This window comes from Pituophis catenifer, unplaced genomic scaffold (genome assembly GCF_029215685.1).
Source record: "Pituophis catenifer annectens isolate HBS135680 unplaced genomic scaffold, rPitCat1.0.hap2 SCAF_1, whole genome shotgun sequence".
Taxonomy (NCBI): Eukaryota; Metazoa; Chordata; class Lepidosauria; order Squamata; family Colubridae; genus Pituophis; species Pituophis catenifer.
The window spans coordinates 3,239,746-3,310,999 of NW_027256881.1; the positions used below are offsets into that span (position 1 = coordinate 3,239,746).

The 71,254-nt window shown below is 44.4% G+C and overlaps 2 protein-coding genes across 2 annotated transcripts; one reads left to right on the forward strand and one right to left on the reverse strand.

Annotated features, from left to right (window-relative positions):
• Nucleotides 1–2,057: 2,057 nt before the first annotated feature.
• On the reverse strand, nucleotides 2,058–42,238 carry RPS6KB1 (ribosomal protein S6 kinase B1). The gene is made up of 15 exons (XM_070931999.1): nucleotides 42,044–42,238; nucleotides 36,326–36,375; nucleotides 34,193–34,313; nucleotides 33,059–33,127; nucleotides 30,183–30,330; nucleotides 28,864–28,921; nucleotides 26,219–26,319; nucleotides 24,987–25,077; nucleotides 18,722–18,812; nucleotides 16,598–16,705; nucleotides 16,328–16,390; nucleotides 15,157–15,234; nucleotides 12,844–12,951; nucleotides 9,935–10,047; nucleotides 2,058–8,439 (listed from the first exon to the last, which is right to left on the reverse strand). Exons 1-15 carry the CDS (start codon nucleotides 42,113–42,115, stop codon nucleotides 8,202–8,204), a joined length of 1,509 nt encoding a protein of 502 aa, XP_070788100.1. The 5' UTR covers nucleotides 42,116–42,238; the 3' UTR covers nucleotides 2,058–8,201.
• Nucleotides 42,239–45,285: 3,047 nt separating this feature from the next.
• TUBD1 (tubulin delta 1) lies at nucleotides 45,286–64,728 on the forward strand. The gene is made up of 8 exons (XM_070945109.1): nucleotides 45,286–45,454; nucleotides 48,525–48,672; nucleotides 51,188–51,404; nucleotides 54,783–55,014; nucleotides 58,817–58,981; nucleotides 59,902–60,042; nucleotides 62,777–62,960; nucleotides 64,348–64,728. Exons 1-8 carry the CDS (start codon nucleotides 45,286–45,288, stop codon nucleotides 64,448–64,450), a joined length of 1,359 nt encoding a protein of 452 aa, XP_070801210.1. The 3' UTR covers nucleotides 64,451–64,728.
• Nucleotides 64,729–71,254: the final 6,526 nt, after the last annotated feature.

Here is a 71,254-nt window from a genome sequence, read left to right on the forward strand (position 1 = left end):
TTTGATCACGTGACCATGAGGATGTTGCAACGGTGTGGAAAACAAGTCAGAAGTCACTTTTTTCCAGTGCTGTTGTAACTTAACGGTCACTAAACGAACCGTTGTAAGTGGAGGACTACCCGTGTTATTTATTCAGAATAAAAGAATTTTGAGGTCTTCTGGTAACCCTTTGCTCAAGCAGGAAACCTTATTCATTTATTAAATTTTTATGCCGCTCATCTCCCCTGTAACTGCGGTCCCCAACCTTTCAGATTGGAAGACTGGTCCAGGACAGGGTGGGGAAGAAGGGATGGTTTCGTGTGAGTGGCAAACGCACACAGCTCCATTTGAGCCGTGGTGGCGCAGTGGTTAGAGTGCAGTACTGCAGGGTACTTCTGATCACCGGCTGCCAGCAGTTTGGCAGATCGAATCTCACCAGGCTCAAGGTTGACTCAGCTTTCCATCCTTCCGAGGTGGGTAAAATGAGGACCCAGATTGTTGGGGGCAAGAGGCTGACTCTGTAAACCGCTTAGAGAGGGCTGTAAAGCACTGTGGAGCGGTATATAAGTCTAAGTGCTATTGCAAACTCTGCCCACTGCTAGTTCGATCCTGACCGGCTCAAAGTTGACTCAGCCTTCCATCCTTCCGAGGTGGGTAAAATGAGGACCCAGATTTGAAAGTTTGCATTTCAGCAAAATTCTCCGATGAACTGTGGTATATCTGTTGTTTTCTGTCTGTCTTCTATCTTCTAACTATATGTCTGTCTGCCTGTCTACCTTCTACCTTCTATTAATTAATTAATTAATTAATTAATTAATTCAACTTATATACCGCCCTTCTCCCCAGGGGGACTCAGGGCGGTGGACAGTCAAACTTAAAACACATATAGTACAAAAGTTAAGAAAAAACTAAAATAAATTAGATCGGCATTTCTAATTTAAAATCCCAGATCTGCAAAATCGAAAAGTTCCCAATTTAAAACCCAGAATCAATAAAATCGAAAATTTAAAAACCCCATTAAAACCATTTAAGCTAGGCCAGCTTGTTGGAATAAATAAGACTTCAGGGCCTTTCGGAAAGCGCGGAGGTCCGGGATCAGTCGTATTCCAGGAGGTAGCTCATTCCACAGGTTGGGTGCCCCCACAGAGAAGGCTCTCCCCCTGGGGGCCGCCAGCCGACATTGCTTGGCCGACGGTACCGAGGAGGCCCTCTGTGCGTTACTGGCCGGTGGGAGGTTATCAGTATCAGCAGGCGGTCTCGCAGGTATCCCAGCCCTATTATCTATCAAATTAGATTGGATAACCATTTGTCTGAAATGGTATTATAGAATTTCATGCTTGAGCAGGGGTTAGACTAGAAGACCTCCAAGGTCCCTTCCATCTGTTATTGTGTTATCCATCCATCCACCCTCTACCTATATCTATCATCATGAGTTGTGGTGGTGCAGTGGTAAACACTACTTCTGCTGACTGCCGTCTGCCGTCAGTTCGATTCTCACCAAGGTCGACTCAGCCTTCCGTTCTTCCGAGGTGGGTAAAATGAGGACCCAGATTGTTGGGGGCAAGAGGCTGACTCTGTAAACCGCTTAGAAAGGGCTGTAAAGCATTGTGAAGCAGTATATAAGTAAGTGCTATTGCTATTTGCACAAATAGCAGGCGTGTGTGTGCGTGTGCTGGGGACCCCTGCCCTATAAGTTGATGCTGGGCAGCTGTATATGGACTGGATTCTGAATAGATGGATTGTACTGTTTGTGGTATACTTACTAACAACTCATCATTAACTTGGGTTCATTAGCTTTAATAATTCGTCAAAATCCGGGAAGCCGAAATTAAACCAATGTCATCATGGCTTTGACCACAAAACGAACATTCAAGCGCATGCTTCCTTATTCAGAGTCAATAACTGGTCTATTTCTTGAGTATTTGGTACTCTTATCTTTCCCTATTTAGTTGCACCTGGCAAAAAATTACCTTCAGAGCCCTAACGTTCCACCTGTTGGCGCCTAGCCGCTCAGATTGGCTTGGCAACCCAAGTTTCTCCCTTGGAGAGCAAGAAATAAAAGAAATCACACTATTCGATCGTTTGTCCAAAGTTGCATTTAATTGCTATTTACACCCATCTGTTTTGAAATCAAGTATATTTTATTACAGTAAATAGTACAGAATGAGGTAAGAACCCTCATACCATTCCTTGTAAGGCAGCTGTAGTCGGATTCGTAATGGATGGTTAACACAGCCAGCTAAAAGTGTTGCAGAAAGAACATACGGCTTTTTTTTTAAAAAAGGGTACAGGTGAAAAGCTGTCATTGTGCATCACTTTGTTGAGCTCTTCCCATCCCCTCCTCCCTTCCTTAAAAGTACCAGGGTGCAGACGTTTTAATGACTGAAGGTACACCGGGTAAGATGGCTAAAATGAACCCTGCATCGTTTCATCCTTCCGAAAGCTTAAAAGCTTTATCCTGGCTTACGCAATGTTGTCATCAACACATCCAGGACACAGCTTCTATTTCAACGGGGATTAACAAGCCTTGGCTCTGCCTTCCAGATGACTGGTGTTGCTAGACAAATTTGCACACCTTACAGCCAGAAAGGACCGAGAAAGTCACCAATCTGAACTACAGTTTTACACACAGCTGCTGCCCTTCCGACCTGCGTACACAGCAGTCCTAGGTTACCAGCAGAAGAGGATATTTGTAGCTCAGGGTTGGATCTTGGGGGTCTCTGAGCTTGGTGGTTTTCTTTGCAGATGTTTCATGACCCAGGTAGGTAACCTCATCAGCGCTAGAAGGGAGTGGGGTTTTGCACTGATGAGGTCACCTAGTTGGGTCATGAAACATTTGCAAGAAAACCACCAAGCTCAGAGAGCACCAAGGACCCCACAGTCCCTAGATCCATGATTGCGAACCTATGGCATGTGTGCCAGACGTGGCATGCAGAGCCCTCTCTGTGGGCATGTGCGCCGTCACCAGCTGCTTTTCTGGTTTCCAGCGCCCGCAAGCGCACCAGCCAGCTGGTCTGCGCGTTTGCCTGAGCGCCAGACCCGAAGACCATATGACTCGTGCATGCCGGCCACCTGGTCTATTGGTTTCCAGCGTTCACGAAGGCCATCTGGCCAGCACGCATGCGAGCGCCGGAAACCCAAAGACCAGGTGGCCAGCATGCACGAGTCCGATGGTCTTTGTGTTTCCGGTGCTCTGGCGTACGAGCCCACAGTTTGGTCACTTGGTGCCAAACAGATTTGCCATCACTGTCCTACATTATTCAAAACATACCTACATTCTCCCCTTTTTCTCCTACAGCACCAATGCAGGTAAACACACCTTGGGCCAACATGGTAGGGAAAGCAGTAGACCCCAACCCCCACTAGTCCACCTCTGGCCGCTTGAGAGGCCAGTCCTGTGACATCCTGTCCCTTGGATCATAGGAACAGCCTTCTGCAGGCTCTTCCTGGCTCAACCAGATAGGAGCAGGTGGCCTCAGGCTGGGGAAGGAGATCACCTGTTTCCTCCCTGAAGATTGTCATCTACAGAGCTTCTACAGAAGTTGGTCCTACGAGAGTAGCAGGCACGCGCAACTGCAGCTCCACGTGCGCCAGCGGCTATCACTCATGTGCGCGCGTGAAGCTCCATTTGCGCAAGTGCCTGCCTCTCGCGCAAATGGAGCTGCCTGCCACTTGTGCAGCCCATCCCGAACAGGCTGCCACCCAGTTACCGGGGGCCAAGGCCCAGGGGATTGGGGACCCCCTACTCTTAACACATGGATACTTTCTCCCGGGATCATAGGAACAAGATTAACACTGTAGACTTGAACATGTTCACCTTAACTTGGTTAGAACACAAGGGAAACTGTGACCCACAATGCCTGGAGGAAGCTTGACAGCTGAGGGCACCAAAACAAGCTTGGCACGCCAGAAGCGTCCATGCCCACAGATGGACAACCAAGCGATCCAATGCCTGCCCCTAACATGTCAGGCAAGCCGACCCTTTCAAATTATTTCTTATTATTTCCTCAAAGCAAACTCTAGTATACAATCAGCACTGATTCTTAGCCGAACGAAAACATGGTTCAAGTCATCAAGATTTAATACTTAATATATATATATATATATGTTGTTAGCTTCAGCAGTTATTAACCCCAGTTAATTTCTTCTTTATAGAAGGATACAAAAATCTATAAAAAAATCAAACGATAGCAAAAAACTCCAAGATTATAATTAAAAAAGCACAGATTGTATAAAATAAATCTGAATTACTATACCCCAATGGAAACCTTTTTTTTTAAGACATTGTTAAAGAAAGCACTTAATTTCTCCAATAAACATTTCCATAGATGGTTGCGGTTTTTTCATGAGAATCACGCTCTCTCTGAAGTTGACACAATAGCTATTATCTACAAGAAGGGCAGGAATCCAGGTCGGGAAATTGATTCTTTATACAAATAAATACAAGACCACCCAAATTGCATAGTGTGTGCGCTTAACTGTCCCAAATCGCAATTCCAAGTTTTTCACAGTTTTTTTTAAAAACGATCAAAAGGGGCACGTGAAATATCTAACCTTGGGGGTGTCCCAACTCTGGCAACTTTTAAAGACTGGTGGACTTCAATTCCCAGAATTCCCCAGCCAGCCATGGTTGGCTGGGGAATTCTGGGAATTGAAATCCACTGATCTTAAAAGTTACACAAGGATGGCTAGCCAATGACACAATTCCATCAAACACACTACTAGATTTCCTCTGCTAACCCCACGGCTAGGAGGGGTCTACTTAAGCTACAGCACACGACATACGCAAGGTGATTGTAGCCAGCCACAGAGAAGGAACTCGCCAAACACCGAAAGATGAGCATCCTGCATCACTCCAAATCCAGTTTTCACGGGATTGTGTGTGTGTATGTGTGTGCGTGCGCGCCTCCATAGGAAGAACTACCTTTTTCATGGTTCAGACAAGGAAAAAAGTTCTACCTGTCCCACTGGATGCCTTTCCAAGGCTCGGCTATTTCCAGGCATATATGGACCTTCCACCCCAAGAATTCTTCTCAATAGGTCATGCTGGCTGTGGAATTCTGGGAGTTGGAAGTTCACACACCTGGAAATGAGCAAGGTTGGGAAAGGCTGTTTTCTAGAGCCAGAGGGCCGGCTAACAGCTGGGTTTTCCAAAGAACACAGGAGAAAGCAAGCCAGCCCCCTTTTTCCTGGGCCTGTCAAGAAAATAGCGGTCTTCGTGTGACTGAGGACCACAAACCGGAGTCTCCCTCCTCTTCCCTCCCCTCCCCTTTCGGACTCTTCCCCAACTGTGCTACTATTCCTCTGCAAAAGGAAACAATGCCGTGATTTAGTTAGTTAATATGACACCGGACACTAAATCTGAAGCAGGTGCCCGTGGTAGAACAACAGTGGAAGATCCCCGATCTAGCTCACACTCAGATCCTACCCTCATCCAGAAATGTCTCACTATTCACATGACATTGATTGATGCTTGGGGGCATGGGAAAGGGTCTCATTTTGGAGTGGCCCATGCAAAATTTAGGAGATTGCTGGTCCACAGGAATTAAATCTCATGTTCTAGGAGTCCCCAAGCTTGGTCACTTTAAAGACTTGTGGGCTTCAATTCTCAGAATTCCCCAGCCAGCAGGCTTTAAGACGGGGGTCTCCAGACTTGGCCACTTTTAAGGCTTGTGGACTTCAAGTCCCAGAATTCACCAGTGAGTCATGCTGACTGAGGAACTCTGGGAGTTGAACTCCCCAAGTCTTAAAGTAGCCCAAGTTTGGAGACCCACTTTAAGGCTTGTGGACTTCAAGCCCCAGAATTCCTCAGCCAGTCATGATGGCTGGAGAATTCTGAGAAGGGAAGTCCCTAAGTCTTAAAGTGGCCACATCTGGAGAGATCCTTGTTTTAGAACCTGAACAGGCTCCAGAGCTACCTAAAGGAGAATCAAACCCCCCCCCCCCCACTTTTCAGTGGGTCTTTCGTTTTCCAGGATTGTGTCTTTTAATTTTGCATCTGGAGGGGGAAGCCAAGGTAGACAGCTCTACACTCAACAGAGGTGAGGCCATGCTCAACAATCCCCCCCCTCCCCTCAACACGGCCCCCCAACTTCTGGAACGGCTTGGATCCGAGGTGTGGAAGTCCAGTTGGGGAGAAAAACCCACAGAAGAGGTTCTGGCTAATTTCAAATAAAAATATAATTATGGCTCAGATCCTATGGCTCAAGGAGAGAAGCACAACAAAACATCACAAAAACCCTCTAAATAGCCACAATTGCAGACTGACCAGGTGTAACAAAGGGGAGGGGGGAGGGAAACCAAGCAAAAGGATGCCCACCTTGTCCCAACAATTCACACTCACCCACACTCTACCCTAGAGAAAAACTCTGTGGACCACAATTCACCCTTTCACCAGCTGTAGCCATGGAAATGCTTTCTTTAAGGCAGGAAGTATTTAAGTTAAGGTAAAGTTACCTTTATTTAATTCTTTGTACCTGTGACGGTATAGTCATTTGTGTACAGGTTTTCTTTCTTTCTTTTTTTCTTCAATAACACTCGCAGAAACATAAATAGCAAATCTTCTGAACATTTCCTAAAAATTAAATTGCAAAAAGTTCTCTGGAAGACATTCGTCGAAGGCCATCGTAATACTTGTGTGTTTTTCTTTTTCTTTTTCCTTTTTCCCTTTGATCCCCTCAATACAATCAACGGATGGGCTTGCCCCAGCAGAGAAGTTACACGGTCGTCCATCACGGATGAGCAATGGAACAATTACGGGGTAAACCATCTCTTCTGAGCATTGCCAATCGGCTGCAACACCAATAGATATGTGCAGGTCTTTATTTTTTTTTAAAAAAGATAGCCGTCTGCTAAAGCTTGTGCCCCTTTTGTGATAGGTTTAAGCCCTCCTTGGCACGTGCCAGGGTCTTGAGCAAACTATATAACCAGCATAAAAAAGAGACGAAGTTCCCGATAGCCAGATTTTTGTTCAGAATGATGAGAATATAAGACAAGACACCTGGAATTCAATACACCCACAGAACTCCAGGCCAGCAGGGCAAAACTTGAGCTTGGGGGAGGGCAGGGAAAAACGTCACAAAGACCTCGGATTAAAACACGGGACGTCCGCACACGAGCCAAGGTTTTAGCGCAGTCAACAGCCTGAGGGGATCCTTTTAAAAACGAAACAAGACAAGACAAAAACAACAAAAAACAAAAGGAAAAAAAAAACATTTAAACCAGATGAAGAGGGTAAAACCCTTACCCTATCAATCTTGGCAACGTAATTAACAGTGATTTATTATTATTATCTTTTTTTTTTTTTTTACAAAACCATTATTTCAAATATAATAAGAAATGTTAAGTCTTGCTAGCTTGTTCTCTCTCTTTGCTGCAGGAAATCAATAATTCCATAATGTTCCAACTTGTGGGAGACTTTTCATAATGAGCCCCTTCTAAAAGGGGAGGGGGGAAAAAAAACTAGTTGAAAAATATAGATTTATATATATGTATATATATATATAATTTTCTTTTTTTAAAAAAAGATTCGTTTAGATTGTTTTTGCACGTGGAATCCTAATGGTTGGAGTTAAGCCTCGGACCACCGATAATTTCTTAAAATTGCAGGAAGCCACCTGAAGGAACTTGGGTGGGATTAAAGCCTCAGGTAGGAAAGAGCCAGGCTGGCATTCTGCACATTTGCCCAGGGGGCATGGACTTCCCCTGCGGGCACAACCATGCAGGACAGCCAGAGTCTACTCTCCACCCCGTTAGCTTCAAGTGATTGACTTGTGGGGGGGGGGAAAAATCTTTGATAGAGCGGAAAAGATACCACGCTGCGTTATCGGTTAGCTGCTGTGCCTAAGTTGTGTAATACCATTTTTTTTTTTTTTTTTTGCTCACGTCCTGTCTTTATGCACCATTGATTCAAAGGAGGGAGTGAGGAGGTGGGGAGAAAGAGAAAGGAGGAGGGAAGGAAGGAAGGAAGGAAGCAGGGAGGGAGGGAGGGAGGGAAGGGAAATCCATTTTTTTCATTCTTCTTTTCCGTTATTCTGTGCAATGACTAACTTGATACCATCACTGAGAGGGAGGGGAGGTGGGGAGAAAAAAAAAGCCACGAGAGGTTTCGTCTTTTGGCAGGAGGGTGGGCGGTGAGGCATGGCTGCCCTTGCAGAGAGCTGTCCTTCTCTTCTGCCGTCGCTCAAGCCGGGTTTCGGGGAAAAGGACTGCGGTCGATGGTGTCATAGGTTCATGCGCAAGTGCTCTGGTCGTTTGGAAATGATGGGGAAGGCCTGCTTTTTGTACGGCCCCGTGTTGGGCTGCCGGATCGGAAGCGGAGCTGAGGCTTCTCCGCAGACTGTTACATCCATCTGTTCGATCCCACCTGTCTCCATCGGGTAGTCCACGGGCAGCTGAGGATTGGCCACGCCGGAGGAACCGCCTCGTCCCCAAAAGTCGCCCGGAGAGAACTTGACAGGGCTTTGGAAGAGAAGAAGCAGCCGTTAATTTTTTTTTATCAAAAAATAAATAGTTTTTATATCTATATCTACAGTGGGGCAAAAAAGTATTTAGCCAGCCACCAATTGTGCAAGTTCTCCCACTTAAAAAGATGAGAGAGGCCTGTAATTGTCATCATAGGTAGACCTCAACTATGAGAGACAAAATGAGAAAACAAATCCAGACAATCACATTGTCTGATTTGGACAGAATTTATTTGCAAATTATGGTGGAAAATAAGTATTTGGTCAATATCAAAGGTTCTTCTCAATACTTTGTTATATATCCTTTGTTGGCAATGACAGAGGTCAAACGTTTTCTGTAAGTCTTCACAAGGTTGGCACACACTGTTGCTGGTATGTTGGCCCATTCCTCCATGCAGATGATCTCTAGAGCAGTGATGTTTTGGGGCTGTCGCTGGGCAACATGGACTTTCAACTCCCTCCAAAGGTTTTCTATGGGGTTGAGATCTGGAGACTGGCTAGGCCACTCCAGGACAATGTGATTGTCTGGATTTATTTTCTCATTTTGTCTCTCATAGTTGAGATCTACCTATGATGACAATTACAGGCCTCTCTCATCTTTTTAAGTGGGAGAACTTGCACAATTGGTGACTGACTAAATACTTTTTTTTGCCCCACTGTATATCCATCCATCAATCCTTCCATCTATCCATCATCTCTCTCTCTCTCCCCCCTCTATCTAATCTATCCATCCATCTATAATCTACCTCTCCCTCCCTCCCTCCCTCTCATCATCTTGTGCAACTCCCAGAATTCCTCAGCCAGCCATGTTGGATGGGGAATTCTGGGAGTTGAGGTCCACAAGTCTTCAAGTTGCCAAGGTTGGAGACTCCTGTGCTAAGCCAAGTATTTTACAGGCAAAAAGTCAAACCATTTTGTACATAAGCCCAATAGTTGTGTCTACAGTGCAACTTAAGCCAAAATATGCTGACTATAGCAATAGCACTTAGACCTGTATATCGTTTCACAGTGCTTTACAGCCCTCTCTAAGCGGTTTACAGAATCCGCATATTGCCCCTAACAATCTGGATCCTCATTTAACTAACCTCGGAAGGATGGAAGGCTGAGTCAACCTTGAGCCTTGGTGAGATTCGAACTGCCAAATTGCAGGCAGCCGGCAGTCAGCAGAAGTAGCCTGCAGTACTGCACTCTAACCACCGTGCCACCGCGGCTCTTTGTGTATGTGTAACTTAACGGTGAGGCCAACGATTCAGAAGTTCTGCATTTACATGCACCCATTTTCCAACCTGGAGATCAGGGCAGGGCCATCAACTACAAAGGTGGCCTTTCTACCTACTGACTTATTGACATTTTATGGCACTGGCAGGATTATATGGAATCCCGTTTGCAAATCTTTGGGATGAAAAACCCGACATTCCCACGCAACCGACATTCTCAAGCTTCCATGAAGAGCAGATGCACGCAAACATCCAGCAATAGGAAGAGACAAATACCTGATGGGGGTCCGAGGACTGCCAATGAATCTGCGCGGTGACCGGATTTTTGGTTCAAAGGAAAACTTCTCTTTTACGCTTTCAAGTACGGAGGGAGCCACATACGTGAAACCCTGCAAGGGGAAGGAGGGGAAACGAGGGTGGCCGGTGACCATCCCCACCAAAAAAAAGAACTCGAATGAGGGCACCGCATTGTGATGAAATCAAAACAGGCCATGAAGAACCAACCCTTATCAACATTGCAAGGAGAAGCAACATGGAGAAGCAACATACAGAAGCAACCAAGATGGCCTAACCCAGGCTGTTGGGCCAGCTCTGGAGAGAAAGCTCATTCCCAGTCAGTTGCCTTCGGACTCTCCTTATACCCAAGCAACACTACAGAAAAATGTATTTAAAAGATAGATATATAGTGCCCACCATTTATTAATTTGCAAACTAGAACCTGTTATGACCCGCAAGTGGAGCTGGTGGCAGACTTGAACATTGAGGAGGTTGGGGAGGAACATGGGCCAGTCCTGGAGTCTGGGGAAGGCTGTGACGAGTGCTCTGCATTGGAGGCAGAAATGGGGTCAGGGCCGTCTGACAGTTTTCAGCTGCTTTCGGAGTCGGACATCAGTGGGGCAGAAGAACAGCTGGAGCCTGTTCCCAGTGTGTGCATGCGCAGAGTTGCCAGGAGAAGGAACAGCTAAAGAACAAGGGTCGACTCAGGAGTAAAGCCACAGGTGGACGGTGAATGGCCCCTCCCATAGGGAATAAAGAGGAGCGAAAAGGGAAGGGAGTTTGCAGGAGACAATTAGTTCAATTCATGAAGGTGAAGATCTGTTCCTGACTTCTTGCCAAGTATTTGCTGCTAGAGCGTGGCGTTTGGAAGATATCGGCCTGGCAGCTCTCCAAGCCTGATAAAGGTCTGTACTTGTGAAATCTCTTGGAACGCTGGAACTTTGCTGGAGAGGAATTCCCCTTAAACTAAATAAAAGGGGTTTTTATTGGGATGAGGAGTCAGCTTCGTGCTTTTGGGAAGCCTAGGTCAGAACAGAACCTGGGTTACTGTCTCTTTTCCAATACTTGCCATTTAGTCTATCCAGCTGCAAAGAGCGTGCCTCCTTCCCATTGAATTGCAACTCATTCCCATCTTCTGTGAAACAAGACCTTGTGTCCTTACTGCTCCTACAGATAGTCCTCAACTTAGACAATTCATTCAGTAACCACTTGAAATTACAGTGGTGCTGGGGGAAAAATGGACTTGCTATGCCTGAAGTTACACCCCTTGCAGGGCCTCGTGGTCAGGCAATTAAAACTCAGATGACTGACAGCTGTACTGCAACTTTCCCACCCACCCGTCTCTTCCCTAATTTATGCCGACGAGTGCCACTGTGCAGGGCAGCCAAAAGGGCAAGGATTGGAGGAAGGGGAGATAGATAGGTGAGGAGAGTTGCACCCCCAGGTTCATAAGCACTGCTGGGCCAGGTGGGGGACCTGAGGCTTCCAGGGTGGCTTTGCACAGCACTGCACTATCCTTCCAACTCACATGCGGCCTGTCCCAGTTCAGAGGCTCCCCTTGGTGCTTTTTTTCAAGGGGCAACTGGACTTCCTTTGTTTTTGAGGGGTCCTTGGTGCTCTCCAAGCTTGTTTTCTTGTAGACGTTTCATTACCCAAACTAGGTAACATCCTCAGTGCTGATAAAGAGTGCAGTTTACAAACTCACAGCAAATGGCAGTCCTTACTAGCACTGAGGATGTTATCTAGTTTGGGTAATAAAACGTCTGCAAGAAAACAAGCAAGCTCAGAGAGCACCAAGGACCCCCGAGTCAACCCTGAGCTACAAATGTTCTCCCTTTATTGGTTTCTTGTTTTTCTTTGAAGACATCTCGCTTCTCATCCAAGAAGCTTCTTCAGCTCTGACTGGAGGGTGGGGAATAGAAGGATTTATACTCCTTGCAGACAGCTGGACATTTGCATTCTTTTAGCAGGTCATTAAGGTCACCTGGAGGTTTACCTGTGTCCTCAGGGTCACCTGAGTGCTGGAAGTTGGGTGTGGAGCCTTCCTGGAACTGTTGAAAGGACTGTGTTGTAGACTGGAGAGAGATGATGTCGTATTCCCTCCTCCCCCCAACTGACAGAGGACTGTTCAATACAGATGGCCTCTTTGGCCCTTTAAACCAGTGGTCCTCTCTGTCCAAAATGTGGACGTTGCCGTCTTCAAAAGAGTGGCCTTTGTTTTTTAAATGCCGATGGACTGCTGAATCTTGTCCTGATGGGTCTGTCCTCCTATATCACAGACAAACCTCCCAGTGGCCTCATCTAAATTCTAAAAGGACGCAAATGACCAGCTGTCTGCAAGGAATATAAATCCTTCCATTCCTCCACCATCCAGTCACAGCTGAAGAAGTTTCTTCTTCAAAGAAAAATCAGAAAGTCCAGTTGCCCCTTGAAAAAAATAAAAGCACCTTTGGGACAACCGTGACCTGGATGGCTGAGAATCTCCATAGACTCTGTACAAGATCGAGGGAGAAAAATGAAAAAACAAAGGAAGTTTGTTATTTATATACGTTGCCAGCAGCAAGGAGGAGGGAAATAGAAGAGTGAGGAACTCGAGGTGAAAAGGTAGATGAATAATCTCGCTTTTGAGATTATTCATCTACCTTTTGAGAATTTGAACCAGAGAGCAAACAGACCTGGTTCCAAAGATTCTTTTTCCAAAGGCAATTGGACTTTCCTGGGGTTGTTTTTTTCCCTTGAAAACATTTTGCTTCTCATCCAGTTTGAAGAAGCAGCTTCTTGGATGAAAAGCGAAACGTTTTCAAGGGGGGAAAAAAAACTAGTTGCCTTTTGGGAAAAGAACCTTTTGGGACGACCGTGACCTGGATGACTGAGAATCTCCACAGATATTCATCCTCAAACTGACTTACCACGAAAACTTGGTTGGCACTTTCGCTGAGGGTCGAGTCATCCGGGCTATCGACAGGAGTCTGACGTGTAAATTTTGCATCAAATTGGCTCACGTCTTCTTCAGATTGCTTTGCAAAAAACAAAAGTTGAGGAAGGGTGTTTTTTTATACTTTTAACAGACAAGCACAACAGCCTTAGCGGAAGACAAAAGCTTCTGGACGGAGGAAGCGTTCCGTAGATGTACCACCTGGAAGTCCTGCTGGAGTTCTGCCGCCGCCACTGGAGGGTCCCTTTTTGGACAACTGGGCTGAGAAACGAAGGCAAGGGGAAGGGGGAAGGGAGTCACGGATCAAAGAAAAGGAGGATTGAGAAGAGATGCCTTCAAGGCCAAGGCATCAAGGAGACCTCCCCTCCCAAGCACCACCTAACGGCTGGACTCCAGAGCTCTATGAAGTCTGAGTTACTGCAATTATAAAGTGCGTATAGGTAATCCTCGACTTGTGACCCAAAATTACCGTATTTTTCAGACTATAAGATGCACCGGAGTATAAGACGCACCAAGATTTCGAAGAGGTAAACAAGAAAAAAATATTTTTTGCCCTCCCCGGCCCCCAGGAGCACTCCTGCAGGCCTCCCAAACCCTCTGCGTGTCACGTTTTTTGCGAAAAATGGGAAGCGCGGAGGGTTTGGGAGGCCTGCAGAGTGCTCCTGGGGGCGGGGGAGGGCAAAATTGCGACACGTGGGGGGTTTCTGGGAGGCAAGAAACGTGCTCATTTTTCACGAAAAATGGGCCCGTTTTTCACAAAAACGGGAAGCGCAGGGGGTTTGGGAGGCCTGCAGAGTGCTCCTGGGGGCTGGGGAGGGCAAAAACGCCAATTTTCCCAAAAAATTGGCCCATTTTTGCCATCCCAAACCCCCGTGTCGCTTTTTTGCCCTCCCCAGCCCCCAGGAGCACTCTGCAGGCCTCCCTAACTCTTTGCATGTCTCATTTTTGTGAAAAACGGGCCTATTTTTGGCAAAAACGGGACTCGCGGGGCGGGATTTTGGGAGGCCAAAAATGGCTGTATTCAATATATAAATCGCACCAACATTTCCACCCTCTTTTAAGGGGGAAAAAAGTGTGTCTGATACTCTGAAATGTACAGTAGTGACTTGACAGTTCAGTTCTTGCTAAGCAAGGCGGTTGTTAAGTGAGCAATGCCCAATTTTATGACCTTTCTGGCCACAGTTGTTAAGCAAATCACTGGGCCTATTGAAAAATCATGTGCTCATTAAGTGAATCTTCTCCCATTGACTCTGCTTATTGAAAGCTGGTCAGGAAGTTGTGAATGATGATCACATGACCCAGGGATGCTGCAATTGTTGTAAATACTTGCAGGTTGCCTAGCATCCAAATTTTGAACAAGGGATCATGGGGATGCTATGACTGTCATAAGTGAATGGTTGTAAGTCGAAGACTACCTGAACAGTTCTATTTTGGATACAATTCACCAGCCTTCCCAATTCTGGATGCTTTCAGCTGAATGTGTCTGCAACTTCAGAATTCCTACCCAATAGGGCTGAAGAATTCGTTGCAATTCCAATGTTTCTGGAAGATACCAAGATGAAGGAAGCTGTACAGGTAGTCCTTGACTTATGACAACAATTGAGCCCAACTGTTGCTAAGCAAGAGAGTTAAGTGGGTTTTGCCCCATTTTATGATGTTTCTTGCCACAGCTGTTAAGGGAATCTGGCTTCCCCATGAACTTTGCTTGTCAGAAGGTCACAAAAGGGGATCACATGACATCAGCACACTGTAAGTGTCATAAATATGAACCAGTTGCCAAGCGTCCAAATTTTGATCATGTGACCATGGGATGCTGCAACGATCGTAAGTGTGAACAACGATTGTAAGTAAATTTTTTCAGGGCCGTTTAACTTCGAACAGTCACTAAACCAATAGTTGTAAGGCGAGGACTACCTATAGCAGCCAGATGCATCTCTGAGCTCCAATTTATAGAAATGGATCCACGAATTATCCATTTTGCAACCCAACGGTTTATGGGAAGCCCAGATTTTGCTAGCAGCGCCAATCATCTGCCTTCCTCTGAAGTGCAAGAATCACTTTAAAACTGGGGGATGCATTTCAGCCCGAAATTTAAAACTGAGGAAGAAACAGAGGTGAACTCCCTTGTGGGGGAAGTGAGATGCAGCTCTGAGTATTGATATTTCAGACAACTTTGGAAAAAATGGGGCCAAAAGCCCCATCTGGGTTGGGAATTGCATGCCCCAATTCCAAAATTTGGCTTATCTGGCTGAGTTGTGCCTGAAGAGCACAAGCAAGGATTACATACCAATAAGGGTTTAAAAGGTGGCTCCACCTTCCGAGCAAGCAGTTCTTCCCAACTGATGTGTCTGAAGAAGGGATGACCCTAAAAACAACAACAGGGGTTATTAGTCAGTGTCCAATCAAAGAGAGCATAACATGCCAAATGAGAGGTTTTGACCAGAATATAAACTGAAGCACACAGGTCTACCAGTGCTCATTCAGAATAGGAACTGTGCCAGAGCGTTTGCAGCGTGACTAGTTAGGAGACAACCCAGGAGCAAAACACAGCACACAGAGACTTAGACATTTAACAGTGGTTTATATACAAGACATATACAGAAAAATACATGGTAGGCAAATACCTGACAAGCAATCAATCTTCTTCTTAACTCTACACGGAGAACTCTGCAATGAATACCGGACACGAGGAGAGAGAATACGCCCTCTCCTGGCTGACTTATATAAACACCTCTTAAAGTGGTAAAAACTTTTGTGGACCCTCTTTCTAGTCTACAACCAGCAATACCAATGCTGATTCATCTTCATTGCATCAGCCTTACAGTGCATCAGCTTTACAGTTGCATCAGCTTTACAGCTGGTCAGCTCTTAAATCTCAATACCTTAACAAATTGGAAGAGAGAGAGCATCAAATAAAAACTGGGCAAAGTGATAGTTGTTCCATAAAATGAACTAAGGCTGTGTTTCTCAACCTCGGCAACCCCTTTCAGATGTGTGAACTTCAATTCCCAGCATGGCTGGCTGGGGAATTCTGGGAGCTGAAGTCCACACATCTGAAAAGGGTTGCTGAGATTGAGAAACATTGATCTAAAATGTTGCTTCAAAAATGCTTATTTAGAAGTGGTACGACAGTGGTAGTGACATTCCATGAAGTTTTAGTTGACACGTCTGCGTTCACCAACGTATTTGACATTTGGGACCACACCAATTGGCATGCTTTCTACCCATTTCTCAGCCATCCTCCTGCAAGGAAAGGCAAGAGAGAACAGCTTTGCAGTTTCCCAATTTTTAAAAACAATTATATCAGCTTGAGTTGCAAAGCAGTACGGCTTGACATCTCTCAAACCCTTGCTTACATCCAAGACAATCTAGCTCACAAAGCAATCCTTTATGAAAATTATTTTACTGGTCGGAAGAGAAGGGAGGACATTTTCCAGCAAAATCACAAAACTGCATACCTGAACTTCTCCAGCGTCTCCAGGACCAGCTCCTAGACGAGAGGCAGCATTTCTCTTTAGCAGCTGAAGAGAGGAAATAGATGTTTAAAACCTAATGGAGTTGTGCTATTGCTATATTGCTTAGTAACAGAAAATTTGGACTTAATCGTGGTCGTAAGTCTAGGACTACCTGTAACTGGGCTCAGAAGCTACAGAAGAGAAGCAAATTCGAAAAATTGCTATGAATTTATACTCGAGCCAATGTCTGGAATTACCCTGTAAGAGTCTCACCTTTTTAAGCAGATCTCTGGCTTCTTGTGTGAGGTAGGGAGGCAAATTGAGTTTACACTTGAGAATTTTATCAATCGTTTTCTTTCGGTTCTCCCCAGTAAAAGGGGGCTGAAAAAGAGAGGAGGAAAGAGAAGATGTGAGAAAAATGCACGTCATATAATGTCTGCTATCAAAACAAAATTCTGCTTGTGCTTCCTTTTAAGCAGGTCTGCAAAAACTGATTTCCAAACCTGGCTATTATAAAGTGGGTTTGATGTACAACCAGGGCTGTCTAAGAAATCAAAATAGCAAGGATGAGGGTCTCAAAAGTGCTTTTTCAAAAGGCAACTGGACTTTCTTAATTTTTCGTTGAAGACATTTCACTTCTCATGCAAGAAGCTTTATCAGTTCTGGCAGGATGTTTGGGGGGGAGATGGAAGGTTTAGTTCTGCCCATCCTTCCATCTCCCCCACCATCCTTCCAGAACTGATGAAGCTTCTTGAATGAGAAGCAAAATGTCTTCAAGGAAAAACAAAGAAAAGAAAGTCCGGTTACTGTAGAGTGACCACACACAAAGGTTGAGGATGTATGTGGTGATTTTATTGTCTTACATGGTGACATTATATAGTTTGTTACTTTCAAGTTACAGTGTACTTGGCAGCATCTCATTGGCTACAGAATCTTCCAGGTAACTTAAATCAAAGGTTAATCATTACTGCTGGCTTAAGCACTTCTAATATTTGGCTATAATTAAAATCTAACACACATCCCACTTCCTCTCCTCCTGTTCCTCTTGTTTACAGAATTAGGGTCTTATCTTCTAATGTAGTTTCCTGGCGCTTACGTGCAAGTAACCTTCCTTATCTGAGATTTGCCATCCAAGATAGGAAAATCCCTGCACATATGCAGATTGCGGATTCCTACAGGTTACATTTTGAAAAAGCATCTTTTTCAAACCATGACTCTGATGACTGAAAATCTCCAGAGACATGGATGCGCGTGATCACATGAGAAGTGGCAGATTTGATCACACAGTCACAAGCATTATCTTGACTTTTTGATATGCACACATTGGACACATTGACTACGTCAGCAGTAAGCGCGTAAGGAATCAGTACCATTCTTGGATTGCAAACCCAATAGGAAAAGTGCCGAATTCAGGGATTCAATTTCCAAGCTTGCTGCAACCCCAAAGTTCACATGATTCGGGTGAGAAATTTAGCCCAGCCAGTGGAAGGAAACTTCCCTCCCAACAAACATGCTGTGAACATCGGTAAGTATTGTGAATCAACATAAATGGAACTGCTATGTCATTCCAAGAAGCAGAGTGAAATACAGATAGTCCTTGACTTATGATTGGTTATTTAATGAGCATTCAAAGTTATGATGGACTTAAAAAAATAGCTGTATTTGTATTTGTATTTATTAAATTTTTATACTGCCCTTCTCCCGAAGGACTCAGGGCGGTGTACAGCCATATTAAAACAACATATACCTACAAAATTTAAAAGCAGTTTAAAATATATTAAAAATTTGGCCCTTATATTAAAAACTACACACCCCCAATTAATTAAAATTCATTTTCTAGGCCAGCTAGAAACACACAAACACACCCCATGACATGATTGCATTTCAGGGCATGGCGAACCAGCTCACATTTATGACTGGTTGGAGCATCCCAAGGTCTGTGACCTTGATCTGTTTTGCCAGTTTTTGACCAAAAAGAAAAAAAAAACAAAAAAAAAAAAACAAAAAAAAAACCCTCCAACCATTTGGATGAAAGGGTTCACTAAAGACCATGTGATTTGCTTACTGATTGCAGTGACTTGTTTTACTGCCATCGTAAAAAATAGTCTTAAAATAGAATCTGGTCACGTGGTGCCTCGACTTATGACACAATGACTTATAATCTATATTCCAGGCTCCACTGCAGTTGCTAAGTCAAGGACTACCTGTACGGGCAGATTCACCATCGTTTGCTGAATAAAACAGACTATAAATGAGATTTCTTTCAAAACCAGGAAATCTAACCGCAGATGCTTAGCAATAGGCAGGTAAAAAAAACCCACATGGCAAATTCTTTAAAGGCAGGGAGCGTGTTCCAAAACAACAAACAAAACATGCAGCTTGTAAGTGTGCACCTACTGCTCCAGTCAGCATGTCATACATTAGTGCCCCCAAACTCCACCAGTCCACGGCACGGTTGTGCCCACTCCTCATCAGAATTTCAGGGGCCCTAAAAAGACATCAAACGCAAATAGCAAGGATCAGCACAGCAGAGCACAGCATCAGTTACAATTAAAGACCCTGTGGACAGCACCAACAGCACCGGTTGTGAGAGTCGTAAGTCAGTCGAGTAGTTTCGGTTACAGCCGCTCACCTGTGGGGAATAACCATTGCTTCTAGGTGACTAGCTTTGCCAACTTGCTATACGTACTGTAAGACTCATGGGTAGCATCAGCTTCTTATAAAACAGGGATGGGGAACGATGGCCCCTTTATGACTTGTGGACTTCAACTCCCAGAATTCCTGAACCAGACATAATTCCTGAGTCCACAAGTCATAAAGGGGCCATGGTTCCAACTCATGTCTGTTGTTAGTGTGAAAAGGTTAAAAGGTTAAAAACCAGATGCAAAGGTACAGCATAAGGCAGTACCCGGCTCAACAGTAGTGCCTGTGTCTCTGAAGGGGATCTAGGTGTCCTGGTAGACCATCACTTAAATTATGAGCCAGCAAGTGTGCTGCAGCTGTCCAAAAAACCAATGCAATCCTAGGCTGCATCAACAAAGGGATAGAATCAAGATCATGAGAAGTTATAGACTGTACTAGTGAGGCCACATTTGAAATACTGCACTCAGTTCTGGTCACCACAAAAAAAAAAAAAGAAAAAGATGCCAAAGCCCTAGAAAAAGTGCATATGGCTTAGGACCAGGGTATCTACGAGAACGCCTTCTGCCACCAGTAGCCTCTCACCGACCAGTACGCTCCCATAGAGAGGGGCTTCTCAGGGTGCCGTTGATCAAACAATGTTGACTGGCGGCCCCCAGGGGGAAAGCCTTCCCTGTGGGGGCACCTGCCATCTGGAACGAGCTCCCCCCGGAGATACAGAGGATCCCGGATTTGCGCACTTTCCGCTGTGCCCTCAAAATATTCTTATTCCAGCAGGCTGGTCTGGCCTAACCGCCCTTTTAATTGCTTTTAAATTTGTTTTATAAATTGGGGTGTTTTAAATTTGTTTTGGGCCAAAGTATTTAATGTATTTTTAAATGGTTTTTTAACGTTTGTACTATGTGTATTTTATCTTTTGGCTGTTCACCGCCCTGAGTCCTTCGGGAGTAGGGCAGTATATAAATTTAATTAATTAATTAATTAATTAATTAATAACATCATCATCATCATCATCATCAACTTCAAAACAGACCTGGCCCACCGCAGCCATTTTTCTGTTTCTCAGCTGCCACACAATATGGGAAAGGGTGGTGGTGGATAGGAATGCCAGACCAGACAATAACACACTATCATCCCGTGGGAACCAAGGTCATCTCCACAGGTGCCGAAGAGAAGTGACCAAGTAACCTGCTAATTGGACAATATGACCTGTGACACCCGGGGGAGGGAATCGTGTACTCTTTTAATTAAACCAAAACTGCAGAAAACAGAGATGGTTTTGCTTTTTATTTGTGCCAATATGATGTACCCAATAAAGAAGTTCTTTGAGAAGGATTCCAGTCTCAAGAGTTTGGAACTGGTTGGGTTCGTTAGTGAGAACCATGACATTAAACCAACCCCAACTCTTTAGCAACAGATAAGCGGTTTGGAGCAGGGTCCTTAGCAACTTTAAGACTTGTGGACTTCCAACTCCCAGAATTCCTCAGCCAGCGAAGCTTTGAAAAAAAGTTGAAGTCCACAAGTCTTACAAGTTGCCAAGGTTGGAGACCCCTGGTCTGGAGGGTAAATCCTATCATGAACATCTAAGGGAACTAGGTACGTCTAGCCTATCAAAGAGAAGGAGGGGGACGGGACATGGTAACTGTCTTCCACTACTTAAGGGGCTGTCACAGAGAAGAGGGGATTGACTTATTGTCCAAAGCATCTGAGGATAGGACAAGAAGCAATGGGTGGAAGTTTGCCGGAGGAAGATCCATCCTGGAACTAAGGAGGAATTTCCTGACAGTGAGAACGATTAATCAATGGAACAGTCGCCTCCCGAAGCACTGGGTGCCTCCATCACTGGTGGTTTTCAAGAAAATATTCCATCTGTCCAAGATGGAATATGGTCACTGCTTTGGACAAGCGATTGGACTAGAATACCTCCAAGGCCCCTTCCAGCCCGCTGATTCTATGAACTTTATTCAAGATATTCTGCAGCAGGGACTTCCTGCCTAGCTCCGCAAGCTTTGAAGACGCTCTTTTATGAGCGCCCATTCTCTGGTTCCGTAAAAGCCCCAGAACAGCCGAAAAACTGCTGTCTGGAGGCTTGGAACCCTCTCCCCGGGCAAAGGGGAGAGAGAAGAGTTGACAGGCGGGGGTAGAGCCCCCCCCAAGTGCGCTAGGAGAAATCCTGGGGCACAAAGGGTGTGGGCTCCCTATTGAAGCCTGTCAAGCCACTCCGGACCAGAGACGACTCCGCTGAAGCGGAGCTAGAAGCTGCGACCAGAATCTGCAGAAAATCAACAGGGGGGACTTTTAACATCTTTACTCTGATAGCAGACGGAGCAAATCAGGAGAAAACAAAAGGAAACTTGCAAGTAACACTTTAACTCCGTTTTAATATGCAGAAAATGGCGCCTGAGGGCGGGAGGAGGAAACTACTAGGGAAAGTGCTCGTTAAGGCTTGTTAACGTTTTACAGCTACTGGATTACACCCTAAGAGAAAGTTTTAAATGGAAGCGGCCAGGAAAAGAATTTGGTTTTGATTTTAACTAAAATCGGGTCTTTATACTGTGTGGAAAAAAGTTGAATTGTTGTCCTGATAGCTGGAGAAATACAAAGTAGCTGAAATATGGCTGACAACAGGGCTGGTGAATCAGCAAATTCCCAAGCCGTGACTGTCCAGGCTTTTCAAGAACTTCTAGACTTTTTTACCTCAGCCCTGCTGAATACAATCGAAAGGGCTTTTTCAAAAAATAGCTTGGGAAATTATAAGCAGTTGTTACAGGGACAGCAGCAAATTATTCAGAAGAATTTGTTTTTGGAAGATCAGGAAATGGACAGGATTAAGAGACTGGCTGGTACAGCTGAAACAAAGGTTTTGGTGGACGTTTCCATTCCAATGACAGAAAAGCAACAAAAGGTTTCTTAATTGCAAGCTGACAATCTTTATGGCAACAAATTTTGGCTATATAGACAAAGAAATGGATTGAATGATTATACAAGCCAGAAGAGACGAAATGAGGATTTCAAGTTAGAAAATGTGACTTCAAGAAGAGAGCGAGTATTTCAGAAACATCAACCTCAAATTACTATTTTAAAAGTTTCCAAAATAAAACTGGGGGGATTGTTGAAAGAATTTGTAAAAAAAAAAGGATTGGAAAAAATATAAAAAGAAGTGAAGAACAGAGGATTAAGAAAGATATTCTCCTGTGGATTTTGAAATTGGCATCGGGCAAATATGTGTTTTAATGGTTTTAAAAGATTTTTAAAATGTTTAACATAAGGTTATATTATTCTACAAGATATATGAGATAAATTGTATAAGCTTTTAGGATGTCTAACCCTTTGAAGCGAAGAGGATTAATGTTAAACTCAGAATTTTATTGTAAACTGATAATTAGTTTTGGATAGTTAAGGGTTGTTCTTTAAAAAGTTAGAGGTATTAAGACGGGTAATTGAAAAATTGAAAGATACCCTCCTGTAGATTCTGAAATTTATATTTGGTAAATAAGTGCTTTAAAGGTATTAAGAGATTTTTAAAATGCTTAACATTAGACTATATTATTTTAAAAGATATATGAGATAAAATGTGTAAGATTTTAAGATGAAAATTTTTTTTTCTGGTATAGAAATGGAATTTATTCATGATTTTTATTGTTTGTAAGATTGCTAAAGTATCGGATTATGCATTAAGAAAAAGGTTTTTTTTTTTCATTTTTTTTCTATATAAGGAAGAATGAATTTAATTTAATTGGTATTGAGAATTTATAAAAGGGAGGTTGTTGAATTGGAGCAAAGGGAGTTAAAGAACATGTGGGAGCTTTGAACTTTATAATTTGTTAGTTTATTTTAGCATATGTTTGTTAGATGCTATACCCTGTTTTTGCTCCGGGAAGTCAGGGGTGGGGTGGGGAGGGGGGGATAAGGGAGGGGGGGGAAGTGATGAATAGAGAAATGTTTTAGCAGAAGAAAGTGTATTCTAGAATATAGGAGTTGCTCAGATACTAAAGGAGGAAAATATTTCACAGCAAAGAAGTTAGAAAGGAGAGAGGAGGAGGGGGTAGGGAGAGGAGAGGGAGGGAAAGGAATGGAAGAAAGGAGAGGAGGAAGGGAAGGGAAGGGGACAGGAGTAGGAGTGAAGGTGAGAAGGGGAAAAGAAGAGAGAAGTGGGGGAAAGGGAAAGGAAGTAGGATGAGGTGAGAGAAGAGGTAGGAGAAAGCAGGAGGGAAGAGGAGGGAGGGACGGGAAAGAAAGGAGGAGGAGGAGAAGGTTTGTTGTGGAATGAGGGAAGAAGGAGAACAGCAACTCCGAATGTAATTAAAATGTTTTATTTTAATGCTTTCTTTAAGGGAAACATGTATATGGAGGATTTCTTATGTATAAGAAAATGTATAATTCATGTGGGGAAGGGGAAGGGTGGGGGGGAGAAAATTGTATTTCTTATAAAACTTTTTAATAATAATAATAAAAAAAGATATTCTGCAGCAAAGGTCATCTCAGTGACATCAACTCCTCAGTAAGAAGATTTTTCAAATGAGTAGAGTCACCAGATAGCATGTGCTTATAATGTGATACGACATATGTGTTTTCATGGGAAGGATCAGTTTCATAGCATGGCATAATCACATACCAAATTAAACAGCATCTTGCTTCGCAGATACAGGAAGCCTTGACCTATGACCGTAACAATTGTGATGGCCATAAATTGGGTCAATAATTTGAGTTGACTGTATTTTACATTTTTTATGGCAATACGCAAGCCCAGTGGTCATAAAACAAGCCCAGTTTTTAATATGGCAGAGTTTTGCTGAACACCGGAAGCAATTTCTGGTTTTCGGCAAAATCACCATAAAATACAATTACATGACTGCAGGATGCTGCAAACCACCATAAATGCAGCTGTGTTGCTGAGCATCCAAAAATGGTCATGTGACCGTGTGTGTCTGAGACGGGGGGGAAGGGGAGAGAGTGTAAACCATTGGAATTTCTGATCTGGGTCGTAAACATCTTTTACCAGGTAAGCTGTAACTCTGAACGCTCGTGAAGCTGCCAGTTGTAAATTGAGGCTCACGTGTACCAAAATGTGCTCTCTCTCTTTCAATTGACAGTGCATATAAAACATGACACTTGTTGTGACACTGATGAGACCTGAGTGGTACACGCGTAGTGACACCACTTTGTTCTCCAAAATTCAGGATGCCGATCAAGAGACAAGCTTCCAAATTTTAAAAGTCAGTCGTCCTATCAAAACCAGCATAGTCTCAAAAGCATCAAGCAGCGTGACTCCAGTAATTAAGAGTGCTAAATCCTATTTCAAGCCCACTATTCAGCATGAAAAAGCACTAAGTGACTCTAACCTGGTCTCTCCTCTCCCTCTCTCTGTGCTAGGCCTACCCCTCCTGAGTCACCCAGTGCTCCACTTTAAAAAAATTCTGTGTATTTGTTTAATGATTCACTGGGGAGAATAGAGATGGGGAGGGTCGTTAGGTTTGACACTTCACTTAACGACTGGTGACCTGCAACCAAAATGGGCAGGCTCCGTTACTGTCCTAAGTTGAGAACTATCTTTAAGTCATATGCGGTCTTGATCTCCTAAATATAAATCCAAATAACTAAATAAAAAAATAAAGGATCCTGTCGGAACTTATAAAAAAGTAAAGGTTTTTTTGAGAGAAAAAACAACAGATTAAATTGACAAGAGTCCTGTTTGTTAAAAAAAAAAAAAATAAGTCAGTTTCATCAACCTGGTGGCTTGGTCATTTTGGCTGGAGATTACAGTAATTTAGATCCAACACATCTGAAGGACACTAAATTGAGAGAGATCTTTTTCTTCTTCTCAAGAAATCCTGGGGGGAGTGAGTGAGTGAGTGAGTGAGTGAGTGAGTGAGTGAGTGAGTGTGTGTGTCCCCTCTCCTAATTTAAAATGAAAACATTCATTCATGGTTTGTTTTGACCACTAGGCAGGCTGATCTGACAGCGGGAGGGGGAATAAATACTTCTTGAGCACCATTTTTCTATTGTTATCAGCTGGACTCACATGTATTCTATTGTTCCACAGAACGTATGTGTGACTGTTCCATCATGAATCGATTCTTTACACAGTCCAAAATCAGTCAGTTTAACGTGACCTGGAAAAAAAAAGAAACAAAAAAGAAGAAAAATAAAGAAGTGAGAGAACCACAGAAAGCTAATATATATCGTATTTTTCGGGGTATAAGATGCATTTTTTTCCTCCCTAAGAGGGTGAAAATTTGGGTGCATCTTATACACTGAATGTAGCCCCGCCCACCCGTCAGCCTCCACCCTTTGGCCTCTGCCTCCTAGCAATTTGCCTCCTCACAGCAAACAGCATATAGCCTGTTTCAGTTTCAGCACAGCCTGATAAGCACAAGCAGCTGATGGTAGGTTGGATTGGCCTCCCGACCTCAGCTGTTTCAGGCTCCATGGATTGGCGTTGCCTATTGCCGCCTCCGCACACCCCATTTTCGGCCTCCACACGCCCCATTTTCCACTCATTCCAATCCCTGCCACCCGGAACAAGCGGAAAATAGGGCGCACAGAGGCTAAAAACAGGGTGTGCAGGGCCTGAAAACTGGATGTGGAGGCCGAAAATGGGGCGCGTGGAGGCAGCAATAGGCAATGGCAATCCCTGCAGCCTGAAACAGCTGATGGTCGGGAGGCTGAGCCAACTGACAATCAGCTGTTTGTGCTAATCAGGTGGTGCTGAAACTGAAACAGGCTGTTTGCTGCAAGGAGGCAAATTGCTGAGAGGCAGAGGCAGATTTTTTTTTTACTTGTTTTCCTCCCCAAAAGCTAGTTGCGTCTTATACTCCAAAAAAATACGGTAGATAAAATACATTTTTGACACACAAACAGTAACATATACAAAATGTCTACGACCGGGAAATTGCTTGGCTTTCTAAAACCTGACAGGAGTGTAACCTAGCAGGTATCTCGAGGACAAATATCCTGCAAAATAGGGGGCCATTGGGGGCGAGTGCTGCAGTGGCCATAATTTCAGGCAGGGATTCTATGTCCCTTCAACTGGCTGGCTGGGAAATTCTGGAAGTTGAAGTCTATAAGTCTCATAGTTGCCATGGTTGGAGACCCCGCCTTACACCATTTGGAAATGCAGAAAACTGCAATCCCAACTGATGTGTTGGATCTCAGGCGGGGAAATCTATTCTACTGAATCATACCCGGATTCCAATAATTCTGAGAAACGGTTGAAAAGAAAACTAAAAGAGGCTTGGTCACTGTCTTTCTAACCTTGGTGATTCAGCATGATGTTTTCTGGCTTTAAGTCACGGTAGATGATGCCTTTCTGATGCAGGTGTCCCAAAGCCATCGAAATTTCAGCCAAGTAGAAACTGCAATGCAAAAAACCCGATTAGGAAAGAAACCCAGGGGACTATGCATCATGTATGGCTTTAATATGTCAATCTCAAGCAGCAATCATATAAATTAGATTAAGAAATAAATTGGGGGGAAAAACAAAGCAGTGCAAAACTTCAGATGTGGCACGACGAGAGGACTCAGCTTCCAAGTTTAATAGTTGTTTGTCTGGCTTAGTTTTACCCTCACTCACTATTCCAAGCTCCTACAGGCTGGGTTTCCCCATCCATGCTTTGGGGGCAATAGCCCCAAAGGAAAAAGGGTAACCATAATTTTAGTCGTGAAACTACATGGGTAAATCACAGTCCATAATTCCACTTCAAGCTACAGGTGGTCCTCAATTTACAACCATAATTGGGACCGGAATTTCCGTTGCTAAATGAGGTGAGTTTTTTAAGCGAGTCATGCCCAATTCTATTTTTGCCACGGTTGTTAAGAGAATCGCTTAGAGTTAAGAGAATCACGCAGTCATTAAACGAATCCGACTTCCCCTGTTGACCCTGCTTGTGGAAAGTTGGCTGCAAAGGATCGTAAATGGGATGCGACCCTGGGATGCGGCAACTGTCGTAAAGTAAATAAATGCTGGTTGCCAAGTGCCGGATTTTTAATCACGTGACCGTGGGGATGCTGTGTTGGTTGTCACAGTCTGAGGAATGTAAGTCAAGGATTGCCTGTATTGTTTTTAATGCTTCCCTCGTGGCCATTGCAGCCCCTCAGCTTATTGTCTCAACAGAGCCTGAAATTCAGTTCCTCTGAAAGCGACTTTTCATTCTGGCTGAAGGAATAGAAAACAGAATGGCAGAAAGATTGGGGGGAAAAAAATCAAAGCTGCACAACCCTTCTGCTGCACCCAAGCTTCCTTATTCCCAAGCAAGGGCAATGACAGTTTTTCCAACCTCCCATGTGGCACAATTCTCTGTGCGCAGAATTGCTAAACAAGATGGACGTCCATCTTCCATTAAGATGGTCATTCTTATTCAGTTTATTAAGACACACAAAATGAAGTATAACTGGTGTTCTTTCACCTCCACCTTGGAATAAGGATCAATCTATAGGTAGCAGTATGGAGTGGTGCGGTGGCCTAGTGGTGGAGCTCTCGCCTCACAATCAGGAGGCTGTGAGTTCGATCCTACATAGAGGCAGGTATTTCTCTCTCTGGGCACAATGACAATGTATCTGCTGAACAAATCTTAGCATTGGTGACAGGAAGGGCATCCGGCCAGTAAAACACTGCTAGCTCCATTCAGTCGCTCAGACTCCACCCCGCAAGGGATTATGGGGTTGTTAAACAATGATGATGATATAGGTAGTACTCAACTTACAACTGTAATAAATTGTGGTCATTAAGCCGGTGATCTTGTGACATGCCCAATCTTATGAACTTTTTTTGCAGCAGTTTAAGTCAACAGTTCAGTCACTAAGTGATCCCTTTGTAGACTACGGGCATTTTTCACCAGAAACTGGAATTAAACAGCAGTTTGTGGCAAAAAATGGCATTAATTAGAGATGTATGTCTGCGGGATGCTGCAAATAAATAAATAAATAAAAAGCCTTAAATTTGATCTGTTGCTGAGCACCCAAAATGCAGTCATGTGACTGCACAGGGTGGGTGAGGTGACCATCAGAACTCTGGATTTTAAGTACATCGTAACTTCGAATGGTCACTAAGCAGCCAGTCATAAATCGAGGATTACCTGTTGTCCAGGCCTTCTTTCCTCCTTCAGCTCAGCTCTTAATTTGACAGAGGACAGGAGCCATTTTAACTGGCCAATAAAGAGTTCCAATCAACAGTAGATGCTGTTGATTGTAGCAATGAGACTCCCATGTTCTCTTTAATGGCATTTCCTTCTGCTAAGGAGCCAGAGAAATTCATGGGTGGGACCCACGGCCCCAAAATCACATTCCTTCTTTAGAAACGTTAGAAACATCCAACCTGTTAATCATTGGTCAAACATTGGGACAGCCCAAAGGACAGACTTCAGCCATATCCGATTTTTTTCCCCATGATGAAAACCGCAAGATCAACAGACAGATGAAATGTTAAGCCCCCTCAAATTTGTTTTTAGTACAAAACTGAATGAAGCTGCTGGAATGCAATATCTTATTTAATTCTGGGTAATATATGCAGCCTTTACGTATTGGTCAGAATCTCTCTGCATCTGCCTTTAGCAAACTTCTGTACAGAGGTTTGTTTCAAGAGGAGCTATTTTAGGTCCACTGTGGCTTTATGGCTATATTTAGTGGTATTTATATAACCATTTAAATGAAACACAGTATCTACATTTACGTTCATATTTGTGACATATCATAAGATCAGCCTTCAGGCACACCCAGGCATAGTTCAGTATCCAGCTCCCCAAATGCCTTCTCTTTGAAACATGGGAAGTGAAAATGCAGCTCAGCAGGGAAGCTGTGAAATGCCACCCCAATTCTGCCCCACAACTGGCTTCATATGTTCTTCATTCAGCTCTTGCCTGAAGTCTACCCTGCTGGAGTTGAAGAATCTTTCGGTCACTTACCAAGCGGTGTCTTCCATAAATATCCCCTCTCGTTCCAGCTGCATGAAGAGTTCTCCTCCTAAAATCGAAATGTGAGAAAAGCCCAGTAAAAATTCGGCTCCATCACTAGGAAAGTAGTATGAGACAGATGACACCAGACAAGAGGGATGCAGATGGACGCGTGGCAGAAAGCTAGTTGCCCTATTTCCAAGTCCATGTGGGCATTCTAGATAACTTGTCCTTTGGTTTAGAGAATTGACCACACTTGGGCAAGATTCACAAACTGCCTTGTACTTTATTTATTTGTAAAATTTATTGGCCGCCCATCCTATCTCAGGGTAACTCTGGCTTACAATCATAAAAGATAAAAACTGTACAAAGCTAAAAACAACATAAGACATTAGACAAAGCCAAATGATAGCAGTGTTCCAATATCTCACAGGTTGCTACAAAGAAGGAGTCAAACTATTCTCCAAAGCACCTGATGGAAACTAATCAAGGAGAGAAGCAACCTAGAACTAAGGAGAAATGTACTGAGAGTGATAAAAATTAATCAGTGGAATGACTTGCCTCTAGAAGTTGTGAATTCTCCAACTCTGGAAGTTTTTAAGGAGAGATTGGATAACCATTTGTCTTAAATGGTATAGGCCTATAAAGTTTTCTGCCTGAGCAGGGGGTTGGACTAGAAGACCTCCAAGGTCCCTTCCAACTCTGTTATTCTATTCTAAATATTGCAGCCTAATTCAAAGATGGCTAATTGGCAGAGCCAGATCTTTAGGCTTTTATAGAAGGTCTGGCTGGTTGGAGCTGACCTCATTCTGGAACAGGGGTCTCCAACCTTGGCAACTTTAAGACTTGTGGACTTCAGCTCCCAGAATTCCTCAGCCAGCTGGCTGAAGAATTCTGGGAGCTGAAGTCCATAAGTCTTAAAGTTGCCAAGGTTGGAGACCCCTGCTCTGGAGGTCAAGATGTTCCGGAGGGCAAGGGCAATGGCAGAGAAGATCTTTCTCCTGGACCCCATCAGCCAGGCCTGTGCCATGCCTCCGTTGCCAGCGTGGGTGGCAATCCCAGTGGATGAGACAGTCCCTCAAGTAGCCTGCACCCATGCCATGAACGGACATTGGGTCCATTGGACAGCTATGTATAGTACAGGTAGTCCTCAACTTACGACCACAATTGAGCCCAAAATTTCTGTTGCTAAGCGAGACATTTGTTAAGTGGGTTTTGCCTCATTTTACGACCTTTCTTATCAGTTTTATGAGGGAAATGTAAGCAATGAAATGGATCCCACTCTGTTGGTGAACTCGAAATCCACATTTTGATTCTCCACTCACACTTACCGCTGAGATACTCGAGGATGAGGTAGAGTTTCCCACCAGTCTGAAAGGCATAAATCAAGTCGACGATAAACGGATGCTTGACTTCCTCCAAGATATTCCGCTCGGCTTTGGTGTGAGCGGTGTCTTTTGCGTTCCTCACAATCATTGCCTAAAGGGGATGAAACAATCATAGTATTCGTATTCTAAAAGACAGGTAGAAGGAATCATGTGGAGGCAGAGTTAAGAGGGACCAGAATCCCTGTAGCCACAAGTAGACTAAGTCAAACCTCCCTTGAATTCCATTGACCCTTGTCTAACTCCAAGCACCGTTAGTTGAGAAGTTTCTTGTGCATAGGTGTTTAGCAATAAATCAATTTAATTGGACTTTCACATGTGGACCTGATCTTTCCTGCCTGACAAAAATATAGTATAATTATATCAAAAGTCTGCTACATATGTGACCATACCCCAAACTGGAGCCACTGATAGCAATAGCACTTAAGACTTATATACCGCTTCACAGTGCATTACAGCCGTCTCTAAGCGGTTTACAGAGTCAGCATATAAACCCCGCTGAAGATGTTACCTAGCCTGGTAACAAAACGTTTGGAAACCAACCCACAAGCTCGGAGAACGAACCTTTACCCTCAGCCTATTGCCCCCAACAATCTGGGTCCACATTTTACCGACCTCGGAAGGACAGAAGGCTGAGTCAACCTTGAGCCTGGTGAGATTCGAACTGCCAAATTGCAGGCAGCTGGCAGTCAACAGAAGTAGTCTGCAGTACTGCATTCTAACCACTGCGCCACCACACTACCAAAGTTTGCAAAACGTATTAGATGCCATGGACTAATTCATCCCCAAAAGCCAAATTGTGTTTTCTTCCTTATCTGTTACAATTCCTAATTTTGAGGAAGGTAAAGCTATCCTTGCCTCAAAACCTGTAGACCCAGGTAAGTGTAAATATAATGCGTGTTTGTAAAACAGGCAGCTATGATTTGAAGCAAGCTTTCTAATGCTTCTTTGGGTAAGCCAGGATTTGTTCAAATTAAAGGTCAAGTATGGTTTGCTGTGAACAAGGAAAGGACTGGAGTGTGTAAAGTTGCTGCATGTTGTACCATGCAGTTTCTGAACAGATTTCAAGAACAGCCCTAAGTAGAAGGTGGTGCAGTAGTCCGATCGCAAGGCGATCAAGACATGAGCAGCTGTAGAGTAGAAAAAGGATAAAGCATGCTGCCTGGGGAATTCTGGGAGTTGAAGTCCACATATGAGATGCTGACCTAGATTCTTCTTCTTTAATTCTGATTCTTGATTTAAAGAGGAGATTAGACATTATAAATTCTAAATAGCCTCTTTAAATTATTTGGGTTGGTTTTCACAGCCCACACAACTTCGGTGTCCAAAGTCATCAAGTATAAACCATCCAATGGCTTGTAATGATGGTCTGTGGTTCACACACGATATGAGAGTCAGTTTCATGCAATTCAATAAACTTCAAACCACCAAACCCACTTGAACTAAGAGTAGTTTCTCAGGCCTTCTCTTCCTTACCTCATTCTTCTTCCTCCCTTTTTTCAAAAGAGGTTATAGATCACAGGGGGATATAATTTAACCCTTTGTTAAATGTATGTTCAGCTATAATATATTCAGAGTCATTTAGGTTTCAATGGACTGGATGACATTTCAAAATGAGAAGCATAGGCCCTGCTGCTAGCTGTTCTACTATCTTACAAGGAGCAATAACAGCAATGCCTCTTAAAAATATCTGTATGCACCAACTAAACAAAAGTTCAAGAATTTTAAGTACGTAATAACAGATGAAAAACTTTACAAACAAGTAAAAATTAATTCTCCAGTTACTGCTAATATCTGAAGTCAGTAGACAGAAACACAGGGCTGGTTGTATAAAACTTCTTTATTTCAGTTAGGATGACAGATAGTCCTCAACCTATGACCATAATTGAGCCCAAAATTTCTGTTGCTAAGCAAGACAATTATGTTAATTTTGCCCCATTTTATGACCTTTTTTGCCTCAATTATTAAGTTAGGAACACGGTTGTTAAGTGAATCTGTCTTCCCCATTGACTTTGTTTGTCAGAAGGTCACAAAAAGGGATCCCATGACCCCAGGACACTGCAAACACTATAAATACATTGTTGTTGTTAGTTGCGAAGTTGTGTCCGACCCATTGTGACCCCATGGACAACATTCTTCCAGGCTTTCCTAACCTCTACCATCCTCTGGAGTTCATTTAAGTTCATGCCTACTGCTTTAGTGACTCCATCCAGCCGCCTCTTTCTCTGACGTCCCCTTCTTCTCCTTTTGCCCTCAATTGTTCCCAGCATTTGGCTCTTCTCCAGTGAGTCCTTCCTTCTCATTAGGTGGCCAAAGTATTTGAGTTTCCTCTTCAGGATCTGGCCTTCTAAAGAGCAGTCAGGGTTGATCTCCTCTAGGACTGACCGGTTGGATCGCCTTGCAGTCCAAGGGACTTGCAGGAGTCTTCTCCAGCACCAGAGTTCAAAGGCCCCAATTCTTTGTTGCTCAGCCTTCCTTATAGTCCAACTTTCCATAAATACATGCCAGTTGTCAAATGGGGGCAATTTTGATCACATGACCACAGGCATACTGCAACAGTGATAAGTGTGAGAAACTGTTCTAAGTCTGTTTTTCAGTGCCATTGTAATTTTGAATGGTCACTAAATGAATGGTTGTAAGTTGAGGACTACTTGTATTTCTTAATAAATTTACATTCTCCTAGCAATGATTTACTGGAGTCTCAGCAAGATCCTCTTAATGGTGCTTGGATTCAAGATCTGCAGCAAGCAAAACCTTGTTCTGCATTCACCCCACACAAAGTTCTCTATCCTTCTACAGTTGGATAATCAAAACCATCTCACCTTTTTCAGCACCTTCATGGCAAAAATTTTGCTCGTGTTTGCCCCTGTTACTTTGCGAACTTGGAAAACCTGCCAACACATTTTAAAAAGAAGCAATATTACTTTTCCTCCCCCCCAAAAAAAACAAAAACAAAAAAAGATTCCCAGTAACTGCAATATCTGGCATTTTGGGGGCTTCCTTTAATTCAGTGAGTAACAAGTGATCAGGATTCACTACCTGAATGAAACTAAGCAAGCCACAGATAGCACAACCCAGTCTTCCTGTAAGCTTGGGCTTGCACCATTCAGCAAGTTGCAAGTACAAGCTATCGCTCTGAAATAATAAAATATCAATAGAGTCCATTTATAAGTGGTCTTTTAATAACGAGGCTCAGAGCACCTAATGGCAAATATTGTTTGAAATAAAGAAACCACTTCGAACTTTTGAAAACATCATGAAAACAGGGAGGTTAGGATAAGCATACACAGATGCCATCAATCAAGCACATATTATGAAATCAACAGGGCAAAAGTCACCCTCCTAACCCCTGCTCCGAGTTCAACTGTGTTTTTGTTTTTATCTTCTAAGTTACCCAAGGAACCTTTGCCATAAAGCAGTGTATAAACAAGCCAGAAAAAATACAGAAGAGATTGCTACAAGGTGCACGGCCATAAACTACAACTGATTTATAGAAAACCTATTGGCGCAGCTCACTCTGGCTGGCTGGGGAATTCTGAGTATTGAAGTCCACGGTTCAGAAACACTGATCTACACAGTTAAACAGGGAACCTTTCAGGCCCTATTTTGAGATTCTCAGGATTGAATCTTTTTCTGCATATACAGGCTATGTTTGACCCTTGAGCTATAGTCCCCGCCCGGCAAATAAAAATTCCAGTCCTTATGATCTGATTAAACAACGGAGACAGAAATACGAGACCATTTTGCTCATTGCACCAGGTGGGAACATTCCCTGGTTCCCATTCCCTTCGTTCCAGAAGATGCCCAAGTTTGGTGTTTTATTTATTAAACAAATTTATACAGCCGCCCAACCTACACATGGTGATTTATATTTGAAACATAAATTTTGTAATAAATTAATAAATATTCAGAAGGAAAAGATGTGAGATTCTCCACCTCGCCAGAAGGCTCCTTACCTTTCCGTAGCCCCCTTTGCCAAGAACACGGAGCAGCTCAAAGCACTCTGGCCGGATCTTCTCAGGACCTCGGTTTACGCTCGTTTCCGAAATCTCGAATTTCTCACAATGTTCCATGCCGCTAAAAGAGAACCAACAATTTTCATTTTTAAAAATAAGGCTAGCAAGGCAACCCTACCTCCAACTGACGGGAGCCAGAATGGCTCTCTCTGCTGTACCGCCAGCCCTTTGGAACATCCTGTCTCCCCCATCCTCTTGTCCTCCACCAAGAGCCGTGGTGGCGCAGTTGTTAGAATGCAGTATAGCAGGTAAACTCACTGCTAACTCCAGAAGTTCAATCCTGACCGGCTCAAGGTTGACTCAGCCTTCCACCCTTCCAAGGTTGTTGGGGGCAATATGCTGACTCTGTAAACTGCTTAGTGTAAAGCACTATGAAGCAGTATATAATTCTAAGTACTGTTGTTTCTGCATGGGCCTGAAGATGTGGCTCTGCCGGTTAACCTGGACCCTTTAGGGGAGTATCACATTGGAGGTGGCTACTGGAGTAACGAGCTGACCCCAGCTCCCCACTGTATTTCTTGCTCCCCCTCCACCCAACTTTTTAATTTTATATTATTTTTCTTGTCTCTGGAGATTCTCAGTCATCCAGGTCATGGTTGTCCCAACGGTGCTTTTCCAAAAGGCAATTGGACTTTCTTGGTCTTTCCTTGAAGATGTTCCCCTTCTCATCCAAGAACAATGTGGACCACATTCTGAACACAATTTGAAATAGAGGTCAAAGACTGAACATTAAGACTGAACACCTGCTCTCAACAGAGTGGGAGGCATAGGACATCACCTACCATGTTTCCCCAAAAATAAGACCCAATGGTCTTCCGGGTGCGCTTCAAGGTGTTGGTTACCACCTTTAAAGCGCTCCATGGCATAGGACCTAGTTATCTTCGAGACCGCCTGCTGCTACCGACAACCTCCCATCGACCCGTGCGCTCCCACAGAGAGGGCCTCCTTGGGGTGCCATCAGCCAAACAATGTAGGCTGGTGACCCCCAGGGGGAGGGCCTTCTCTGTGGGGGCACCTACCCTATGGAACCAGCTGCCCCCTGAGGTAAGGAGAATCCAAGACCTCGGTGCCTTCTGCTGTGCCCTTAAAACTTTCTTTTTTCATCAAGCCGGGCTGGCTTAACATATTTTTAAATTTTTAATTTTTAATGGGTTTGTCATTTTAAACTGGGGCCAAATTAATATATATTCTTTTAATTGTTTTTAATGTTTGTATTGTATGTTTTTATCTGGCTGTACACTGCCCTGAGTCCCTTGGGAGAAGGTGCGGTATATAAACTCGAAATAAAATAAATAAAATAAATAAATCGAAATATAAATCCTAGCATGATTTTTCCAAATGCTCGCAATATAAGTATCTGTTTACAACACAGTCCTTTCAGCAGTTCCAAGAAGGTTCCACACCCATTTGCACTGCTGAGATGGCCCTGAGGGCACAGACAAACCTGTGGCTTCAATGGCTCTCGGAAGAGGGCTAACCACCAGATGACTGCAAGGAATATAAATCCTTCCATACTCACCATTCAGTCAGAACTGAAGCAGCTCTTTGGATGAGAAGTGAAACGTCTTCAAGGAAAAAAATAAAGCCCAGTTGCCTTTTGAAAAAAAACCCTTGGGATAATATTGTACTTCCACTGCTTATTTTTATTGTTTTATTCCTTTGCTATTGTTATATTTACACTTTTTATCATTTTTTCCCTTTTATGATTATAAACCTAGAGTAGCTCCATGGCAAGATGGGCAACAAATAAATTTAACAAATAGTAAATTTCTTTTAGACCCTTTGAACATGTCCACAGTTTAGCAAGAGAAACAGTTTCATCCTCTTCATGGAAACAACTTTTTTAAAAAGAAATCCCTTTTCCTTGCAGATAAATTAAATGTGACTAAAACTGTTTCAGGCTTGGATTTCATCAATCCCAAGGCTGTATCTGTACCCCAGGGTGAAAATGCAGCATTTCCAAGAGACAAGGCTTGTTTTGTTACCACTTCCTCTTTACATTGAGGATGTTTTTGACCGTTGCCAACTGTGTCCCCAACCCCAGACAGTCTGAGTTTAGGTTTCAGGACTTACAGGTCATATGGGCCGACTCCTCCGTGATCCATACTTTCGCTTAAGTGACCCTGAAACGAAACAGTGCGAGGAAAGTCACTACAACATTGTAAACAAGAATTACTTAGAAAGCGCAGTAGGATCTGTTTATACATTAACTCGAGTTTTAAAGGCTGATACCACCACAAGCCTGCAGACTGAATTTACATAATAAGCCTTGTCAGCAGAAAGATATGGCAACCACACTGGAGAGAAGCGCCAAAACCTGGGAATTGACTGCACAGATTCAGCAGTTTTCAAGCAACTGTACTATTACTCAGCTGTGTGCAAATCCTATAAATAGTTGGAAAAAGAGTTTGAGAAAAGATATTATCAACAACACTGGAGTGAATATAAATGAAAGACTACAAGAAGAATGCCTGCTACCATAAACTATTTAATTTTAGGTTTATGCAATTCACCCATATAGTGAAACACTCATATTCAAACCTCCCCAGAACAACTTTTTCTGTATCATAGAGACTGTGATAACTGTGTGGAAATAAAGTTGTTCCTGACTTAAAATCATGCGTTCAGTGACCAAAGTTACAGTAGCACTGAAAAAAGTGACTTATAACCAGTACTTGTAGTTATGACTGTTGCAGCATCCCCACAATCAGGTGATCAAGAATTGGGTGCTTGACAACCAACATGTATTTACGACAGTTGGAATGGCCAGAGTCACGTGATCACCACTTGTGACCTTCTCAGACAGCTTCTGACAAGCAAGGTCAATAGGGAGCAGGGTGGATAAAAATCAATGATTTTTTTTAAAAAAAATCAAAAAAATTGGATTTTTTTTATTTAAATCAGATTTTTTTGATTTTTATTGAATTTATTTTAATAAAAAACTTTTGGAGTAAAAATCTATCATAAGAGTTTTCTATTTACAATACATAAATAATGTAGTTTATTCAGCATGAAATGGAGCTTAGTTATGTAGCATGAGGCTGTATATTCTGCAACACTGGGACTATCGGTGAGTCAACAGTGGGTCAAAGGAGTAGCAGAGATGATAGTTGCTCTTTAAAAATTATGATTTAAATCGAGTTGATTTAAATCAAGCCTTTTTACTAGTGATTTAAATCATGATTTAAATCAACTCGATTTAAATCAAATCCATCCTGATAGGGAGAGCTCGATTTGCTTAACGACACATGATTCTCTTAACAACTGCAGTGATTCATTTAACAACTGTGGCAAAAAGGCGTAAAATCAGGGGCAACTCACTTAGCAACCACCTTAACAATTTAGTGAAAATTTTGCTCCCAATTGCGGTTATAAGTCAAGGACTACCTGTATAAAAGGAAACTTGTTTAATTAATCAACTCCTTAATACAAGTATACAGTTATATGGGCTAGTCTTTGGGCCATAAGAAATATGCTGTTTTTTTTTAAAACAGATTAGCACAGCTACTGTACTGGAAACAGTCCCAAAAAGTTGATCATCCTTTCTGCAATCTGTGAAAACCACAGCCCACCATACAGAAGGTGTGAGTAAAATCAACAACAGTTATAAACTCATTAGAATACTCTGTAGATGGACTACAGGACTGAGTTCACAGTCCACCACAGCCTATTATTTAGCAAATAATACAAGCATCATGAAAAGTCAAATTAGGCAATTTTTTTCATTAGAGACACAGAAACCAGAAAGGGGTGTATGCAATACTTTCCCCAATCACATTCTTAAAATTTAATTCAATATAAGAAATATTTCACTTTGGTTCATTCTACTGCATGACTATTAGCACTACAACATTCCTTTACATTCCAGCAACTAAACTATTAGTAGGAATGTAAAAATCCAATAGTTCCTAAAAATAAATCAAAATCACAAAGCTGGGAATCCAGGGTTTTTGTTTTTGTTTTTTAAAAAGAGGCAGGATACAGATCTCTCACCCTATCCTAGGGAGAATGTGGAGACTCTGAAATTCAGCACAAATATTTGTGTTCCTGGTTTGTATTTACATCTAGATGACTCTTAAGATTACATATTCACTCAAGGTAGAAACTATAATGCCTACATCAATCCTGGATAACTAAGCAACAAATTGTTTATGTCTGTAAGATCAAGTGTTAAAAAATATATACAATCCTGACATCAGCAAAAGATTATGATGGCCAAGTGTAACAATTTTTCACTCTGCTAAAGAGAAGTTCCCTGAGGATGGGCTCCAGCATAAGGATGAAAGTTCAAAAGACTAAACCATTGGTCCCAGTGACCGACCCTGATTGTACATTTGCCTTCATTCATGTAAAATTTTCAAGTCTGAAAAATTCTGCTACAGTGCAGAGAAAAGCCAATTCTACCATTGCTTTTGCATGCCACTGGTAAAGAGCATAAAGCAACCTTTGCAATTAGGCCATGATCAAGAGCCAACTCTTAAGTGCAAGTGTTTAGAGCAGAGGTCCCCAATCCCTGGGCCGTGGCTTGTTCGAAATCAGGCCACACAAGTGGCGGACTGGCATGCACAGCTCTACGTGGATAAGTGGTGGGTTGGCGCACAGTTGCATGCGCAGCTCAACTTGCATGAGCAGTAGACTGGTGTGTATGTCCACGAGTGAATGGCAGGTTGGCACTTGTGCGGACTGGTTCCCTTCTCTCCTTCCCTGCTGGGCCGCCAAGGTGTAAAGGTTGGGGACCTGCTGGTTTAGAAGTCTTTAATAACATGCTGAATCTGTAGTGCCAAAGTCAGCAACCTCCAACCAGCAGACAGCCCCCTCAAATTTCTACAAAGCATATTATTGAAATTTGCAACAAACTGCAAAATCTCCAAGGCAAAATTTCCCACTGTGTTTCCAAAGAAGAAAAGGGCACACATAAGCAGTCTGGATATCATTAAAGTAAAGCACCTTTCAAAGTATTCTCCCTGCAAACCATAAATATCAACCCATTTACATGATATTAACATGCAATGGCCCTACAACTGCAGTCTTAGCTACCAGAAAATGTTACTTTTTAAAAAACAACAGTGCAGCTCTCCAAAAGTTGCCTGTCATGCTGTGGTAGCACAATTAACTGCTAATCTTCCCTTTACAGATAATGCTCTAAACCCAAACCCTTATCAGAAAACTAAGTATATGTAATTAAAGATTTGCCTTTCTGTATTTACATTTACAGAAAATGTAAATATCTGGTTTCCTTTCCACAATCTCTTAAAACTAATGATCCTACGGTATTTCAAGCAAAATATTGAGATTACAGGTAGTCCTCAATTTACAGCAATTCATTTAGTGATCGAAGTTACAATGGCACTGAAAAAGAGAGACTTATGACCATTTATCACACTTATGACCACTGAAGCATTCCGATGGTCATGCAATCAAAATCTGGACGCTTGACAACTGGCATGTATTTATGACAGTTGAAGTGTCCTGGAGTCATGTGATCACCTTTTTGCGACTTCTGGCAAGCAAAGTCAATAGGAGGGAAGCCACTTAACAACCATGTTATTAACTGAACAACCGCAGTGATTCACTTAACAGTTGTGGCAAGAAAGGTTGTAAAATGAGGCAAAACTCACTAAACTGTCTTGCTTAGCAACAGAAAATTTGGGCTCAACTGTGGTCATAGGACTACTTGTGTAAGGGGATATTATACCACTTGCCTGCATTGTTCTAAAAAGTCGAGTATAAATTTTCACCTGCCCAAAAATACCCTTCAATCTCCCTTTCCATTCCTATCCTCTTCAAATTTCCCCCCATAAATTATTGCAACTATCTGTGTCAAAAAAGGCTCTCCAACATCTCCATTAATAGTCCTGTTTCTATCCAAAGACACATCACTGAAAGACAGTAAGGAAGTTTAGACTAGAGAAGGCTAATTCGAGTTAAGAAGGGTAACATTTTTTTCCATCATGAGCCACAAGGCTGTGTTTTTTATATAATAAGGTCTGAGATGTTCAATGGGATTACTGAAGCGGCCTCCTCCAAGGTGAATGCCTAAAGGCAAACAGTCTGTTTGCATAAATTGCCTCCCCATATGAGTAATACGCTTCATAAGGAGTAGCTGACCTTACCCACTGTGAAGCAACATTACTAAAGCAGCTTGAATAGTCACCAATGGTTCACTTATTACAACAGCGTTATTAGGGAGAATTGCATTCCAAGGGGAGGTCCTACATTAGGACTTGTAGAGGAAAACAACAGGACTCTCTACCGACTCAATAGTAAGCGTGACTGAAGAGGAAGAAGAGATGCCCAAGCTTGGGCTGCCCCAAATTTTATTGCAGCATCAGTTTCCATGGACAAGAGCCCATTTCATCCCAGTGCAGCAGAGGGAGGTCAACACTCCTGACAATGATCAACTGACACGCTGGGCTCTGGCCACACAGACCATTGGCAATAAATCTGCCAATGTGACACTTTTTTTAAAAAAAAAAAAGTCACCATGTTTGCTTGGGTTCAAAAGCCTGGGCCCTTTTGAAGGACACAGTTTTGGGGGTCATGTTTACTTTGGTTAAAAAGCCTGGGTCCTTTTATATGCCACGGTTTTGGGGCATCTCTAAAGAGGGACTGGATAAATTCAAGGAGGAAAAAAGTCCATAAGAAACTATACAAATGCAAAGGAGATGGGCAAGAGGCAGAAGATGCCCTCAGGGACCTAGCTGGGCTCTTCCCTTCAGCATCTCATGAGAAGGCCCTCCTGTAATTAATTGAATTAATTAACATTTTCTTCAAATTAATAGGGCTCTTCTGTTCATTAAAAGCACCTTTGAGTCAGTTTAGGTCCACTTTTTCCCAAGTGCAGAGAAGAGCAACTAAGATGATTAAAGGCCTGGAGGCTAAAACATATGAAAAACGGTTGGAGGATTTGGGTTTGGCCAGTCTAGGAAAAAAAAAAGAATTAGGGGTGACATGATAGCAGTATTCCAGTATTTGAGGGGCTGCCACAAAGAAGAGGGGGGGGTCAACTTATCTTCCAAAGCACCCAAAGGCCAACTAATGGATAAAAACTAATCAAGGAGAGACCCAACCTGGAATTAAGGGGGAAACTTCCTAACAGCTAGGACCATTAACCAGTGGAACAGCTTGCCACTAGATGTTGTGGGTGCTCCATTCCCTGGAGGTTTTTAAGAAAAGACTGGACCGCCACCTGTCTGAAATGTTACAGGGCCTCCTGCTTGAGCAGGGGGCTGGACTAGAAGACCTCCAGGGCCCCTCCCATCTCTGAGTCATTCAGCATTTCTTTCATTTGCAGCTGAGCAAGACTTGCGTTGCAATCCAGGCGGAGGGCACAGGGCGTTTCTTTTGGCTCCCGTAACCACCTGCCTGCGAGGTAGGCTGGGTATGGAAGAGGAAACCGGCCTAATCTATCTCCCTGGAGAGACTTGAACCCGGGTCTCCCCGGTGCCAGACCGACGCCTGAGACCCCGACGGCCACGACCTTCTTCCGAGAGGCTTCTCATGCCCCACCCGGGACAAGATTTCCTGGTGGTCTCCTGTCCCCGCTTGGTTCTCCGAGGCCGCTCAGGGGCTGCCCCCCGCCCGAGTTGGGCCTCTTTTAACGTCCCTCATCCCGTCCTCCAAGGGCCAGAAGGGCCGCGAGGAGCCTCTTCCCTCAGCGGCGGGGAAAAGGAGACGCGGGACCCGAGGAGTCTCCGCCTCGGCGGGGTGGCCCGCCTCGCCTCGCCTCGCTTCCTGAGGCCCGGCCTCCCCACGCCGCCCTCGGCCTCCTGGCCACGCCGCCGCGCTCACCCCTTCCTCCAGCTCCTCGTCCGAGGCCGCCTCTTCGGGCTGGTCGAGGTCGATGTCGAAGACGCCCGCCATGGCCCCGGGGACGAAGCGTGCGGGACAGCCGCCTTCGCTGCCAAGAGCCGGGAGCGTCCGGGTGAAGACTGAGAGCGCCTCATGGGCCCGCGGCACCCACCCACAGCGCCGCCATGACGGCCGCCATCGCCGGGGCTAAGCCAGGCCCTGCCTCCTCAAGCTCGCCGGCGCCAACGCGCATGCGCCGGAGCGGGCGCGCGCCAAGCCGAGCTTTGCCGCTCAAAAGGTTTGGGCCCGACGTCGCCGTGGCCGTCCTGGAAGGACGGAGCCGCCTCGATCCGCGCAAGCGCAATAAGGGCGGGATAACGCTGACTTCCACACACACACACGCGCGCGCGCACACACAGGCTGAACGGCGGTTGCTCGATGACTGGGAAAGGCGTGTTTTTAAAAACCACAGCGCTCGAGTGCGCCGGCGTCGATAGGGCGCATGCGTCACGCTCGCGACTGAGGCAGCCCACCTGCCCTTTTCTCGGATAACTTTTTTTTTCCCCGAGACTGATTTTCCCGCCTCGGCCCGACGGGCTTGGTGGGCGCATGCGCGGAATGAGCCGAAAAGGGCCGTGGCTGTTGCTTGGGGAAACCTAGGCGCATGCGCCGTGGGAGGAAGAAGGAAACGGGTAAAAGGAGCTGTTATATAATTTATATTTTTATATACAATATACATGTAGAACGTGGATACATATATATATATATATATATATATGGTATAGGTGGCTAACTATGTCAGCTGTTCATAATATAGCTAATAATATTATCTGACCTCAGTGGCTAAGACACTGAGCTTGTCGATCGGTAGTTCGGCGGTTCGAATCCCTAGGGCAGGTCTGCGTAAGCAGGGGGTTGGACTAGATGACCTCTAAGGTCCCTTCCAACCCTGTTACCGTTAAGTGTAATAGCTAAGAATTTGCGCGGTATGGTTTTCTAATTAAATTAAATTCTGCCAACTATTTTTGAATTCATAAACATATTTTGCTACCTAATAGCTTATAATGTATAGACTGCTTCTCTGTAACCATCAGCAGCAGCAGGTTGATTTCTTTCCCTCAGTAAAGTAATCCATACATATTTGTTATAATATATTTAGTATACAGTAGTAGTCCATACCAGTCTGTAAGAATTTGACTTAAAAGTATAGTAAGGCAAAACATTTGACTGTTGTCGGTTATTGTGTGCTAGGTATAAAGTTTGGTATAGGTCAGGCTATCAGTTAATTCTAAATATTTATTAAATTTACATGCTAAATTTATAAGCATTTTTGGGCAATTATAATAATTATACTGTAGGTCTGCTCTGATTCAAAGGAATGCACACACCAACACATTTATTTTTTTTTTAATTTGATTTATATGCCGCCCTTCTCCGGAGACTCAGGGCGGCTTACAATGCGTTAAGCAATAGCCTTCATACTTTTGTATATTTTATACAAAGTCAGCTTATTGCCCCCACAAACTGGGTCCTCATTTCACCTACCTTAGAAAGGATGGAAGGCTGAGTCAACCTTGAGCCTTGGAGAGATTCGAACCAGCAGAAATTGCAGGCAGCTGTGTTAATAACAGGGTGCACTAAACCCCTGTACTATCAAGGCTTTGTATGTGGTTATATTAACAATATTTTCTATGTGTGTTCATATATACATGTACTGTATTAAGATTATATTAACAATATTATGGATATGGACACACATAGAAAATATTGTTCATATAATCACATACAATACATGTGTTGGGGATCACATGACCCCAGGACAGTGCAACCGTCATAAATACATGCCAGTTGCCAAGCTTCTGAATTTTGATCATGTGACCATGGGGGAACGCTGCAATGGTCGTAAGTATGAAAAACTGTTCTGCCCCAGCTACGGACCCAAGGAACGCAGCACACATAAAGTCTGTACAAACCTTAGTTTACTAAATTAAATCAGTCTTTTTCAAACAAAGGCTGTTAATTAACTTTCTTAACAGCCTACAAGAATCCAAAGAATAAATAATCGTAATCTTACTAGGATTGGCAGAAAGCCCAGAAGCAATTTGCAGGACACTGATAAAAGAACTAAGATCCAGACGCGAAGGAGAGTGAACGAAGTTGTTCCCTGCAAATTGCCTCAATTGTCGTCCTTCCTTAAATAGACTAAGGAAGTGGCCAATTAGCCCCAAGCCTTACTCTCAGGGAGACCTCCTCCTGAGGAGCCACTCCTGCCTTTTGGCAGCTCTGCGCGCCCGTGCATCGAGAAGAGGCTCCTCCTCTTCTTCCTCTTCACTTAAGGAAGCTTCTGGAGGTTCTGAAGGCCCTGGCTGAATCCCTGCCTCTGGCACCACATCTTCTCCAGCCTCCTCATTGTCTGACTCAAGTGCCAGCTGCACAGGCTGCTGGCACAGCACCACACCAGCCTCCTCGCTGTCGGAATCAGCTACAATCCGCACAGGCCGCTGACGGACCACAACAAAAACAGTCATAAGTCACTTTTTTCAGTGCCTTTGTAACTTCGAATGGCCACCAAATGAACAGTTGGAAGTTGAGGACTACCTGTAATATAATGATTTGTGTGTGTTGGTGTGGAATCAGAACACAGGACCCACAACAAATAATCAACACTCACTCTGCTCTTTACAGATAGTCCTCAATTTACAAAAGTTTATTTAGTGACCATTGAAAGTTACAGTAGCATGGAAAAAAATGACTTACGACTGTTTCTCCCAGTTACGACCGTTGCAGCATCCCCATGATCTTGTGATCAAAATTCAGACGCTTGGCAGCTGGTTCATATTTATGACCGTTGCTGTGCCCCGAGGTCATGCGATCCCCTTTTGCGACCTCCTGACAAGCCAAGTCAACGTTGAAGCCGGATTTGCTTAACAACCGGGTTATTAACTTATCAACTGGGTTATTAACTTATCAACTGCGGCAATTCACTTAATAACAGTGACAAGAAAAGTTATAGCATGGGCGGGAAAAAACTCGCTTAACAAATGCCTCACTTAACAACAGAAATGTTGGGCTCAATTAGCACAAATTCCTTCTACGTTTCCAGTTTTCTAACATGCTCCACTTAAGAATTTGTTTTCCATGTTAGTCTGTGAATAAATAAATAAAGTTGGGGCTGTCAGATTCCAAGTTTAAGACGGCGATTAAAACGTGGTCTCCTCTTCTTCAGGGAAAGGCGGCTAAGAATGTCCATTGTAGCCATTCAACTGGGTCAGTGCGGCAACCAGATTGGGCGCGAGGTGTTTGATACCATCTGCACAGACCTCCACAGCTCCCAGGGGTTTTGCTCCAAGAAGGAGAACGACTCTTACCAGGCAGCTTGTAAAGAACGTTTTTTTGAGGAAAAAGATGAAGGTAAGAAGTCATCAGCGTAATGACCTCTTGAAAGGTGGTGGGGCAAAGCTCCCTGTGGGAGAATCGAGACTGTGACAAACCAGGCTGGAGAAGAATACGGAATAACAGAATTGGAAAGGGACCTTGGAGGTCTTCTAGTCCAACCCCCTGCTCAAACAGGAGACCCCATACCATTTCTGAGAAGTAGCTGTCCAATCTCTTCTTAAAAAAAACCTTCGGTGTTGGGACACTTCCAGAGGCAAGTCGTTCCACTGATTAATTGTTCTCATTGTCAGGAAATCCTTGATCAGTCTCTTCTTAATTTCAAAAATTTTATTTTTTAAACCAGTATAAAAAACAAATAAAAAAAACATCTTCAATGCGATCAGTCTCCTCTTGAAAGCCTCCAGTGATGAAGCTCCCACAACTTCCGAAGGCAACTTCTGTTCCATTGGTTGATTGCTCTCCCTGTCAGAAAATTCCTCCTTATTTCCAGGTTGAATCTCTCCTTGTTCAGTTTCCATCCATTATTCCTTGTCTGGCCTTCAGGTGCTTTGGAAAACAGCTTGACCCCCTCCTCTCTGGGGCAGCCCCTCAAATATTGGAAGACGGCTCTCATATCTCCCCTGGTCCTTCTCTTCACTAGACTAGCCATGCCCAGTTCCTGCAACCGTTCATCGTATGTTTTAGCCTCCAGTCCCCTAATCATCCTGGTTGCTCTTCTCTGCACTTTTTCTAGAGTCTCAACATCTTTTTTATAGTGTAGTGACCAAAACTGGATGCAGTATTCCAGATGTGGCCTTACTAAGGCTTTATAGAGCGGTACTAATACTTCACGTGATGGATGGAGCATGGGACTTTGCCTGTACAGGTAGTCCTCGACTTAAAACACTTCCATTAGTGACCATTTGAAATTACAACAGCACTGGAAAAAGTGACATACCACCGATCCTTGCACTTATGCTGACTCTGTAAAGAGAGGGCTGTAAAAGCCCTATGAAGCAGTATATAAGTCTAAGTTATTGCTGCTATTAAGACCATCACAACTTCCTTAGGGTCACCTAATCAAAATTTGGGCACTTGGCATGTATAATATAATGGTTGCAATCAGTGGTGGGCTGCTCCTGGTTCGCACCAGTTCGCAAGAACCGGTAGTAAAAAATTTTAATAGTTCAGAGATAACATTGGGTGGCCATGCCCCCAAACCGGTCCCCGGCCCGGTTGCCGCTCGTATACCCCGCCCACCTCATCAGAGGCTTTTTTTTAACACTTTTAAAAGCATTTTTTCTACAACCTCTTCAGCTGAAAGAATGCTTTTAAAAGTTAAAAAAAAAGCCTCTGTTGATCGTGCGGCTCAGTTGGGATCTCAGAGGCTTCTAAAAGCATTTTTTCTACAACCTCTTCAGCCGAAGAGGTTGTAGGGGAAAAAAAATGCCTTTAAAAGCCTCTGGCGATCCCAGCTGACTTGCCTGATCGTCAGAAGCTTCTGAAAGCATGTTTTCCTGCAACCTCTTAAGGTTGTAGAAAATATGCTTTTAAAAGTTAAAAGTTTTAAAAGAGCCTTGGTAGTACAGTGGTCTAAGGCATCCTGTTATTAAGCTGGTTATTAAGACCAGCTGCCTGCAATTACTGCAGGTTCGAATCTCGCCAAGGCTCAAGGTTGACTCAGCCTTCCATCCTTTCTAAGGTAGGTAAATTGAGGACCCAGTTGTGGGGGCAATAAGCTGACTTTGTATAAATATACAAAAGAATGAAGGCTATTGCTTAGCGCATTGTAAGCCGCCCTGAGTCTCCAGAGAAGGGCAGCATATAAATCAAATTTAAAAAAAAAAAGTTAAAAAAAAAAGAGTTAGCCATGCCCACCCAGTCACATTACCCCCACCCCACAAGCCACGCCCACAGAACCGGTAGTAAAAAAATTTAGAACCCACCCCTGGTTGCAATGTCTCAGGGCCACATCAGAGGTGAAATCTAGCAGGTTCTGACAGGTTCTGGAGAACCAGTAGCGGAAATTTTGAGCAGTTCGGAGATCCGGCAAATACCACCTCTGGCTGGCCCCAGAGTGTGGTGGAAATGGAGATTTTGCAATATCCTTTCCCTGCCAGGCCCACCAAGCCACGTATCCCACGGTCACATGACTGTCTTTTAAAACGGTTTTGCTGAAAAACTGGCATTTGCTTTCCATTTTCAGCAAAACCGTGCCCCTAGCTTGGTTTCCTTAAAAACTTGATGTTCACTAAACATCCCCTGCAAAAATGGTCATAAAATCGGTCCATAAAATAACAGGTAGTCCTTGACTTACAACAGTTCGTTTAGTGACTGTTCAAAGTTATAACGGCAATGGAAAATGCGACTTATTACCCATTTTTCAAAGTTACGACCTTTTGCAGCGTCCCCATAATCATGCGATCAAAATTCAGACGCTTGGCAACTGGTTCATAGTTACGACCATTGCAGTGTCCGGGGGGGGGGGGTCATGTGATCCCCTTTCGCGACCTTCTGACAAGCAAAATCAACGGAGAAGCCCGTGTTTACTAACTCAACAACTGCAGTTGATTCACTTAAGAGTCTTGGTGGTGCAGCGGACTAAAGCACTGTTAAGTAGCACTTAGCTGCCAGCTGCCTGCAATTATTGCGAGTTCGAATCTTACCAGGCTCAAGGTTGACTCAGCCTTCCATCCTTCCGAGGTAGGTAAAATGAGGACCCGGATTGTGGGGGCAATAAGCTGACTTTGTATAAAAAAGAACACCGCTTACGCGGGGGGCGAAAGCCCTACTAAGCAGGAATAATACAAATATATGAAGGCTATTGCTTAACGCATTGTAAGCCGCCCTGAGTCTCCGGAGAAGGGCGGCATATAAATCGAACCAATAAATAAATAAATAAATAAACTGCAGCAAGGAAGGTTGTAAAATGGGGCAAAGCTCACTTAACAACAGAAATGTTGGGCTCAATTATGGTGGCAAGTAGAGGACTACCCCGTATTTCCTATTTATCTTGTTTTTTTTTCCAATACAGTTTTGTAAAAAGGTGTTTTGTGGGTTGTTTTTTTTTTTTTTTTTTTCATTTTTCTCTTTTTTTCCTACTTAGGTATGGTTGCTCGGGCTGTCCTGGTTGACATGGAACCGAAAGTGATCAATCAAACTTTATCCTTCGCCTCAAGAACTGGGAATTGGAGATACGGCTCCCAGTCTGCCTTCTGTCAGAAACAAGGATCGGGAAACAATTGGGCACATGGGTATGTGGGATTGCCATCCAAACTAACCACCCCTTTATTTATTTCTCCAGGTGGTTCTTCAAAGCACAGCTGCCGAAGGAATCCTGCAGTTTTGCAATTGGAATAGAATAGAATAGAATAGAATAGAATAGAATAGAATAGAATAGAATAGAATAGAATAGAATAGAATAGAATAGAATAACAGAGTTGGAAGGGACCTTGGAGATCTTCTAGTCCAACCCCCTGCTCAGGCAGGAAACCCTACACCACTTCAGACAAATGGTTATCCAACCTCTTCTTAAAAACTTCCAGTGTTGGAGCATTTACAACTTCTGGAGGCAAATTGTTCCACTGATTAATTGTTCTAACTGTTCTAACTAACTAAGCAAAGACTAACTGAACAACAACAGAATAACATATAACAAATAACCAGACTGGGGGGGAATAATATTTCTTTCTTTCTTTCTTTCTTGGTTCGATTTATATGCCGCCCTTCTCCGGAGACTCAGGGCGGCTTACAATGTGTTAAGCAATAGCCTTCATACTTTTGTATATACTTGCTTAATAGGGCTTTTGGCCCCCCCTAAGCGGTGTTCTTTTTTTATACAAAATCATCTTATTACCCCCACAATTCGGGTCCTCATTTTACCTACCTCGAAAGGATGGAAGGCTGAGTCAACCTTGAGCCTGGTGAGATTTGAACTCGCAGTAATTGCAGGCAGCTGGCAGCTAAGTGCTACTTAACAGTGCTTTAGTCCACTGCACCACCAAGACTCTTATTTAAATTGACTAATAACTGGTCAGACAACAGAATAACAGAGTTGGAAGGGACCTTGGAGGTCTTCTAGTCCAACCCCCTATACCTCCCTATACCATTCAACAATGTTCACTCAATGACCATGGCATTCCCTTAACAACTGCTGGAAAATATAGCTGTAAAATTGGGTCCAGTTATACGGGTGCCTTGATTTACGACCGTCATGGCCTACGGCACAAATCCCAGGCTCCCTTACGATTGTTAAGTCTGAGAGCTACCTGTTAGCCATTCAGCCTGCTAGCTATGTTGCCTCAATAAATTCTGATTCTGCTTTCTTACCGCTTCTGAGACCTCTCCTGATTTATATACAGGTAGTCCTCGACTTACAACCGTTCAATTAGTGACCGTTCAAAGTTACAACAGCCCTGAAAAAAGTGACCTATGACCATTTTTCACGCTTACGACCTTTGCACAATGATCAAAATTTGGTCACTTGGCATCTGGCATGTACTTATGACGGTTGCAAGTGTCCTGGGGGTCGCGCGATCCCCTTTTGCGACCTTCTGACAAGCAAAGTTGATGGGGAAGCCAGATCCACTTAACAACGGGGTTACTAACTTAACAATTGCAGCAATTCACTTAACGACCATGGCAAGAAAGGTTGTAAAATGGGACGAAATGACCACTTGTTTCGATCAGCAACGGAAATTTTGGGCTCATGTAAGTCAAGGACTAATCTGTAACCAGGCAGTTTGTTTCTAGCACAATGTCCCCATATCCCATGTTATGGCCGACCCCTCCAGCAGCTGAATCAGATGAGGAGGAGGCGTGGGAATCATGATCAGCATCAAGATAACCTGAGAGCTCCGAGGGGGAAGAGGGAATGGAGCTGTCAGAGAGAGAGAGGCGGAGCCTGGGCTGTCCGTCATCCCTCAGGTGGAGAGTCAACAGCCCCCAGGTCTGGAGGTGGCTGATGAGGAAGAGGAGGAACAGCTGGGTCCAGTGCCTGACGCGCGAATGCGCAGAAGGCAGAGGAGAGGAGAGCAGTGGAAATCTATGGGACGGTCCATGGGACGGAAGAGCCACTGCTGCTAGCAAGGCCCCACCCTAGCTCTGGGGATAAAAGGCAGGGGGCAGAGATGAATAGATGTGGCAGACAACTACCGTATTTTTCGGAGTATAAGACGCACCTTTTTCTCCCCTAAAAGGGGGTGAAAATTTATGTGCGTCTCATACACCAAATGTAGTTCCGCCCACCCACTGGCCCCCACCCTTTGGCCTCTGCCTCACAGCAGTTACCTCCTTGCAAGCAAACAGCAAGAAAAAAAACAGCTCCTTTCAGCTTCAACACAACCTAATTAGCACAAGTTGATTGGATCGGTCTCCCGACTCTCAGCTGATTTGCTCTCAGCTGTTTTGCGCAGGGCTTTGCTGCTTGCTGCAAAGAGGTAAATTGCTGGAGCAGATTTCTTTTCCCCTTGTGCTAATCAAGCTATGCTGAAAACGAAAATGAAAGTAAAGCAGGCTGTTTGCTGTTTGCTGCAAGGAGGCAAAATTGCTCAGAGGCAGAGGGAGATTTCTTTTTCTTCTTTTCCTCACCAAAAAAGGTAGGTGCGTCTTATACTCCGAAAAATACGGTATTCATCTCCCCTGCCGGACAGGAGAACGTTTTGCTGGGGCTGCAAGCAATAAAGGGAACATTTATCTAACGACGGAGAGTTTGTCGTGTTTGGGCAGCTGGGTCAAAAACATCCTCTTTCTTTCCTGAATTCTGGCCAGGTACTGCGTCCACGGGCCGAAACACGAAGACGCGATCATGAACCTCATTCAGAAGGAAGCGGAGAAATGTGACCGACTAAGCGGCTTCTTGATGATCATGAGCATGGCTGGAGGGACGGGGTCAGGCCTGGGGGCGTTTGTGACGGCAGCCCTAAGAGAAGCCTATCCAAACTCCTTCCTGCTCAACCATGTTATCTGGCCGTACGGAACCGGGGAGGTGAGTGTCCCAGGGCTCCTTCATTATAGGGTGCCGGATTTTCTTGCTTATGGGTGCAAAGAAACCTAAGACAGGAAGTGGTGCAGGGTGAGCAGGCCAGAAAAATTGGGGTGGGACGGGACAGGACACTTCCCTGGGATTTGGGGAAAAGTAATGTCTCAGGGTTTTATTGATTTATTTATTTATTGGTTCGATTAATATGCCGCCTTCTCCGGAGACTCAGGGCGGCTTACAATGCGTTAAGCAATAGCCTTCATACTTTTGTATATACCTTAGTAGGGATTTCGCCCCCCCCCCAGCGGTGTTCTTCTTTATACAAAGTCAGCTTATTGCCCCCATAAACCGGGTCCTCATTTTACCTACCTCGGAAGGACGGAAGGCTGAGTCAACCTTGAGCCTGGTGAGATTTGAACTTGCAGTAATTGCAGGCAGCTGGTGCTATTTAACAGCACTTTAGTCTGCTGCGCCACCAAGGGTTCCAAGGAACACCCCCAACAAAACAAAGCTCTGAGGCCTAGGGTTCCTCAAAGTTCCAATTTATTAGAGATCTCATGTTGGCACATCTGGGAAAACCCAAATCTATTATTATATTTTTATTTTATTAGTCATATTTCTATGCCGCCCACTCTCCGAGGACTCTGGGTGGCTTACACCAAAGACAGTATATTAAATAGCATATTGCCCCCTAACAATCTGGGTCCTCATTTTACCCACCTCGGAAGGATGGAAGGCTGTGTCAACCTTGAGCCGGTGAGATTTGATCCGCTAATCTGCCGAACTAGCAGTCAGCTGAAGTAGCTGCAGTACTGCACTCTAACCACTGCGCCACCTCGGCTCGATCTGAAAGCTTCCAGGTTTCCCCCACGCAGCTGAGAGTTCACAGCCCTGCCCCACACCCACAAGTTCATCACATTGTCCAATCAACTCTTCACACTCCGCTGGATACAATCTTCAGGCAGTCTCCATCAGACGCAGGCAAAAGTCCTTGAATACGGAATGTTATGATTTAACTTTCTACCATTCCAACAACAAGCCCCTCCAAACTTCCCCGGCTAAAATATGTGGAAGTTTAGAAGCAAAAAGAAAATTGTCTTCCAAAACTGACATAATGCACATATGTGAGCCTCAACTTACGACCACAATTGGGAGCAGAATTTCTCTTGCTAAGTGAGGTGGTCGTTTACACAAATTGCAACCTTTAACACACCCTTTTTGCTACAGTTCTGAAGCAAATCAGTTGTTAAGTGAATCGCAAAGTCGTAAAGTAAATCCGGCGTTCACCTTAAGTTTCTTTGTTAGCAGCTACCTAGAATGGTCATCAGTGGGGATCAGATGCTCCTGGGATGCTGCAGTTGTTGTAAATACATCTCGGTTGCCAAGCACCTGAATTTTGATCACCTATCTATGGGAATGCTGTGACGGTCGTTTGTGCGAAGCCTGGTTGTAAGTCACTTTGTTCAGTGCTGTTGTAACTTTGGTCACTAAAGAATGGTTGTAAACAGAGGATTACCTGTAATGATATGTGGGAATGACCTTGAGAGACAGGTAAGAGATACTGGCTAAGAGCCAGCAGTGTGCGGGAGCAGCCAAAACAGCTAATACAATCCTTTGGTTGTATAAACAGTGTTGTGGTCCGCCAGCAGCCTGCGGAACTGGCAGCGGAGTCGGACAGTGAGGAGACTGAGGAAGAACATGGGCCAGTCCTGGAAGCTGGGGAAGGCCCGGATGAGGGCTCTGCGTCGGAGGCAGAGATAGGGGCAGGGCCATCGGGGAATGAGGTATGGACTCCGGAGCCTCCAGAGGCTGACAGCAGAGAGGCAGAGGAACAGGAGGAGCCTGTTCCTAGTGCACGTATGAGAAGAGCTGCCAGAAGGCAAGAGCAGCTCAAGCAAAGAGGACAACTCGGGAGTAAGGCCCAGAGATGATTGGCCCCTCCCATAAGGCTTAAAAGACCAGCAACGGCTCTTGGGCTCTTTGTTGGAAAACAATGTTGATAGATTTGTTTCTTGTCTTGCTGCATTTATTTCTTGTCGGCGTCTTCTGCTCCTGAACTTTTGCCAAGAAAAGCCTTTGGCAGTTTGCCTAATTATCCCAAGGTCGATGATAAACTAAAGACTGGTGTTTTGAGGACTTTGCTTTCATTTAATTTAGAATACGCTGAGAATGAGTTAATCTGTTTGGTTTTTTTGGAACTGTTTTGCATTTAATATCAATTACGTGGGCCTGGGTCACAACAAACAGGGGCATAGAATCAAAATCACGTGAAGTACGTATTAGTACCACTTTATAAAGCCTTACTAAGGCTGCACCTGGAATAACTGCATCCAGTTTCGGTCACCACATTACAAACAAGAAGTTGAGACTTTGGAAAAAGTGCAAGAAGGGCAATTAAGATGATTAAAGGCCCTGGAGACTAAAACATATGAAGAACAGCTGCAGGAATTGAGTATGACCAGTCTATAGAAAAGAAGGACAAGGGGGGAAGTGATAGCAGTATTCCAGGATTTGAGGGGCTGCCATAAAGAGGACGGGGTCAGTTTATTTTCTAAAGCACCAGAAGGCAGGACAAGAAGCAACGGATGGAAACTCATCAAGGAGAGAAACAACCTGGAACTAAGGAGAAACTTCCTAACAGTGAGGACAATTAACCAGTGGAATAGCTTGCCTTTCGACATTGTGGGTGCTTCATCACTGGAGGTGTTTTCTTAAGAAGAGACTGGACAACCACTTGTCTTAAATGGTGTAGGGCAGTGATGGCTAACCTTTTTGCCGTTGTGTGTCAAAAGCGGGGAGAGTCTGGCAGGGTCGTGCAGTGGGCCTGTTTGTCGCCCTCCCCAGGCTCCAGAGGCTTGCTTGTCGCCTGGGGAGGGTGAAAACAGCCTTCCCCACTCCTCTGAAGGCCTTCTGGAGGCTGGAAACAGCTTGTTTCCTGACTTCCGGAAGGCCCGAAAATTAGTTGGCCGGTGTGCACATGTGCGCCGGAGCTGAGCTAGGGCAACGCTCACATGCCCACCGATATGGCTCCACGTGCCACCTGTGGCACGCGTGCCATAGGTTCGCCATCATGAGTGTAGGGTCTCCTGCTTGGGTGGGGGGTTGGACTAGATGACCTTCACGGTCCCTTCCAACTCTGTTATTTTGTTATCTGCTAACCTTCCCAGCCGGCTTCCGACAAGCAAAAGTCAATGGGGGAAGCCAGATTCGCTTTGCAATGGCGTGATTCACTTAACAACTGTGGAAAAACTGTCATAAAACGAGGCACGGGTCATTTAACAACTTCCTCGCTTAGCAGTGGGGAATTTTTGGCTGGATTGAGGTCATAAAACAGGGATTAGCTATATTTAAAGCTGCTTCCATTCTCTCCCCCCTCTTTTCAAGGTGATTGTCCAAAATTACAACTCCGTCTTGACGCTTTCCCACTTATACCAATCCTCGGACGCCCTTCTGGTGCATGAGAACGATGCCGTCCATAAGATCTGCCTGCAGCTGATGAAGATCAAGCAGGTGTCTTTCCAGGATGTCAATCGAGCGATCGCACATCAGTTGGGAAGCGTCTTCCAGCCGGCCTACTCCTCCGAAGAGGCGGCTCACTACAGCAGGTCACCTCTAGGTATTTAGTTGCTCCTTTTAAAAACTCTCTAGTCCAGGGTTTCTCAGACATGGCAACTTGAAGAGGTGTGGACTTCAACTCCCAGAATTCCCCAGCCAGCACAGCTAGCTGGGGAATTCTGGGAGTTGACGTCCACACCTCTTCAAGTTGTCAAAATTGAGAAGCGTTGGTTTGGCCTAAGGTAAAGGTTCACCTCGCACATATGTGCTAGTTGTTCCTGACTCTAGGGGGCGGTGCTCATCTCCGTTTCAAAGCCGAAGAGCCAGCGCTGTCCGAAGACGTCTCTGGTCATGTGGCCGGCATGACTCAACGCCAAAGGCGCACGGAACACTGTTGCCTTCCCACCAAAGGTGGTCCCTATTTTTCTACTTGCATTTTTTACCTGCTTTCGAATTGCTAGGTTGGCAGAAGCTGGGACAAGTAACGGGAGCTCACCCCGTTACGCGGCACTAGGGATTCGAACCGCTGAACTGCCGACCTTTCGATCGACAAGCTCAGCGTCTTAGCCACTAACTTTCCCTCAAAATCATCCTGATGCAGTGCAAACCCAAAATAAAACAGAAGGCAAAAGTCAGCTTCCGGTGGCATCTTCTGTCCGTCAACCCTGAAGCTGGCCTGACTGAGGCCATTTTGAGACTTCAGTGCTGACACATTCGAGAGGAAGGACGGAGCAGGGAGGGAATACAGATAGTTGGAGTGTTGTGGTCAAAACAATATACTTTCTCTGGGGAACCAAGGACATTCCTGCAGGTGCTCGGAAGGCGGGGACTGGAATCACCTAGCAACTGAACGGTATCCTGATTGGACCACGTGACTGATAGTTTTGAGAAAGTGACAAACTTACTTTTAATTAGGGGGAAAACCGCGGGAATATTCAGAGTCGGTTTTCACCAGCCCGTGCCAATATGACATATCCAATAAACCTATTCTTTGAGGAAATTACCTGCTTCGGAGATTTGTTTGCTATGGGTATGTTAGTTGGAACCCTGACACTGTCCTCTTAGTGTAAATTTCAGGTAGTCCTTGACTTGCGACCATAATTGAGCCCCAATTATGTTAAGTGAGATATTTGTTAAGCGAGTTTTGTTCCATTTTATGACTTTTTTTCCCCACAGTTGTTAAGTGAATCACTGCAGTTGATAAATTAGTACACCGGCTGTTAAGTGATTCTGGCTTCTCCATTGACTTTGCTTGTCAAACGATCACATGACCTTGGCAACGGTCATAAGTATGAACCACTTGCCCAGCATCTGAATTTTGATCACAAGTTCATGAGGATGCTGCATTGCCCGTAACTATGAAAAACAGTCATAAATCACTGAACGGTCACTCAATGAACGGTTGTAAGTTGAGGACTACCTGTATATTGGCAAAGAGGTTCATACAAGTTATTAGTCTACAGGTTACAACCATTCATTGAGTGACCGTTCAGAGTTACAACAGCACTCAAAAAAGCGACTTATGACCGCGTTTCAACTGTTGCAACATCCCTATGATCACATTATCACTATCCGAACGCTTGGCAACTGGCAGGTACTTATGACAGTTGCAGTATCCCGGGGTCATGTGATCCCCTTTTGCGACTTTCTGACAAGGAGAGTCAATAAGGAAACCAGATTCACTTAACAACCTTGTGACTAACAACTGCAGTGAATCGCGTAACAATTGTGGCGAGAAAGGTCGTAAAACGAGGCAAAACTCTCTTAAGAACTAACTGTCTTGCTTGGCATAGTGGTTAGAATGCAGTATTGCAGGCAAACTCTGCCCAATGCCAGGAGTTTGATCTCCACCAGCTCAAGGTTGACTCAAGCCTTCCATCTTTCCGAGGTCGGTAAACTGAGGACCCAGATTGTTGGGGGCAAAATGCTGACTTTGTAACAGCTTAGACAGGGCGTTAAAGTACTGTGAAGTGGTATATAAGTCTAAGTTGCTATTGCAGGCTAAGTCTGCCCACTGATAGGAGTTCGATCCTGACCGGCTCAAGGTTAACTCAGCCTTTCACCCTTCCGAGGTCAGTAAAATGATGATCCAAATCATTGGGGGCAAGATGCTGACTGTGTAAACCGCTTAGAACAGTGATGGCTAACCTTTTTGCCGTCGCGTGCCAAAAGTGTGGGGAGCGTGGGGGGGTCATGTGCGTGTGTGCCAATACCCATAATTCAATGCGCCCTGCCCCCCGCGCATGCACAAGCGACACCCCTCCCCGTGCTCCCGCTTTTGGCATGTGATGGCACGGTAGGCCCTGTAGGCTCGTTTTTCGCCCTCCCCAGGCTCCATGAAAGCCTCTGGAGGCCAGAAACGGCCTGTTTGCTGACTTCTGGTAGGACCGGAAGTCCCGTTTTTTCGCCCTCCCCAGGCTCCAGAGGCTTTCTAGAAGCCTGCGGAGGGCGAAAACGGGCCTTCCCCCCCCCACCCCGAGGCCCTCCGGAGACCAGAAACGGCCCGTTTGCCGATTTCTGGTGGGTCCAAAAGGCCTGAAAATCAGATGCGCGCACCGGAGCTGAGCTAGGGCAACGCTCGCGTGCCCCCTAATATGGCTCTGTGTGCCACCTGTGGCACGCGTGCCATAGGTTTGCCATCACTGGCTTAGATGTTGTGGTCTGCCAGCAGCCTGTGGAGCTGGCAGTGGAGTCGGACAGTGAGGAGGTTGAGGTAGAACAGGGCCCAGTCCTGGAGGCTGGGGAAGGCCCAGATGAGGGCTCAGCGTCAGAGGCAGAGATGGGGCCAGGGCCATCGGGGAGTGATGTGCGGACTCCGGAGCCTCCAGAGACTGACAGTAGAGAGGCAGAGGAACAGGAGGAGCCTGTTCCTAATGCACGCATGAGAAGAGCTGCCAGAAGGCAGGAGCAGCTAAAGCAGAGAGGACGACTCTGGAATAAGGCCAAGAGATGATTGGCCTCTCCCATAAGGCTTAAAACAGACCAGCAACGGCATTTGGGCTTTGTCGGAAAACAACGTTGGTAGCTTTGTCTTTTTCTTCATCTATGTCTTGTATTTATTTTTGTATCTGTGAGTTCTGAACATTTGCCAAGAAAGGCAGTTTGCCTAATTGGACCAAGGTTTGCGATAGGACTGAGGAATTTGTGTTGGGAGGAATTTGCTTTAATTTAGTTGAACGACGCTGGGAATGAAGTCATTCTCAGCTGTTCGAATAAAGTTTTTTTGTTTTTTCACTGACTGATTTTTCCTACTACTTACTTGGGCCTGGATCACAACATAGAGAGGCTGTTAAAGCACTCTGAAGCAGTATATAAATCTAAGAGCTATTGCTTCCTTACCAATGGGCATTTTGATCTCGTTTGTGGTCGTAAGTCGAGGACTACAGTTCATTTAGTTCAAAATTACAACACCACTGAAAAAGGTGAGTTATGACCATTTTTCACACTTAACGACCCTTGCAGTGTTCCCCATGTACATGTGATCAAAATTCGGACGCTTGGCAACTGACTCATATTTATGACAGTTGCAGTGTCCCCGGGATCACGCGACTGATCCCCTTTTGCGGCCTTCTGACAAGCAAAGTCAGCGGGGGAAGCCAGATTCGCTTAACAACCGTGTCACTAATGTAAGACCCGCAGTGATTCGCTTAACAACCGTGTGGCAAGAAAAGTCGTAAAAGGGGTCAAAATTTCACGTAACCACTCTCTTACTTTGCAGCTGAAATTTTGGTCTCCATTGTGGTCGCAAGCTGAGGACTACCTGTATATCTGTAACCTTTTTATTTAAGGCCCATGGGGGCTCAATTTTTCATAGAATTGAAGTGTTCAAGCCGCACTGTTAATCTTCATTTCCCTTTTTCCAGGGGATCTGATGGAAGCTTTAGTTCCCCATCCGGAGTTTAAGATGCTGGGTCTCCGGAATATCCCTCAAATGTCTGAGAATTCCTTAGCTTACACCACCTTTGCTTGGCCTGGGCTCCTGAAACACCTCCGGCAGATGCTCATTGCCAACGCCAAAATGGAAGAAGGTGAGATCAAAGCTGCCTTGACTCCAGATGTTGAAGAGGCCGTGCAGGCACTCCTATAGTCACTTGACTTGACTCTTCTCACCCAGCTCTCCAAACACGACAAACCTTCTGAAGTTAACTCAAAGATTCCTTTATTAGGAGTTCCCAGAACCCCTGGCAAAAAGTTTCTCTCTCAACGTCGGCTAACAAGTCCGGCTGGCCGGAAGATGAATAGTTGTCTGTCCTGGTGGCTCTTCCATCCCAGAGACCGGCCCATAGATTTCCACTGCTCTCCTCTCCTCTGCCTTCTGTGCATCCATGTGTCAGGCACTGGACCCAGCTGTTCCTCCTCTTCCTCATCAGCCACCTCCAGACCTGGGGGGTGATGACTCTCCATCTGAGTGCTGATGGACAGCCCAGGCTCTGCCTCTGTCTCTCTCTCTCTCTCTCTCTCTCTCTTTCTCTGCCAGCTCCATTCCCTCTTTCCCCTTGGAGCTCTCAGGTTGCCTTGATGCTGACCCTGACTCCCACGCCTCTTCCTCCTCCTGTCAAGCTTCGTTGTTATCTCCAAATAAATGAATTTCCAAACGCCCGATCTTTGAGGAAATTTTTCTCTTTATTGAGCATAACGAACTGATCCTGACTCAATGCGCAGTTAGCACTGAACTTTGCCCCCCCAAAAAAAACTCTCTTTCCGGTTCCCAATTCTCTGCGTCTCATTGGCCAACTTCCAAGGCACTCTCCTCATCCCATCCCTCAGTTCACAGGAATGTCCTACCTCCCATCCCATCTCCGTGGAGACAGTTCTTCAGGGGAATTAAGTAGGTGAAAGTTGAAGCCTCTCCTCTCCTTCCTTATGGCAGCTTGGAAGCTGACACCTCCTCTGATTTAGCTGCCGACAGCCCACAACGTTGACCTTCCTGTTCACGTTACCTTCACAGGTATTGACTGGCAGGTGCGGCCTCCAATCAGCAGAGCTCCTGCAGCTGAGAAACCTCCTTCAAACCGGACGGTGAATTTCAATACTTCCATTGCCAATTTGGTCACTCTGCGAGGGAAGGACGTACAGTGTGCAGATCTGGGTAAGCGCGTGCGGTTGTGAGACGCAGCGACAACAGGTGTGGCTTTTCCTCTGTGGCTGCTGACAACCATTCCTCTTGGAATGGTTCCTTCCATTCCAATAATGGTTCCATTATTTCCTTCTAGAAATAATGGAACTGAGACAAAATTGATGCTATGTGTAGTCCCCAACTTATGACTACAATTGGGACCAAGATTTTGACGGCTAAACAACGCGTTGAAGAAACGAGTTGTGCCACTTTTGCAACCTCTCTTTTTGCCACGGTCGTTCAGCGTTGCCGTTGTTAAGTGAATCACATGGTCATTAAGCGGATCCAGCTTTCCACGTTGACTTTGCTTGTTGGAGGTGGGCTGGGAAAATCACAAGTGGCAGTCGTGTGACCGCAGAGATGCCACAACTGTCGTACGTATAAGCTGGTTGCCAACCAAAATTTTGTTCAAGTGACCGTGGGGATGCTGCAATGCAACGTCGTAAGTGTGAGGACTGGTCTTAAGTCACTTTTTCAGTGCCATTGTCAAACAAAGTCCCATTGTCAAGTTGTATGTATTACAATTGCAATGTCCTGGGGTCATGCGATCACCATTGTGGCCTCAACTGGCATCTGAAAGTCAATGGGTGAAGCCGAATTCTCTTAATGACTCCATGATTCACTAAACAGCTGCAGTGATTCGCTTAACAACCACGACGAAAAGCAAAATTGGCGGTGATTTTTTTTTTTTTTTTTTTTTTTTTTTTTTTTACTTTTAAAAGCATTTTTTCTACAACCTATTCGGTGAAGAGGTTGTAAAAAAACGCTTTCAAAAGGCTCTGACGATCCCAGCTGAGTTGCCTGATCGTTAGAGGCATTTAAAAGAAAAAAAGGGTTTTTTTCTTTTAAAAGCCTTTGATGATCCCAGCTGAGCCACGCGATCATCAGAGGCTTTTTTTTTTACTTTTAAAAGCATTTTTTCGGCTGAACAGATTGTAGAAAAAAATGCTTTTAAAAGTAAAAAAAAAAGCCTCTGATGATTGTGCAGCTCAGCTGGGCATGTGGGGGTGGGGAGGGCAGGGATTTTTGCTACCCGTTCTCCAAACCACCTGCCTCCATCGCTACCGGATCGGGCAGTCCAGTCCAAACCGGGAGCATTTCACCCCTGGTATAGATATTCCTTTCTTACCAACTGCCTTGTGCAGGGACCATCCCAAAGGTATGACATTGCTAAAAATAGAAAAAAACCCACTTGCACTTAAGGCCCAATTCACAGTCCTGCAGTCACACAATTGTCAGTCGCATATTCGTAACAGGTGTGCCTTTCCCTTTGTGACCACCAGAGTTAATATAGAAGGCGGAAGCAAAATCTTAAGTCACGCTGATTTTGTGATTTTTGACTTCGCGATCATGTCACTTTGCTTAACGACTGACGGGGAAATAAAGTCATAAGCCCACTCGCAATTCCATCATTTCCTGCTCCGTTAGCAACCAAGTTGCTAGTTCCCATTGTGATCACTAAGTGAGGACAAACTACCGTATTTTTCGGAGTATAAGATTCATCTTTTTCCCCCAAAAAAAGAGGGTGAAAATCTGGGTGTGTTTTATACTCTGAATGTAGCCCTGCCCAGCCTCTCAAATGGAGGTTTCAGAGGCTGAAAAAAGCCTCTGAAAGGGAGCTTCAGAAAAAAAGCCTCTGAAACGAAGCTTCAGAAAAAAAGCCTCTGAAAGGGAGCTTCAGAAAAAAAGCCTCTGAAAAAGAGCTTCAGAAAAAAAGCCTCTGAAAGGGAGCTTCAGAAAAAAAGCCTCTGAAACGAAGCTTCAGAAAAAAAGCCTCTGAAAAAGAGCTTCAGAAAAAAAGCCTCTGAAAAAGAGCTTCAGAAAAAAAGCCTCTGAAAGGGAGCTTCAGAAAAAAAGCCTCTGAAAGAGAGCTTCAGAAAAAAAGCCTCTGAAAGAGAGCTTCAGAAAAAAAGCCTCTGAAAGGGAGCTTCAGAAAAAAAGCCTCTGAAATGAAGCTTCAGAAAAAAAGCCTCTGAAACAAAGTTTCAGAAAAAAAGCCTCTGAAAGGGAGCTTCAGAAAAAAAGCCTCTGAAACAAAGCTTCAGAAAAAAAGCTTCTCCTCTTCCTAGGGAAGTGAGGGAGTGAGAGGAAAGGAAGAAAGGGAAAAGGAGAAGAAGGAAGGACAGGGGGCAGGAGTAGGAGAGAAGGTCAGAAGGAGGAAAAAAAGAGAGGAGTGGGGGAAAGGAAGGGGAAGTAGGGAGGGAGGAGAGGAGGAAGGAGAAAGTAGAAGAGGAGGCTGGGAAGGGAAAGAAAGGAGAAGAAGAAGGTTTGTTGCGAAAAGAGGGAAGAAAAGGTAGAAGAGCAACTCTGAATGTAATTAAAATGTCTTATTTTAATGCTTTCTTTAAGGAAAATATATACATATATGATTAATTATGTATAATAAAATGCATTTTATATTATGTGTATAAAAAATAAAAATGAAAAAACTTTTCAAAAAAAAAAAAAGAAAAAAAAAGCCTCTGAAACAAAGCTTCAGAAAAAAAGCCTCTGAAACAGAGGTTTCAGAGGCTGAAAAAGCAAGGCGCAGAGCTCACAACCAACAAACCTGTTGCTAAAATTCACCTCTGGGAACAGCCTGCCAATCAGCTTTTTTCTTATTTTCCTCCCCAAAAACTAAGGTGCGTCTTATACTCCGGTTTCATCTTATAGTCCGAAAAAATACAGTATGTGATCTATGTGGTAGTTTCTTGTCCCTTCCTCGCAGGAGGTTTCCAGGATCCAGCCTTGTACACTCCCTGGCTCCATCCTCCGCAAGCTTTGAGTGTCTGGAAAACACCCAGAGCCTTCAATAAGTACGAGAAGTCGGCCTCTCTGGTCAGCAATAGCCAGTTTCTTCTCAATCCACTCAACAGCCTCGTGGGGAAGGCTTGGAAAATGTTCGCTTCCAAGTAAGTTGAAAAGAATTAAATTCCCTTTTCCCTTTTTGGGACAATATGTACAGTAGTGGCCAAAATTGTGGAAACCTTTTTGGGAAAAGTGTATTTTTGAGGTTTGATGGCTAATAACACCACTTTTTTTTTTTGGAGTTTCAAAATAATTTTTGATCCTGTGACCAAGGGGATACTGCAACGGTCACAAGTGTGAAAAAATGGTCATGTCACTTTTTTTCAGTGCTGTTGTAACTTTGAACACTCACTAAATGAACGGTTGTAAGTCGAGGACTATTTATTTATTTATTTATTAGTTCAATTTATATGCCGCCCTCCTCCGAAGACTCAGGGTGGCTTACAATGCACTTATAGCAATAGCCTTCATTCTTTTGTATACACCTGCTTATTAGGGCTTTTGGCCCCCCATAAGCGGTGTTTCTACAAAGTCAGCTTATTGCCCCCACAATCCGGGTCCTCAATTTACCTACCTCGGAAGGATGGAAGGCTGAGTCAACCTTGAGCCTGGTGAGATTTGAACTCGCACTAATTGCTGGCAGCTAAGTGCTACATAACAGCACTTAGTCTGCTGCACCACCAAGACTACCTGTATTAGACTTAGAATAACTTTATTGTCACTTTTAATGTACCCTAATTGGCATACATTAAAATGAAATTTCGTTGCATACTGCTCTCAAAGAGTTACCACCTCCAATATACACTACATAAACATGACAAAATAAGTACATAAATAAAAAAGTATGCATATAACCATGTACCCATATATACTACATGACATATTTTGCCCACAATTAATTCATGTCCCATTACTTTCCCTCCAAGGAGCTGTGGGTAATTTGAACTGGGATAGGCGCTCTTGCTCGAGTGATGCGATAACTTAGAGGTGGAGCTGTCGCCTCACAATCAGGAGGCTGTGAGTTCAATCCTTAGTAGAGGCAAATATTCCTCTCTCTGGGCACACTGAGAATACCGTATTTTTCAGTCCATAAGACGCACCTGACTATAAGACGCACTTCCGTTTTTGGCCTCCACGAAAGTCCTGCACGGAGGCCGAAAACGGGACACACGGAGGCCAAAAACGGCCAGCAGGTGGGGGCCAGCGGATGGGCAGGGCTTTGGCAATATTCGCTCCATAAGACACACACATTTTCACCCACTTTTGGGAGTGCACCTTATGGAGCGAAAAATATGGTCTATCTGCTGAACAAAACTCCACAGTGGCAACAGGAAGAGCATCCGGCCAGTAAAACACTCTGCTAGCTCCATTCAGTTGCCCAGACTCCAGCCCGCAATTTATGAGGGCTGGAGTCGGGGGATTATGGGATTGTTAAAAGATGATGATGATAGGCGCTCTTGCTCACCAAAACCTCTTGTTCATTCCATGCAGGGCTTATATTCACCAGTATTCTAAATTTGGGATTGAAGAAGATGACTTCCTGGGCTGTTTCACCACCTTGGAACAAGTGATTGCCAGCTACGGCAGCCTCTGATTTCCCAAAGCACATAAGGACTCTGTGCCTTTTCCAAGAGGACCCCAAGACACTGATGAGGTCAATCTTCCATGCACCCGTCCCAACAAAGGACACGGATTCTGCAGTGCCTTAACAAATGCCAGCGTTTCCATACCTCTCTTAGGAGCTGCGCATTTTCGCGGAGGAAGTACTTCTAATGACAGATATTTGAAAGGGAACAATGAGCTCAACTATGCATCACATCAGGCTTCATCAATAGATTAGAGAGAGGTCACCAGCCTGCACATTTTCTACATTCCTGGTTTTATATGTTTTGTACTGAATATAGCCATTAATTTATGACAGCTTCCTGTGTGAATACTCATTTTTTTTTCTTCCGACAGCAACAACATAGATAGGGATAGATGGGGAACTCTTCAGATTTGCAGATGACACCCAACTGGCAGGAATAGCCAACATTCTGGAAGATAGGCTTAAGATACTTGAACGTTGGGCGCTATCCAGGGGTGAAATGTAAAATGTGTTACTACCAGTTCTGTGGACGTGGCTTGGGGGGGTAATGTGACTGGGTGGGCGTGGCCAACTTTTTCTTTTTTTTTTTTCTTTTACTTTTCAAAGCATTTTTTCTAATGCTTTGAAAAGCCTCTGCCGATCAGGCAACTCAGCTGGGATCGTCAGAGAGGCTTTTTAAAAAATGCTTTGAAAAGCCTCTCTGCCAATCAGGCAACTCTTGCCCAAGAGGTTGCAGAAACAAATGCTTTGAAAAGCCTCTGAGGATCCCAGCTGAGCCGCACGATCATCGGAAGCTTTTTTTTTTTTTTTTTACTTTTAAAAGCATTTTTTCGTCGGAAGAGGTTGTAGAAAAAATGCTTTTAAAAGTAAAAAAAAAAAAAAGCCTCTGATGATCGTGCGACTGAGCTGGGCATGGCGGGGGGGCGGGGGGGGGCGCAGGGATTTTTGCTATGAGCCAGCCGTGTGCAGCAGCTGCCAAAAAAGCCAACACAGTTCTAGGCTGCATCAACAGAGGGATAAAATCAAGATCACGTGAAGTGTTAATACCACTTTATAAGGCCGTGGTAAGGCCACACATGGAATCCTGCATCCAGTTTTGGTCGCCACGATGTGAAAAAGATGTTGATTAGGGCAGGGATGAAATCCAGCAGGTTCTGGAGAACCGGTAGCGGAAATTTTGAGTAGTTTGGAGAACTGGCAAATACCATCTCTGGCTGGCCCGAGTGGGGTGGGAATGGAGATTTTGCAATATCCTTCCCCCAGGAGTGGGGAGGGAATGGGGATTTTGCAGTATCCTTCCCCTGGAGTGGGGAGGGAATGGAGATTTTGCAGTATCCTTCCCCCAGGAGTGGGGAGGGAATGGGGATTTTGCAGTATCCTTCCCCTGCCACGCCCACCAAGCCACACCACGTCCACCAAGCCATGCCCACAGAACTGGTAGTAAAAAAAAAATTGATTTCATCACTGGATTAGGGAACTGGAGGCTAAAACATGAAGAACGGTTGCTGGAACTGGGTGTGTCTAGTTTATTGAAAAGAAGAACTGGGGATGACACGATAGTGTTTCAATATTTGAGGGGCTGCCACAAAGAAGAGGGAGTCAAGCTATTCTCCCAAGCACCTGAGAAGCAACCTAGAAATAAGGATAAATTTCCAGATAGTGAGAACAATGAATCAGTGGAACAACTTGCCACTGGAAGCTTTTAAGAAGAGATTGGACAGCCATTTGTTTGAAAAATGGGGCTCAGGAAGTCCTTGATTTACAGTCATTCATTTAGTGACCATTGGAAGTTACAATATTGGAAAAAGTAACTCATTCACACACTTATGACCATCGCAACACCACCATGGTCAAAGGATCAAAAATTCAGGCACTTGGCAACCGGCCTTTTATTTGGGAACCCCAACAGTGTCAGTTAACCAAGTCTTGGTGTGTTGCTTCTACACAATTAACCCAAAAATCTGTAGCTATCTAATAGCGCTTTTTCAGATTTAGAAATTTTATTTTATTAAAAGACATCAAGCTTTATAAACCACAACTCATTGGTTTCTGACTGCCATATACAGGTAGTTCTCGACTTACAACAGTTCGTTTAGTGACCGCCATTGAAAAAAGTGACTTCTGAATATATTTCACACTTATGACCATTGTAGCATCCCCAGGGTCACGTCATCAAAATTCAAACCCTTGGCAACTGACACACATGATGGTTTCACTGTCCCAAGGTCATGTGATCTCCTTTCGCGACCAAAGTCAACAGGGAATCCAGATTCACTTAACAACCGAGTTACTAATTTATCAACTGCGGTGATTAACTTTACAGTGGAAAGAAAGGTCATAAAATGGGGCAAAACTCACTTAACACATGTCTCACTTAAGAACAGAAATTTGGTGCTCAATTGTGGTCGTAAATTGAGGATTCCCTGAATTAGCACAGCACCCCTGCGATAACATGCCGGCTGGGGAATTCTGGGAGTTGAAGTCCACATATTTTAAAGCTGCTAAAGATGAAAAACATCATATTTACTCCATTTTTAGGACATGTTACTTTCATATAAGCTACAGACCGACCGAAGCAGCCCAAATTCATTTTTTGAATTCTTATTTTGCTTTCTTGTGCCCTGTATACAGATAGGACACAAGATGGCGCCCGCATTCCACTTATTGGAGAGCAAGTGGATTTGAATCCACTTCCAGTGGCAATAAACAGCTTCAGGTTAAGTGCAGTTGACTGAAAGGTACATGAAAGCAGGGGTGGAATGCTCCCGATTCGGACCGGATCGCCCGATCCGGTAGCGATGGCGGCAGGTGATATGGAGAACCGGTAGCAAAAATCCCTGCGCCCCACCCCCCCCATGCCCAGCTGAGCCACATGATCAGAGGCTTTTTTTTTTTACTTTTAAAAGCAGTTTTTCTACAACCTCTTCGCTGAACCTTTTTCCGCTGAAAAATGCTTTTAAAAGTTAAAAAAAAAAAGCCTCTGATGATCGCGCGGCTCAGCTGGGATCGTCAGAGGCTTTTAAAAGCATTTTTTTTCGGCCAAACAGGTTGTAGAAAAAAAAACATGCTTTTAAAAGCCTCTGGGGATCCCAGCTGAGTTGCCTGATCGTCAGAGGCTTCTAAAAGCATTTTTTTCTGCAACCTCTTAAGGTTGTAGAAAAAAATGCTTTTAAAAGTTAAAAAAAAAAAAAGTTGGCCATGCCCACTCAGTCACATTAACCCCCCCCCCCCCACCAAGCCACGCTCACAGAACCGGTAGTAACAAATTTTACATTTCACCCCTGCATGAAAGGCACTTGAGATCCAGATGGATGCTTATTTAACTTTGCATGGTACCGATTTCCCCAACCGGGTGCCCTAAATTGGACGCAATCACCCCAAGATTCTCAATCCACCAGGTCAACAAAAGACCATTATAAGCCACATCCGTATGTTAGAGGGATTATTTATAATCATCCCCACTGATTGCTCAAATCAAGAAACATGGAGTGGAAATACAGGTAGTCCTCGACTTACGACCACAATGGAGCCCAAAATTTCTGTTAAGTGAGACATTGAAGAGAATTTTTCATGACCTATTTCATGACCGTTCTGGCCGCAGAATCGCTGCAGCTGTTAATTTGGTAACCCGGTTGTTAAATGAATCTGGCTTTCCCCTTTATTTTGTTGTCAGAAGGTTGCAAAAGAGGGTCATGTCCCTGACCCCGGGACCCCTGCGACCGTCATAAAAATGAACCAGTTGCCAAGCGTCCAAACTTTGATCAGCTGACCATGGGGATGCTACAACGTGAAAGGCGTGAAAAACAGTCGTAAGCCACTTTTTTCAGTGCTGTTGTAACTTCAAACGATCACTAAGTGAACTGTCGTAAGTCGAGGACTACCTGTATCAAGGTTGGGCAATTTTCCTTGGCTGGATACCTATGAAGTGCTAAGAAAATATTTTTTAAGCACTGATATTATCTAGTCTGGTAATGAAATGTCTACAACAGTGTTTCTCAACCTTCGTAGCTTGAAGATGGGTGGACTTCAACTCCCAGAATCCCCCAGCCAGCAGCGCTGGCTGGGGGATTCTGGGAGTTGAAGTCCACCCATCTTCAAGCTTCCAAGGTTGAGAAACACTGGTCTACAAGAAAACAACCAAGCTCAGCGGATACCAAGGGTATCTTCATTTCAACCCTGAGCTACAAATATTCTCTTCCATTAAAAGCCAAATTTATTCATCTCACCGCTAAAAAATCACTTCAACTTTCGACTAGAATTGAGACCAGGATTTCCCTTGTTAAACAAAATGGTTTTTAAGTGAGTCACCCCTGATTTTACGATTATTTTGCCACAGTTGTTAAGTTAATCACTGGCAGTTGTTAAATGAATCACGAGTCGTTAAGCAAATCCAGCTTTTTTCCCATTGACTTCTTGCTCATCAGAAGTGGGCTGGTAAGATGGCAAATGACTATCACATGACCATGGGGGGGTGCAACCGTCGTAAATACATGCCAGCTGCAAAGTGCACAAATTTTGATCATGTGACCGTCTTAAGTGTGAGGACTGTGAGAACAAAGATGATTAGGGGACTGGAGGCTAAAACATATAAAGAACGGTTGCTGGAATTGGTTATGTGAATGAAAAGAAGGACTAGGGGAGACATGATAGCAGTCTTCCAATATCTGAGGGGCTGCCACAAAGAAGAGGGAGTCAAACTATTCTCCAAAGCACCTGAGGGCAGGACAAGAAGCAACGGATGGAAACTCATCAAGGAGAGAAGCAACTCAGAACTAAGGAGAAATTTCCTGACAGCGAGAACAATTAATCAGTAGAACAACTTGCCTGCAGAAGTTGTGAATGCTCCAACACTGGAAGTTTTTAAGAAGATGTTGGATAACCATGTGTCTGAAATGGTGTAGGGTCTCCTGCTTTTGAACAGGGTTGGACTAGCAGACCTCCAAGGTCCCTTCCAACTCTATTATTCTGTTGTCTGACCAGTTATAAGTCTTTTCTTTTTTCAGTCAGGTCACTAAGTGGTGGTAAGTTTATTTATTTATTTATTGGTTCGATTTATATGCCGCCCTTCTCCGGAGACTCAGGGCAGCTTACAATGCATTAAGCAATAGCCTTCATACTTTTTATATATACCTGCTTAGTAGGGCTTTCGGCCCCTCCTAAGCGGTGTTCTTTCTTATACAAAGTCAGCTTATTGCCCCCACAATCCGGGTCCTCATTTTACCTATTTTGGAAGGATGGAAGGCTGAGTCAACCTTGAGCCTGGTGAGATTTGAACTGGCAGTAATTGCAGGCAGCTGGCAACTAAATGCTACTTTAACAGCAGTTTTAGTCTGCTGCTCCACCAAGGCTTTTGAGAACTACCTACAGTCTGCATTGTCTTTCTCAGACAGATCTGCTGCCTTCAGCATCTGGTGTCAGACCATCTCATCATCCTGTTCGTGTCCTATCCGCTTTTTCACATGAAGAGCAGGTGCTGTGGTGTTTGTTCGCCGGCAGCAGGAACAGGGCCTCGTTTGACATTGATCATCAGACAACCGAAGACCAAGAGTGCTAAGAGAAATAACAAGACGTCTATCAACTCATCGTCACACCTGGCTTGGATAGGTTACACTCGGGAGCCAGATTTTCCCTGGTTGAAGTCCTTTCCAAATAATAATCAGTTAACGAAAAAGTAATCATTCAATTGGGCGTGGTGAGATAGGTAATAGCAAAGGTTTAGGAGACCTGGGGGGGGGGGGCTTCTCAATGGCCTTTCACTTGAAGACCTCCAAGGTCCCTCCCACCTCTATTCTAATCGACAACTTGTAAGTCACGCTTTTTTCAATGTTGTTGCAACTTGAAACCGTCACTAAATGAAGGGTTGTTAAGTCGAGGACCATTTGGTGACCGTTCAAACCTACAACGGCACTGGAAAAAGCGACTGATGACCGTTTTTCACACTTAATGACCGTTGCAGCGTCCCCAGCGTCATGTGATCAAAATTTGGGTGCTTGGCAACTGGTTCGGTACGCTCCCATAGAGAGGGGCTCCTCCGGGTGCCGTCGGCCAAACAATGTTGACTAACTGCCCCCAGGGGGAGGGCCTTCTCTGTGGGGGCACCTACTATCTGGAACAAGCTCCCCCCGGAGATACGGAGGATCCCGGATCTGCGCACCTTCCGCCGCCCTCTCAAGACCTTTTTATTTCACCAGACGGGCCTGGCCTAACTTTCTCCCTCTTTTTAAACAATTTTAATATTTTTAATACTCAAAAGTTTAAATTTGTTTTAAATTGATTGGGGTTTTAATCTGTCAGGGCCAAACTATTTAATTCGATTTTATTTCTGCCTTTTAAATTTTGTATGTATGTATTTTATTGTTGGCTGTTCACCGCCCTGAGTCCTTCGGGAGTAGGGTGGTATACAAATCAAATAAAAGTAAAGTAAAGGTTCGTATTTACCACGGCTGCAGCGTTCCCGGGGTCATGCGCAGGAGTGGGCTTCAAAAATTTTAGCAAGGGGTTGTCTGCCCAGTTGCTGGGTGGGTGTGGCCTAGTCGGCCTCCTGCACCACAGTGGGGAGGGGCATTTTTGCCCTCCCCGGGCTCCAGAGGCTTTCCTTAAGCCTCTGGGAGGGAGAAAATGGCCTCCCCAGGCCCCGGAGGCCCTCTGGAGGCCCGTTTCCGGCCTTCCCGAACTTCCAGTAGACCCATTTTTCACCATCCCCGAGCCTCTGCATGCACCCTGCACTTACCTGCATCCAAAACGGGCCGTGTGGGGACTCCGGGGAGGGGAGGGGTGGGCGGGGCCATTCAGGAGTGGGATGTGGAGGTT

Excerpts from the sequence above, each read along its gene's own strand:
- RPS6KB1 (XM_070931999.1), bottom strand. The coding sequence starts at position 42,115 with ATGGCGGGCGTCTTCGACATCGACCTCGACCAGCCCGAAGAGGCGGCC. Across the intron at positions 34,314-36,325 it reads GGAGTCGGCCCATATGACCT|CGGCATGGAACATTGTGAGA; the intron begins GTAAGTCCTGAA and ends GTTCTCTTTTAG. Across the intron at positions 16,706-18,721 it reads ATGACATGCTGACTGGAGCA|CCCCCTTTTACTGGGGAGAA; the intron begins GTAGGTGCACAC and ends TCTCTTTTTCAG.
- TUBD1 (XM_070945109.1), top strand. The coding sequence starts at position 45,286 with ATGTCCATTGTAGCCATTCAACTGGGTCAGTGCGGCAACCAGATTGGG. Across the intron at positions 58,982-59,901 it reads CAACGCCAAAATGGAAGAAG|GTATTGACTGGCAGGTGCGG; the intron begins GTGAGATCAAAG and ends TTACCTTCACAG. Across the intron at positions 60,043-62,776 it reads CGTACAGTGTGCAGATCTGG|GAGGTTTCCAGGATCCAGCC; the intron begins GTAAGCGCGTGC and ends CCTTCCTCGCAG.